This window comes from Schistocerca cancellata, chromosome 5 (genome assembly GCF_023864275.1).
Source record: "Schistocerca cancellata isolate TAMUIC-IGC-003103 chromosome 5, iqSchCanc2.1, whole genome shotgun sequence".
Lineage (NCBI taxonomy): Eukaryota > Metazoa > Arthropoda > Insecta > Orthoptera > Acrididae > Schistocerca > Schistocerca cancellata.
Window position 1 is genome coordinate 404387025 of NC_064630.1, and position 72089 is coordinate 404459113.

The window sequence follows — 72089 nt, forward strand, 5'->3', positions numbered from 1 at the left end:
GAAAGGACGTGCTTCTCCAATGGGAACCAAAAATATTTGATCGCAGGGTCATAGGTCAACCGATTCCTCCACAGGAAAACACGTCTGGTATATTCTATTCGACACTGGTGACGGCATGTGCGTCACATCACAGGTTCAAAAATGGTTCAAATGGCTCTGAGCACTATGGGACTTCACATCTATGATCATCAGTCCACTAGAACTTAGAACTACTTAAACCTAACTAACCTAAGGACATCACACACATCCATGCCCGAGGCAGGATACGAACATACGACCGTAGCGGTCACGAGGTTCCAGACTGAAGCGCCTAGAACCGCACGGCCACACCGGCCGGCCACATCACAGGAATATGTTGTCGACCCACCTAACTTGTACAATTGTCGAATGGGTAAAAAGAGTATTCTACTTTGCCGATTTAGGTTTTCTTGTGGATGTGATAATCACTCCAAAAAAAGTGATGAAAACATAACGGACGGACAGATAATAATTGTCTGAAAATGAAAAAATTAAAATTTTAATACGAGGAAATAATTGAACCGAGGTTCTATCGCTCCGCAGCTGCTCACGCTAACCACGGGACCACGGCGCCTCTACGGTCACACTGTAGTTGATGTTGCATATGTCGCACATGGACTTCTCAGTTTGTATATTTTGCTTATTTTTTTCATAGTTCCACGTAACTTCTTCCTGTTTTCTCCATTGATCTGTGTTCAGTTTTTCAAGGCCTATCCACTGTGCCAACTTATAAATAAATCTGAGGGAGGTGCGATGGGGAGGTTCCCTTGTAAGGAAATGATCGCCTTGCTGTGGATCGTCTGTGTCAATAAACGTAACACATTGGAAGTTCTATGCATGCGCCCGGGATATTTTATCGAAGGTGCCACTTATGGGCTCATTTACACTTAGAGTGGACGTTCCCCAGTTTCTAAGGCTAATCTTTTTCGCTCAGATAGCTTATTTTATTACAGAAGTTTTTATAACAGTTGTAAGTGTGACACGGTGGTTGAAGTAAGCCAGTCCGTGATACATTCTCACGGCTTTTGTACCATTTTCGACGACAGTATATGGAATGGCATTATCGACGAATATTTGAGGAAGCCGTACGTCGTTTTCTGTCTAGCAGAAAAAAGGACTTCATTCTCTTTCGAGACGTACTGACGGTGTTCTTGGAACAAGCGTCATCAAACATTGATGAAAATGAATGGATGGTGTCAGATTAATCAGTTAATTGGTTACTCGTTCCACAGGTCATTTGAACGATTCTTTTATCAAAATGATGTGGAACGAGTCAATATACAGGATATGTATACAAGATTAGCGCTAACATTAATGAGCCGCGCGGGATTAGCCGAGCGGTGTAAGGCGCTGCAGTCATGGACTGTGCGGCTGGTCCCGGCGGAGGTTCGAGTCCTCCCTCGGGTATGTGTGTGTCTGTTTGTCCTTAGGATAAATTAGGTTGTGTGTAAGCTTAGGGACTGATGACCTTAGCAGTTAAGTCCCCTAAGGTTTCACACACATTTGAACATTTTTTGAACATTAATGAACAAATTATGAATTATAGTCCTAGTCGTGCAAATACACTTTCTTTACTGGTTACTAATTTTTGATTAGAAATTCGTCAATGGATGAAAGGGTTCAAATGGCTCTGAGCACTATGGGACTTAACTTCTAAGGTCATCAGTCCCCTAGAACTTAGAACTACTTAAACCTAACTAACCTAAGGACATCACACACATCCAAGCCAGAGGCAGGATTCGAACCTGCGACCGTAGCGGTCGTGTGGTTCCAGACTGTAGCGCCTAGAACCGCTCGGCCACACCGGCCGGCCGTCAATGGAACAGAAGGAGTTGTTTAAGAGAAACGATTTTAAAATTAGATTTAAAACTCGTTTCGCTACTTGTCTGAAATTTGATGTTATTGGGCAAATGAATCGTTTCTTAAGCCACTGACAGCTTTAACTATAGGTAATAAAGTTCACCTTTCCCTTCCAGTGTTGTAGGTCTGAACATCGCTGTTCTTCTCAAATTGTGACGAATTATTTGTGCGAATTTCATTAGCGAATATATGTATTGCGGCGACACATTTAAAATTCCTTCGCAATCATTACTTTCTTCCTAAGTTATGAGTTACGCCAGAAAATTATTCCGCAAGACATTACTGAGAGGAAATATGCAAATTATGTCAGGATGCTGACATTTTTGTTTCCAAGATTAGCAATTATGCGAATATTAAGGTAGCTGAACATATTTGTTTGAGATGTTATGTAATGTGCTTCTTCCAATTCAGGTTTTCTTCAAAACGTACACCCAAAAAATTTGGAGCATTATACCCTATTTACTGACTCCTTCTCATGTGCTACATCATTTGTTGGTATGATTTTGTTTGTTGTACAGAACTGAATGTAGTGTGTTTTTCAAAATGTAGGAAGAGTCCATTTCCAGACAAGCACTTATTAATTCTTTAGAAAATATCGTTTACGAACACTTCCGTTGCTTTCTCTCTAACGAGATTTATTACAGTACTAGTATTGTCTCTAAAAAGTACCAATGTACCAATGTTGAGAAAGTCATTCACATATATAAGGACTAGGAGTAGAACCGTAATTAACCCCTGCGCGACTCCGTTTGTGATTTTTTCCCGGTCGTCGCTCGGAGTGGCCGCGGGGTTTAAGGCACCATGTCACGGACTGCGTGGCCCCTCCCGCTGGAGGTTCGAGTCCTCACTCGGGCATGGGTGTGCGTGTTGTTCTTAGCATAATTTTGTTTAAGTAGTTTGTAAGTTTAGGGACCGATTATCTCACCAGTTTGGTCCAATAGGAATTCACACACACACACACACACACACACACATTTCCCCGGTCATTAAAATTTCCTACCTTTCCGACATTCTCTGAATCATTCAGTTCCCCACCGAAATCACATCGGCTAAACATGGGGTAAAGGGGGAGATGTTCTGGTGAACTACGTGCTTAGCTCCCGTTAAGGTCTCCAGTGTTTGTCTCTTTTTCGATGTTTTGTTGCGGAGGTATATGAATCTTTATATTACAACTGTTGTTGCTGTTCTTCAATGTGAAATTGTAACTGCTATTCGTCTATACTCAATTAATTGCATCAATTTTTCGCGTTGATTCTGCACTGTAAGAAACGTCTATTAATTTTTATGCCCTGTAAATGTCAATTTTTTTGCGTGTGTAACGGTTATATTTTTGTACTCTCTAATCTGAGTGCAGTAGAGCATGTTAGTGAAAGAATCTGCAACACACAGTATTTATTCTTGAGCACTGAATATCATAGTCCTTTTGGTAAAAGTGCGTCGTGATACGTTTTCTACGCTTGAAGAGCACAGCAATAACGTGCACTGTTTCTGTTTCTGGCTGAGAGTGTTGCTCCTGTCACGGTGACATTTTGTGGGAAGGAGATCAAATTAGAGAAGAAATCCATGATTAATCGTCTTGAGTTGTAAATTATTATTGTTCACCATGATTTTCCGGCACCAATTGTTAATATACAAACCGTACCTACTATACAACCTTCATTAATAATTTCAGACATTTTGTCGAACACTGGTATCACTTCTGCACTTGTTCCATCAGTTTCCTTGCAATACTCGCGTCTTTCCTGCACCCTCGATATTCTATCCCAAACGTTACTTTTACCAACGCTTTGCGCGCACAGTCAAATCTTTTCTCGTCGCTCGCGTTTTTGCTGTCTTCCGACTCAGAATAACCTAGCGCACTTTCTTCGGGTGTCTCTACTTGCGTCACATGTTGTGACAATGAAACATACGCCTTTCACGCGATCGTCAGAGAAGTTCAACACTATTCTGCGCTTTTTCTTTCCTTAACAGTACTTCTGCAATTAGACATCTACATCAAAGGGCACCGAGTTCAGCTGCGGATTTAGATATCCATTTATGTATAAAAATTTTAATCATCACTGCCACTGGTAAAACTGTCAGGCAACGTTTGAGGGGTTCAAAGATATGGTCACCGCACACATTGTTTGGGAGACTCCTGTTCAGTTGAAACTTCTGGTTACAGTGGTCACGGTATGGGAGATACCATTCATCGTTCACAAGAATATTTTGTCGATTTTATGAGTACGTCAACAACAATATCATTACCGCAATGAAAATGCTTGTCGCTACCTTGGTTTCCGGGCGTCGCGTGCGATAATGTGGATGCAGCACAATATTTCAACGAGACAGCTGCTCGCCATCTTCAGGTGCTTACTGACGTGTTGTTGCAGTGTCTCGCCAGTATATACGCTGGCTCTTTAAAAAAACGCAGGCGCCAAAGGGTGGCGCTGTAACATCATCATAGACGAAGCATAGAGCACGCGAATATAGTGCTCCCTATCGGAGAAACAGGCCTTAAGCCCTTTTTACACGCTAAAAGAAAGTGTTCAAGGAAGATGATAGTCTACTGAAGCGCTCCAAACGTACTATGTCCGCACTGTAAACTCGTACACGATCTTGTCGCTGTGTGTTTCAATGATAAACATAAACACAGCGTACCGCTTCTAGCATAACAGCGCAAAGTCATTAGCCTATCATTAATTAATTATGAGTTTTGCAGTGGTTCGAAAACTTCCGCTAAAATATTTACTTAAAGTGCACTGTATTCACTTGATCAGAACGTTCCTTTTGATAACGAAACGCCCGTAAACAGAAACAAAAGTCAACATACGGTAAGTGCACCAGAAAGCAACATGGCAGACACCGCACTAAGCAGAGATGTGAAGACAGCAGACAGCTACAAGGTCACGCATGCGCAGTGAGGCCACTAGTTCCTAACTTAGAACTAGCCCTATTCCTTTAAGCCGGCCGTGGTATCCAAGCGGTTAAAGGCGCTACAATCTGCAACCGCGCGGCCGCTACGGTCGCAGGTTCGAATCCTGCCTCGGGCATGGATGTGTGTGATGTCCTTAGGTTAGTTAGGTTTAAGTAGTTCTAAGTTCTAGGGGACTGATGACCTTAGAAGTTAAGTCCCATAGTGCTCAGAGCCATTTTTGAACCTATTCCTTTATCCCTAGAATTACCATGCGTTGCTACAAACGCGATCATAATTGTGAGCCCGTTCACATGATAGAAGGATGCCATTCGTGCAACTGGTTGCCGACCGATTACAAGTTCGTTCATCGTGTAAAACGGGCATTAGTACCGGCAATGCCGGCTCCTATCCTTGCTGAGTTGAAATCCCGTGCCCCTATTAACCAAGTCGTTACTTACACATATTTCGACTACTTCTTTAGTGATGGAGTCTCTGTGAGTGGAATCGGACGGAAGGATGTTCGTCTCTCCGCTGTTCATGCTATGCCCCGTGCAAGACAGTGTTCAGCCACAGCAGAGTTCTTTGGCTGACCAATCTGGTTTGACGTCTGTGTTCAAGGCATCTATCCTTAAAAGAGCGACAAGTCTGGCCAAGGTAGGATTTCCCACGCTCGCACGTGATTTTATGTATCCCTATTCTCCTTGGACCCAATTTGCCTTTGACGGAACCCAGCACCGATTGTACTCAGACTGCAGGGCGGAAGACACATTTTATTTTGTATTTCCTGAACAGCCTACGAATCTTAAAGGACACCCCACGAACATTGGGTAGAAAAACCATCCTCTTGGAGTTCTCCGTTCCATCTGGATGTTCTTGAGCTTTAATGAGTGCAGGTTGAAATGAATTACGAATTTGCTTATCAGAGTACCTGCTTTGTACAAATACAGAGGGAAGATGGCTAAGCTCTGCTAGAAAGTTCCATGCATCTGAGATCACTCTAGCTGTTTGAACGAGAGCCAGTAATACGCGTTGAGATGGATGATGACAGCTCGTAGGACATAGATAAAGGCTGGTTGATTAGTTTATATGGCGGAGGGGACCAAACTGCGAGGTTATCGGTCCCATCGGATTGGGGAAGGATTAGGGAAGAGTATAAACCATGCACTGTGTTTAATTTCGCAGACAAACAACTGAGTGACTCTGCTATATCGGTGCTGGAAAAGGGACTACACTTGTCGTCCACTCCAAAAACCTTGGTTGTAAAGGATTTTATTACTGTTGTTGAGTAAGGAGTCTTGAAACTTACCAGTGCGACTGCTGAAGAAATTTTGCGAAAGACTTGTCGGGCCATTACTAGGACGAACGCAACCAAGCAGAATATCAACAGTGAAGCAAAGAAAGGTCTCCGTTGTTCAAGAGAAGACTCTGAAGTAGTGATATTATCTGCTGACAAGGGAAACGGTACTGTTCTTTTGCCTGCAACATCTTAATTCGGCAGTATGATGGATTTACTGCAGGATTCAGGGTATCACCATCTCGAGAAGGATCCAACTGATGCAGTACGGCCGGCCGCTATGACCGTGCGGTTCTAGGAGCTTCAGTCTGGAACCGCGTGACCGCCACGGTCAAAGGCACCAACGTGGCATTTTCCAGGAGCGATTTAGGAAAATCACGCAAAACGTAAATCAGGATGGGCGGATTCGGGTTTGAACCGTCGTCCTCCCCAATGCGAATCCAGTGTGCTAACTAACCACTACGCCACCTCGCTCGGTAGATAAAGGTCATTTTAGTTGGTTTATGAAACACGCTATGACTCAAAGAACCGTCCTCTTCTCTGCAGACCAAGATACCTAAGAACGGAAGGTCTCCATTTTTCTCCACTTCCATGGTGAAGCAAATGCTCGGATGTAGGAAGGTGTTCGAGAAATGCAGGAAACGCTGCTGCCTCATGTGGTCAACCTGCGGAGGTGTCGTGCACGCATCTCCAGAAACATCTAGATGTCAACACCGCTGACTTACGTACTTTTTCCACGAAGTCTTCCATAGAAAGGTTAGCTGCTATGGGAGACAAAGGGCTACCTGTAACAACACCGTTAGTTTGCTCAAAAAAATTGTTCATTAAATAAAAAGTAAGTCGAGTTAAGTACATATTTGAATAGATGTAAAATGCCGTCCTCCAACTTAGCTCCTATAATTTGTTAAGAATCCACTACAGGTACTCGTGTGAACAAGGAGACCACATCGAAACTCACTAATACGTAAGAACGTTCGGCAGTCATATTGTCGCAGAAGAAGCTACATTGCACAGTCACTGTGGCGTAGTGGCTATGGTACTAGTCTGTTGCATGGAGGGTCGTAAATTCAAAACTCACCTGAATTACAAAATTTTAGTTTCTATATTCGGTTTTTTAAGGAAACAGAAAGTGTTCAGCCACATGTGAAACGTCAACCACGACCTGCAATAAATGATGTTGCCCAGGTAGGTGTTTTCGCTGCTGTCGCCGCTAATCCGCACATCAGTAGCGAACAAACTGCGCGAGAATCAGGAGTCTCAAAAACGTCGGTGTCGGTGTTGTCGCCGCTAATCCGCACATCAGTAGCAAACAAATTGCTCGAGAATCAGGAGTCTCAAAAACGTCGGTGTTGAAAATGCTATATCAACATCGTTTGCACACGTACCGTATTTCTATGCACCAGGAATTGCATGGCGACGACTTTGAACGCCGTGTACAGTTCTGTCGCTGGGCACAAGAGACATTACGGGACGATGACAGATTTTTTGCACGCGTTCTGTTTAGCGACGAAGCGTCATTCACCAACAGCGGTAAAGTAAACCGGCATAATATGCACTATTGGGCATCGGAAAATCCACGATGGCTGCGGCAAGTGGAACATCAGCAGCGACCTTGGCGGGTTAATGTATGGTGCGACATTATTGGAGGAAGGATAAATGGCCCCCATTTTATCGATGGCAATCTAAATGGTGCAATGCATGCTTATTTCCTACGTAATGTTCTACCGATGTTACTACAAGACGTTTCACTGCATGACAGAATGGCGATGTACTTCCAACATGATGGATGTCCGGCACATAGCTAGCGTGCGGTTGAAGCGGTATTGAATAGTATATTTCATGACAGGTGGATTGGTTGTCGAAGCACCATACCATGGCCCGCACGTTCACCGGATCTGACGTCCCTGGATTTCTTTCTGTGGAGAAAGTTGAAGTATATTTGCCATCGTGATCCACCGACAATGCCTGACAACATGCGTCAGCGCATTGGCAATGCATGTGCGAACATTACGGAAGGTAAACTCCTCGCTGTTGAGAGGAATGTCGTTCACGTATTGCCAAATGCATTGAGGTTGACGGACATCATATATGTGGTATATACAGGTAGTCACGCTGTAACAGCATGCGTTCTCAGAAATGGTAAGTTCACAAAGGTACATGTATGACATTGGAACAACCGAAATACAATGTTCAAACGTACCTACGTTCTGTATTTTAATTTAAAAAACCTACGTGTTACCAACTGTTCGTCTTAAATTGTGAGCCATATGTTTGTGACTATTACAGCGCTATCTAGCACAAAGCGAAAAAAGTGGTCCAACTGAAACATTCATATTTCTTTACGTACTACGCGAACACGTAAATAAAAGGGGGTTCCTGTTTAAATAAAACGCAGTTGATATCCGTGTGACCCATGGCAGCGCCATCTAGCAGGCCAGCCATAGCGCCATCTGGTTTCCCCCTTCGTTCTTTGTAGTTTTTTCGTTTGACGCTTATTGCGTGAGATAATAGGCCCGGTCACGATCAATGGCTCTGAGCACTATGGGACTTAACATCTGAGGTCATCAGTCCCCTATAACTTAGAACTACTTAAACCTAACTACCTAAGGACATCACACACATCCATGCCCGTGGCAGGATTCGTACCTGCGACCGTGGTGGTCACGCAGTTCCAGACTGAAGCTCCTAGAACCGCACTGTCATACCGGCCGGCCGTACTGCATCAGTTGGATCCTTCTCGAGATGGTGATACCCTGAATCCTGCAGTAAATCCATCATACTGCCGAATTAAGATGTTGCAGGCAAAAGAACAGTAGCGTTTCCCTTGTCAGCAGATAATATCACTACTTCAGAGTCTTCTCTTGAACAACGGAGACCTTTTCTTGCTTCCCTGTTGATATTCTGCTTGGTTGCGTTCGTCCTAGTAATGGCCCTACAAGTCTTTCGCAAAATTTCTTCAGCAGTCGCACTGGGAAGTTTCAAGACTCCTTACTCAACAACAGTAATAAAATCCTTTACAACCAAGGTTTTTGGAGTGGACAACAAGTGTAGTCCCTTTTCCAGCACCGATATCGCAGAGTCACTCAGTTGTTTGTCTGTGAAATTAAACACAGTGCATGGTTTATACTCTTGCGATAACTGGCGTGTAAGGCGATGGAACTTGGAAATTTGACGTGCCCCAGCCTGCTGCAGCGTCCACTCCGAAAACCACCACGTAGCGCTGTCCACACACTCCCAGGAATCCGCTAACGGACGCGAGAGGTATTCAGATGTAGTGAATGCAATCTCCTGAAGACTATCTAACTCCCGCCCAGTATATCAGATTCTTTCTCTCACCAATGCCATGCTGACTAGTTGTTTGATCCTCTTTGACGGCCGCAGAGCCTCTAAAATGAGTAAACTTGGCGAATGTCGGAATAGTTGTCTGGCCCCAACATCTCAGTAAATATGTGGGAGAGCACAATAGTCTATTTCCCTTGTTGCGAAGTTTATCGAACTCACGTATTCTGTTGACCATCTCCTCCCCGTAAACTCTGCCAGCGCGCGCGACGGGCCGCGGTATGCGTCCGCGCTTCTCCCGCGACGCGCATGTAAGGACCTTAGCCCGTTTCTCGGCAGGGTGCATTCGTCTATGATGACTTTAGAGCCCCATCTCTTGGTGCCTGCGCTTTTCAAGTGATCCAGCGTATATATTGGTGAGCCACTGCAGCACTTGCAGCACAGTCAGTAAGCACTTGAAGATGACGAGCAGCAGTCTCATTGAAATATTGTGCAGCTTCCACATTATCCGACACGACGCGAAGTCTTCGCCTGAAGATGACGTGTAGGAAACTTGTTGAAACGTTGCTACAGAACGACGCCTTGTCTCGGTTGATAACCCGAGAGGACTTCATTACCTAATTATTATCATTATTACAATGGGACTTGATTTATTTTCATTAGTAACATAGAAACGAGTCGACTGGGAACATAGACTTAGTCCACCAACACCCATCTACTCCTTCAACCTCTGGGAATGTGAAACAGCGATTACAGGCAGTTATTCATGCAATGTTTTTTTCTACTTCCTATGTAAGACTTGGTCTATCAATGACGTTGGATAATGGTGATTGCAGCTGCCAATGATTTTATTTTGGGATACACATTCAATTTTCATACTAGTCACCCACTCAGCTGTGTTTATTGTTTACTTTATTTGCAGTCTATTTGGAATTACTTTATGCTTCATCTCCAGGCGTTTAACCAGTCATCGAAATCAAACAAACTCACAAGTATTCCTTGTTGCTACGTCTACATTTGTGACCTTATATTGTATGGCGAAGGGTATTCCATGTGCCACTGCCGCCGTGTCCCGTTCCAGACCCGAATGGTGTGCGGTGAGATGTTTTAGTACATTATTCGATTCATACTTTAGTGGAAAATCAGAGAAAAGTAGCCAACAGGACCGAACATTCAGTACAGAGAAAACAGTACATAGTTCTGGCAATACGAGCCATGACCTTCTTCTGTGCGATTGCAGACATATTCCTCGAACTCTTACGGAACTTGTTAAGAATGCCTTCCACGAGTAATGAGTGTGTAGGGGTAGGACACTACGAATGTAGTGTGTGGACATACAAGGTAAGAATGTGGGTCTCGCGGGAGGCGTCCGCAAGATACTCCCTGCAGTCGCGCTATGCTCTGCGCCCTCGGAGGCTCAGATGGATAGAGCATCTGCCATATAAGCAGGAGATCATGGGTTCGAGTGCCGGTCGGGGCACACATTTTCACCTCCCCCCGTTGATATGTATCAACGCCCGTCAGCAGCTGAAGATATTAATGTAATTCTAATTCCCTTTGAATTGTTCCGCGCGCCCCTAAGTAGCCTATCGCGACCACTCGTACTGCGGCAAAGCGCGGCCAGTAGAGACAACCAAAACACTGCAGATATAGGCTAAGGCTCACATTTTACGTTCTGTATTATACCAATTATTTCATTTTCGTGCGATATATAACGAATTCAAGTAACATTAAACAACGGAGTATGCATCACCCGCATATTATCATTATAGACTGTTAATTAAACAAATGTCAGTACAAAACAAAATAATTACATTACTGACTAAAAGTGTTAACTCTGTACTGAAACGTATATAATGTCGCTAATACTTCGAAATGATAAGTTATAAGATCGAAATACACGAATCTATCCGCTTGTTTTTGGAGAGGGTCCGCCTTGAACAAAATATTCTATAAAACAGGCAAAATGCTTTTTGGTGCTTGTACACATATACGAGTACATTTTAGTTTTTTGTAGACTATTTACGTTTTTGAAAAACAGATAGAATTTTGTATGTATACCTTGTTACCACTTGTTGATTTCCTAGATGTTATGTTATTTAATGCAGTTTTTTGGTTCACAGTTTGTCATCTGAAACCATATAGAACTTAATGTAGAACAGTTATTTACTTCGAAAATTTACAACTGGGCATGTTGTGGTTCTGCCTGAAATTGAGTAATAATGGGTAGAAGATTGTGTGCGTGTTTGTGTGTGTGTGTCTGTCTGTGTGTGTGTGTGTGTGTGTGTGTGTGTGTGTGTGTGTTCACTAAATCTTTTGCTGACTTTTGCTTGTTTCTCCATTATCTTCACTATGTAGGCCGGCACTAAATAACTTTCAATCGCATTGTTTCCAAACTACAGAAACAAGATGGCGGACAGCTGAACAGTTTTCTGCGTGACAGTTTTGAATCTTTGTGCGTTGTATCTGTTATTGTGTGTGTGTGTGTGTGTGTGTGTGTGTGTGTGTGTGTGTGCGGGTGGGTGGGCGCGTTTGGAAGGGAGGTCTGGGGTGATTAGGGGTTAGTGTTGTCAGAGAGCAGAGTTCCATTGCAGAGAACTGCGTATTCATTTATTACTTGTTTTCCTTCAATTATGGCTTTTTGTGTATGACAGTTTTCTTCATTTACCGGTTTTTGTGGGCAATTGTTACTGCATTTGAGAATTTTGAAGTCAGTGGTGATGTTTGTTGCGCTGTATTTCATGTATCTAAGTTTTAGGAAACGTACAACGATAGTTGTTAGTTCTTAATGCTGTCCTGTGTTCAGTGTATCTGGTATTACAGTTTCTGCCTGTCTGTCCTACATAAATTGATTTTCAGTCTTGGCGTGTGGTAAATACTGGATGTGTTGCATACAATTCGAAGGGGGTTGCCGCAGCAGCGAGACGCGGTGGAAGTTAGGCTGGTTAGCGACAGAGGTCAGTGACACTATCAGTCATCCTCGTTGCAGTACTGGCCGTGCCGTGGTCTGTGGTGGACCGTACTAGCCCGGGGTTTGTTTTGACGGAAGCAACGCTCGTGAGTGGCCGACAAGGTGTGATACTTAATGCTGATGGCGGAACCAGGGCTTTGCTGCGTCTGGAGGACAGTGCAGCCGAGCAGAGGCCTGAATACCACCGCCTGCATCCTATCACCGTGCCGAGACTTCTGTCTGCCCTGCCACCTTCAGCAGGGTTATCTGTGGTGTGTAAGCTGCTTTCCCATCCAGGATCGTTCGTGTACAATTAACTGTTGGGTGGCCCTTCACGACTCTCGCTTTACCTGTGGCATTTGAAATGCAGTGTCGCGTTTGTGTGTGGGAGTTCCTCGCCCTGTAGGTGCCGTTGGGCTAACAAGTACTACCTTTGTCTGTTGCATAATTTACTGGGTCTAGCTTTCGAAAGCTGTCTAAATTCTTCGAACTGTATAGAGCTTGCGTCGGGGAAATTTTGCTGGAGCACTCAAAAATGTTCAGATGTGTGTGAAATCTTATGCTAAGGTCATCAGTCCCTAAGCTTACACACTACGTAACCTAAATTATCCTAAGGACAAACGCACGCACCCATGGCCGAGGGTGGACTCGAACCTCCGCCGGGACCAGCCGCATGCTGGAGTACTGTCAATTTATTTAAAGCCCAGTGCCTGACAAGTTCTATAAACGCGATTGTGGTGAAGTCTGTTATTTTGTTTGAAGAATGTTGTATTGACTAGCAGCGTGTGTCACCTTAATTGTGAGACAATAAGTGCTGGTCAAGATTTTTCTTTCAGCACTTGATTACTTATTGGTTACCTCTGCTCAACCGCGTGTGCAAACAGCTCAAACTATGCAGTGGCATTTTAGTTTTAATTATGAAGATGTAATTTTATCTTAACCCTATAATTAACTACGCGGTTACTTCTTTGAATACTGCTGGAGTATTTCAATAAGCCTCCTACTTAAATCATTTGATGGTTAAAGTATTGCCATTCGTTTTAATAATTTCGGGCTTTTCGACTGTTTATCAACTTCTACGTTAATATTGATGTACAGTAACATCTTGCATGCAAAGGTTGGCTGCCTTCACAGTTGGTGTCAAACGAGCCATGTTCCAATAGTATTTGTGGTGTGTTACAGAAGGAACTTGTCTTCTAAGCCGGCTGGGCTGCGCCTCACGCGTTGCCGGACGACCAGTACAATTATGTGGGTCTACGCCCATGTAAGGCTGATAAGTTTGAGCACTGCTGTAAAGATGTGTGTATTCCACCTTTAAGGCGTTTTTTACGATTTAAAATTGTAGCTTGTAATAGAGTTTTTGGTGTTTTAAGCTATTCAAAAGATTTAAAACCCTTTCGGAGCGGCCAAGCTTCTTAGTTCTCTTTCAAATAATGTCGTCTAAAGTATTTGCACTGGACAAGTAGAACATCTGTAACGTCTTTTCTTAAAACCTTTTTCTTTTCTTTCATTAAAAAAAGAAAGCTATATTTTGGAACTAAGTTTTACCACAAGAAAGAGCAAAAGTTACAGGTAAAAAAATTCTTTTATTGAAGGAAGTCATTGCCACTTGTCTTAAATTACAATACAGGGTGTACATAAAGTGTGGGAACACTTTCAAATATTTCTTGCTCAAGAACTAAACATTGAACAGATCTCATACATATCGCATTTTGAAGATAAACTCTGAAAGCTTTTTGTTACAAACAATCGATATGCGAACCACGAGTGACGTCAGTAATTCTTGCCATACCCGTCCCGGCATGGCATCATCGACTGTGGCAGTCGCTTCCCGTATTCTCTCCCGGAGCTCTGCTACATCACGCGGTAGAGTCGGTACATACACCAGATCTTTAATGTGTCCCCACAGAAAAAAAGTCACACAGATTGAGATCTGGACATCGGGAGGCCATTTCATGAAACAGCTGTCCCCTTCTGTAGCATCGCCGATCCATCGATGCAGCTAGGTGTTCAGATACCCTTGGTCTTCACAATGAAAATGGGGTGGAGCCGCATCCTGCTGAAATATGAACGGAGAATCCACTTACATTTGAGGCATCAGCCATTCCAGCAACATTTCCAAGTAGGAGTATCCAGTGACAGTGCTTACGGCGAAGAAGAATAGGCAGTATAGTTTTCGACGTGACAAGGCACAAAAAACATTTACCTGTGGGAAGTCACGCTCAAATTCAATACGTTCGTGTGGATGATTTGTAGCCCAGAATCGAAAAGTGTGCCTGTTCACTTTCGCATTAGTGTGAAAAGTTGCTTCGCCGCTAAAAATTAAGCGATCAAGAATGCCATCCTCATTCAGTTGTTGCTAATGTGAACAAAACACAAAGCGCTTGTCTTTGTCGTCGTCATTGAGTTTGTGCACTAATCCAATTAGAATGGTTTCATAGACAGCTTGTGTCGCAGGACTTTCCACACTGTCACTGGAGCCATTTCGAGTTCACGGGATGCACGACGCACCGATTTCTTTGGACTCATTATGAATGTCTCTCGTACGCGCTCCGCATTCACTTCACTCACACTGGGACGCCGGGCACAAGCAACCCGTCGTAACGAATTTGTTGTGCCAGTGGTAAATGTTCTTCCTTGTTGGTGGTTTCTTACCGTACATCGTTCTAAACATCCGTTGAACAGATGTAGCTCACTTGTTTTTGTCGAACTCCAACACACAGAAAGCTCGCTTCGCACCTGAACTCGCCATGTATGTGACTAGCGCTGACTATCGAGAAATTACCAAACTACGCTTGACAGTATACATGAAAACAACTTTCAGGATTCCTCTTCAAAATGACACATGGATGATATCTGTACAATGTTTGGTTCTTCTGCAATAAATAATTGAAACTGTTCCCGGACTTTATGTACACCCTATATATGTTCTAAAACGTTACGCTTATTGCTTTGCAAGCTTTTTCTGATTTTTTGACTTTATTTATCATTTGAAAAATTCATAAGTTTTAATACCATTGTGTCTCTGTTTGTTGTTTCGATGCCTGGTATGTAAAGTTTGTTGTTGAGAATCGTCTGTGGACTTCATCCTTTCACTCCCCACAGCTTCGGGGCCCGCTAACAACAAATGACTCTTTGGCTCTTTGTAATGTAAAGTACTGTGTACATGAGAGAATTTAACGAATTTTGAGATAAACAGGAATATAAATAAATTTACGACAGACTGTGTGGTGTATGAAGCTGACTAAATATTTATATCATGGAATTGAATTTAATAAAAGAAAGAGATATCAGCGATCGTAATGAAGAATATGGAATACCTTGTTACATAAAGTCGTTTAAAAACTGGTTTAGTTGTAAGACTATAATTTTAAAAAGGCATAAAAAGATTATAAACAGGAGGGCGGATGCAACCGCATGGCTCATTATCGTGGTAGTCACAGGTATCGATTATTATTGTTTCAGAATCTGTAATGTCGTACTTTTGGCTCGTCATTTTCACGCACAGAGTCCTGCTACGTATTACCCCGTTTGAAATGCTTTTTTTCTTTTTTTTTGTAATAAACACCACAGTTCACGTGAAGCAGAAATGTTTTTATTTGCGCGTTTTCTTATGTACCAAGCTCCGAGGACCGAATACCATCCCATAGTGAGGTTAAATATATTTTGCATTTATAGCATACGATTCTGCAATGATTATTAATCCACTAATTAAGAAGTAAGCTTTTCTACATAGTGTTCAGGTCTAATATAAAAAAGCGGTTACGTCAGGGTAGGGCTGTTATGTTATAACGATAAGACCGATTACTGGTGCGAGAACGAATTCTCTAATAGTGCCGTAATGATATTTTCGCGAAATATACATAGAAGATAGCATATCTTACTTGAGCCTTCCACCAACGTACGCCCACGCAATTTCAACAGGAAACCACTTCGTAACGAACAACGCTCCTCTTGCAGCCAATGCTACTGGAGTTGGATAAACATATCCGTGTAACTTTAACCCCTAATAAATAAACCAATAATAAAACATGCTGTTCTTCTTTAGATTTTTTCCATTTCCTCTATCAGACCCACCTGGTAAAGATCTCAGCCCAACGAGAGATTCTCAAGTACCGGTTGAAAGGGTTTTGTAAGTCACCTCCTTCGTGGTGGATTACACTACGTGAGGATTGGTTCAAATGGCTCTGAACACTATGGGACTTAACACAAATGGTTCAAATGGCTCTGAGCACTATGGGACTCAACTGCTGAGGTCATTAGTCCCCTAGAACATAGAACTAGCTAAACCTAATTAACCTAAGGACATCACAAACATCCATGCCCGAGGCAGGATTCGAACTTCCGACCGTAGCGGTCGCGCGGTTCCAGTCTGAAGCGCCTAGAACCGCTCGGCCACTCCGGCCGGCTCGTGAGGCTTCTTCCAGTTATTCGCAGTGTGGCGCATGCCTCCCTTCGATAAGTTTTTGTGGTCTTCCTACTTTAAAGGATTGCCGGCAGTGGTGTGGTCATATAATGAAACACACACACACACACACACACACACACACACACACACGGAACTTACTCCATCAAACATGTGGTAAAAAAAGCAATCAATATTTGAGAAAGAAACGCTTACAGAAACTAATGACACTGTAGACACAGAAAATAGCAGTTAAAGTGCTATATTTTGAAAACAATGACTAAAAGTGAAAAGGCAAACATTCAACCAATTTGCCATACGAGACAAAGCTATTTGGATTACAAATAATGAATTAGACGTTGATCTGTAAGTTATAAAAGTCTCAATGAACTGTTTTCAATCTATAATCCATACGTTCAAACGATGAGCTATAACTGCAAACGAAAAAATTGTGTGATATATCAGGACATCCATTGAAGATGCCTTGTAACTAAGGCGAAATGCGCCTGGGTGCACAAGATAAATAAAAATATCTTAATGTATAGCATGTAAAAGAAGTGTAATTTAGCAAAGCGTCTTTCGGCACATTTATGCACGCCACTTTACATTAGTTTATGTCGACAGTTAATGGCCAATCCCTGAACCAAGCGTCGACTCACTGCTGTAGCACAGTATCCTTTAATATAGAAAATACATTTACTACATTAGAAGGTGCAGTAGTGTAGTAACTAGACATACATGTGGCTGTATTCGATTACTGTGCGTAACTATATGAAGATGAAGCCATAAGTCGCTTCGGAATTGGTAGCAAATAAACAACAAACACGGCTGACTGTGAGAGGAAAATTGATATAAAAGCCGTCTCGGTGCTCCAAAACAAAATTTTTCCGTCATGTTTCCTCCGCAAACTGAGAGATATTTGCACGGCTTCCTTCCTTATGCAATTAGAGCACAATTCAATCTTCACTTTGCACTATAATACATCTACTACTTCTTCTTGCGTCTATTCCGGCCAACAGTTGACCACGTAAAACCGTTATTTAGAGAATTGGTTATTTGGAATAAGGTTTTTCTTCCTAGATTCGCAGCATTTTTCATTTACTCACTGTGCACCATATATTCACAGTTGCGAATAAAGATAACCATCAGCTCTATAGTGGATTGACGACAGTGAAAATTTGTGCCAGACCGGGACTCGAACTCGCATTCCCAGCTTATCGCCTTACCATTAGGCTATCCAAGCACGACTCATGGCTTGACCCAGATTCCCATACGTCGTCAACCATGTGTTTAAAACCCGCACTCGTACATTCATTATATATGTTCCCGTACAGGGAAGACATTGTAATTGACAATCGCTTGCCTCTTGTCGGCGGATAAATACGATACTAAAATTTTCTCCCCTATTCAGGAATAATAGCTGTCCATATTGGCTACTGCGAATAGTTTTCATGTATTTCATAACGACTGTAGTCACCGCAGTGCTTGTTCTTCAGACACGCATGCATGTCCAAAGTAATATTCGTCGTACTTCTGAACATCACAGACATTCCAATATCGTATTTGTCCGCCGACACCGAGCAACGGCCTTTCATTTAAAATGTCTCCCCTGTACGGGAACATATCTAATAAATGTACAAGTGTAGGTTGTAATACGTGGATGACGATTTATGGAAGTTTGGGTCTGACCGTGAGTTGCCCTCGTATAACCTAATGGCCATACTGCCTTTAATAGTGGAGCAGCTAAAGACATGTCTGTATCCTGGCGGCGAAGCGCTCGAGGAAGAGCGGTACCTGCGTGTCTTACTTGTTGACACGATAGCAATGGCACATACGCTTCGAAAACTATGGTACATTTTACGTTCTCCAGGGAGCATGCACTCCTGAAAGCATTCGAAATTGAACGTTTCTTGAGAGAAGAAGTGATTATTAGTTACACGGAGCTCACTGGAATTCATTTATCGATCGTGAGCAGCACTACGAGGTGCATTCAAGTTCTAAGGCCTCCAATTTTTTTCCTCCAGACTGGAAAGAGATAGGAACATGCGCATTGTTTTAAAATGAGGCCGCGTTCATTTTCAATACGTCCCAGAGATGCCAGCACCGTACGGCAGAGAATGAGAACTGTTTTAAATACTTAAAATGGCGACGTTTTCCTTACTTGAACAGCGTGCAATCATTCGTTTTCTGAATTTTCGTGGTGTGAAACCAATTGAAATTCATCGACATTTGAAGGAGACATGTGGTGATGGAGTTATGGATGTGTCGAAAGTGCGTTCGTGAGCGACAGTTTAATGAAGGCAGAACATCGTCTGACCTGAAAATGCGAAAAGTGTCATCCAGGTGAGTGCCACGAATGCTGACGTAAGACCATTTGGCTGCCTGTGTGGCATGTTGACGTGCAACGACAACATGAATGGGACTTTCTTTTCGTCGGTTGTGACAATGGATGAGACGTGGATGCCATTTTTCAATCCAGAAACAAAGCGCCAGTCAGCTCAATGGAAGCACACAGATTCACCCCCACCAAAAAAATTTCGGGTAACCGCCAGTGCTGAAAAAATGATGGTGTCCATGTTCTGGGACAGCGAGGGCGTAATCCTTACCCATTGCGTTCCAAAGAGCACTACGGTAACAGGTGAATCCTACGAAAATGTTTTGAAGAACAAATTCCTTCCTGCACTGCAACAAAAACGTCCGGGAAGGGCTGCGCGTGTGCTGTTTCACCAAGACAACGCACCCGCACATCGAGCTAACGTTACACAACAGTTTCTTCGTGATAACAACTTTGAAGTGATTCCTCATGCTCCCTACTCACCTGACCTGGCTGCTGGAGACTTTTAGCTTTTTCCAACAATTAAAGACAGTCTCCGTGGCCGCACATTCACCAGCCGTGCTGCTATTGCCTCTCCGATTTTCCAGTGGTCAAAACAGACTCCTAAAGAAGCCTTCGCCGCTGCCATGGAATCATGGCGCCAGCGTTGTGAAAAATGTGTACGTCTGCAAGGCGATTACGTCGAGAAGTAACGCCAGTTTCACCGATTTAGGATGGGTAGTTAATTAGAAAAAAAATCGGAGGCCTTAGAACTTAAATGCACCTCGTATATACGTCAAGATGATCGATGGCGTAACGTTTGAAATGATTTTAGAAGCGGCCATACGAGGATTCAAGTTTCGTCATTCTGATGGTCGTGTGAGCGACGCGTTAGTGGCTCATGCGGGTCTCAGCGTGCGCACTATTCGAACCTTTGAGCTACTCTTCGAAGTACCTGAAATGCTGATGACTGAATCACTGCAGCCATATGGTAGAGTAATTAGTCATACGGCCGAGCGCTGGGCACGTTTTAGCACGTATCCAGTGCTCAATGGTGTTCGTTAGGTGCGAATCACCTTTACAAAACCCTCCTGTCTAATATGGACTGGCGTAGAGCCATTTTCATCTACAATGTCCAACCACGGTCGTGTTCTGGATGTGATGGTGAAGGACATCTTCGATCTGAATGCATGATGAGGAGACTCGCGCAGCTACCCAACAGTGACTTGCCGAAGCAGGCCACACCGACGTCACTACCACTGACATACGTGAAGGCGTTCCACAAGTAGGTGACACCAAGCGTATATTCGAAACACCGCAGATTTCGGAGAGGCCATCAGGCCGCAATGATGCTGAGACGCAGACGTTGCAGCTGATAGATATCGAGGACGACTACACAAAAGATGAGGCTGCGGCAACGGTGAAGCAACAGGAGCAGCACGATTCAATAACGCCGGAGATCAAGATTTTTTTTTCCATCAGTCTACTGACTATTTTGACGCGGTCCGCCACGAATTCCTTTCCTGTGCTAACCTCTTCATCTCAGAGTAGCACTTGCAACCTACGTCCTCAATTATTTGCTTGACGTATTCCAATCTCTGTCTTCCTCTACAGTTTTTGCCCTCTACAGCTCCCTCTAGTACCATGGAAGTCATTCCCTCATGTCTTAGCAGATGTCCTATCATCCTGTCCCTTCTCCTTATCAGTGTTTTCCACATATTCCTTTCCTCTCAGATTCTGGGTAGAACCTTCTCATTCCTTACCTTATCAGTCCACCTAATTTTCAACATTCGTCTATAGCACCACATCTCAAATGCATCTATTTTCTTCTGTTCCGGTTTTCCCACAGTCCATGTTTCACTACCATACAATGCTGTACTCCAGACGTACATCCTCAGAAATTATTTCCTCAAATTAAGGCCGGTATTTGATATTAGTAGACTTCTCTTGGCCAGAAATGCCTTTTTTGCCATAGCGAGTCTGCTTTTGATGTCCTCCTTGCTCCGTCCGTCATTGGTTATTTTATTGCCTAGGTAGCAGAATTCCTTAACTTCATTGCCTTCGTCACCATCAATCCTGAAGTTAAGTTTCTCGCTGTTCTCATTTCTACTACTTCTCATTACCTTCGTCTTTCTCCGATTTACTCTCAAACCATACTGTGTACTCATTAGACTGTTCATTCCGTTCAGCAGATCATTTAATTCTTCTTCACTTTCACTCAGGATAGCAATGTCATCAGCGAATCGCATCATTGATATCCTTTCACCTTGTATTTTAATTCCACTCCTGAACCTTTCTTTTATTTCCATCATTGCTTCCTCGATGTACAGATTAAAGAGTAGGGGCGAAAGGCTACAGCCTTGTCTTACACCCTTCTTAATACGAGCACTTCGTTCTTGATCGTCCACTCTTATTATTCCCTCTTGGTTGTTGTACATATTGTATATGACCCGTCTCTCCCTATAGCTTACCCCTACTTTTTTCAGAATCTCGAACAGCTTGCACCATTTTATATTGTCGAACGCTTTTTCCAGGTCGACTAATCCTATGAAAGTGTCTTGATTTTTCTGTAGCCTTGCTTCCATTATTAGCCGTAACGTCATAATTGCCTCTCTCGTCCCTTTACTTTTCCTACAGCCAAACTGATCGTCACCTAGCGCATTCTCAATTTTCTTTTCCATTCTTCTGTATATTATTCTTGTAAGCAGCTTCGATGCATGAGCTGTTAAGCTGATTGTGATCAGGATCAGGGCGCGTAAAACAACCCTCCCCGAAGCGTCGCAAGAAGCTTCGCCTCGACTGGAGATTCGTCCCCTCCTCATATTGAGATACCTGACGACTCTGACAATATGGGCCTGTCTGTCGTGGACCAACAGCCACAGGATGTTGCTGAAGAAGGCATTCGGGCAGTGAAAGAATGGCGTGTCGTTCCGACGATCCGTCCCCTCGCCTGTCCGTAGACCCTTCAGTAACGACGGATGACGCTGCGGAAACTGCACGAAAGCCCCATACCAATACAGCCCCCAGCGTAGATGAGACCGACTGGCTGCTCACGACGGCGATACCACCGATGTGACTCGTCGCCTTGGTGGGGACACTTCCACAACTGAGCGCAACTAATGCCGCTGGAGGACGTCGGACGGGCAACCTTATGAGGACGTATAATGAGACCACCGAATTTGTAAATTTTCGCCAGTTCGCTGTGCACGGACGACGGATACGTCGCCCGCATCTCGTGGTCGTGCGGTAGCGTTCTCGCTTCCCACGCCCGGGTTCCCGGGTTCGGTTCCCGGCGGGGTAAGGGATTTTCTCTGCCTCGTGATGGCTGGGTATTGTGTGCTGCCCTTAGGTTAATTAGGTTTAAGTAGTTCTAAGTTCTAGGGGACTGATGACCATAGATGTTAAGTCCCATAGTGCTCAGAGCCAGCCACGGATACGTCGACTCCAGCATACAAAATAGGGACAGTTAATTTTAATATTATTAGATTCCCTGTGGAACAACGGCCTTTCGGGGCCATGCTGTATGCCTCAGAAGTGGAGGTAATGACGCTGCAGGAGATCAGTACTAATGCGTTCCAGAAAGTACACGGCTACATCTCTTACACAGTGCCGCGCTCAGACAACGATAGTGGAATAGCAATATTGATCCGAGAGGGCTCGCAGTTCGGGAACTGGACTATTACCTTTGGCACGAGTATTGGCGATAGCAGTTTATGGGATCAGTATTGTCAACCTTTTCGCCTCATCCGAAAAAAAAAGACGAGAACGTGCGAAATAGTATTCGGAAGATATGGTGCACTTACTTACCGGCAAATTCGATCATTTACTGATATATGTAACTTCAATTGTGTTTTGGCCCCAAAGGACCTTGCGTAAACTACAAGCAATATGCCGGGAAATGGACTTTTCCGACACTTGGGGAAGAATCCGTGGGAACGGGGAGGGATATACGTTTTTATGAGTGAGTCGGCAAGCCTACTAGAACGGATACATGTCTCTTCAGGTCTGTGAGATAAGATTGTTGTGCTGAACGATGGCCCACTGCCTTTAACGACCATCCAGCATATTTGTGTACCATCTCCCTTCCTCAACAACATGTGTGGGGAAGCTGCGGCAGATGAAAGCGCAATTCGTCAAGTCGAGGATATACGAGCGAGGTGCCAATATCACGTTCCACCTTACGCTTCACCGGTGGTTAATATTTGCTAAACCGATGAGACGAAGACCTCCTATACAATACGGTCGGAATAAGACGCGATAGATAATTGACGCTGTTGACTGTTGTTATTACACCATGTTTCGTGAGTTCTCATTTCAGGATCCGTGTCCAGTTCATCACGTAGAAGTTAATCGTGTCTAGGCACGTGTCCTGTCGATCACGCGACGTCGACTGAAAGGCATCCCGATTCGGGCAAGGCGTCTAGACAACATCCCTGGGGAACGCACTTCGATGCATCACGTGTCGCGAGATCACAAACGTTACCGCCGATCATTAGTCGCAGTCCTTCGTGACTCAGAGGGACATCACCTGATGAGACAGAAGGACATTGCGGCTGGATTTTTGGAGCGTTTCCGCCACTCCTTTGCCGGTGCGCCGACGGACCACCAGGTGGAGTTCGACATATTACAACAGTTGCCACTACGACTGAGATGGATAAGGCAACACTAATGGAGCCCCTCATAGAAGATGAAATAATTGGGAACACTCAAGAAAGGAACATCAAATAAATCAACAGCACCGTATGGGATAACGTTAGAATTTTATCGATAATCACAGAAATGATGATGCAACAATGGGTACCGATGTACAATGAAAGAATGCGTCCTTACATGCGCGTGCTGCCTAATTTTATGACGGGTTTTCTTCTTCCCATTCCAAAGTCGACAGGAAGTCGCAGTGCGAATCAATATCGGCCGCTCATCATGCTCAACAACTCCTAGCGTCTAGTTTTAAATTGGTGATATAGAGAGCTATCTCCCCTAATCAGCCATGCCTAGGGGTACGAAGCAACATCCACTCAATTATAAGTGAATATCGTGACGTCATATCTCTTGAAAAAACGTGTCGAATGCGAGCAACTCTAATATCAGCGGACGTTGATTGTGCTTTCGACAGGATAAACCATTATCTTTTATCGTCAGTTATAAGCCGCGTGGCGGTTCCACCGGTCTTAATCTCCATAGTTACGAGACTGATCCGAGGAGCAACATCAAACATAATGCTAAACGAACAAGGTGCGGGCTCAGTTCACATCCGACAAGGGTGCCTGCTTTCAGTGGTGCTTTTTGCAATAGCACACGAGCCGCTGACGCATGTTATGCGACGCTCTCTCACTGGAATAACGCTACGTGAGACCTCATTCGTTTATCGTGCTTACGCAAACGTCCTGATACTCCTCGTCCGCTTCGGGCGTGAGGTGCATCAGGTGTTGAGCACCTCAGTACTTACGGGATGGCGGCATTTAGTGTCGTTAGCATGACAAAGTCCAGTATACTACATATTAGACGAGGTCTGGAAGACGTGCCGGGACCGTTCCAGAGGATTGAGACGCTGCTGTGCCTAGGGATCACATTATTCGTTCTTTGCGGCGGTCAGCGGAGGAGAGTTGTCGGTGGCTGCTGTAGAATGCTCAAGTGTCCATACGCAACAATTCTTGGAGAGCCCTCGACGAGGTCAAATGTGCAGCGTACACCACCGTTCACCTTGCGTACGATTGCCACATTTAGCGCATATCATACCAATACCGAAGAATATCGCGGACCACCTCATGGCTGCCTTTAGGTACTGTGTCAGTAGAGAGATGTTATTTAACATCAAGTATGACACGTTAACCCTACCGTTTCGGTGCAGTGACGTCAAACTTCAGAACGTACGCATCAAAGCTTTGGCAATTTATCTACGAGCAGTGGTTCGGAATTGGCAATAGCGGAAGCACACCATTACATCAGCTCTGTTAGATGAACTTCTTTCGCCGTCATTTGAACCTCCGATAGCGGTGAGCAACATCTCGCCCTCACTTGAATATATAACCTCATTTTTTGTGGATTATACTTATGTCCGCCCGGAAGTATCTTCCTTGAGAACACCCGAGACTCATCGCTACCCGATGAGTCACCACGTATGTAACGTCATAGAAATCATACATCCGAGGAGAGCTTGCCAGCACATCTCGCGCGCAGTGCATACGCCACTGCTTTCAAAGGCAGATCCATCTACGTGGTATATCCTCGTCAACCGTAAAATTGTTGTACGCCATTCATATAATTTATTCTCCCCTTCGCATAACCTGTGGTTTGCTGCACACGGAAAAATATTGTTTAGTGTGCGCCGCGCCGAGGGACGTTTGGGTACTGACGCGTCGTATACTGGCCTTCCTTCGGCACACCACCGACACTGAAATAGCTGACCGCGGTGGCCGAGCGGTTCTAGGCGCTTCAGTCCGGAACCTCGCGACTGCTACGGTCACAGGTTCGAATCCTGCCTCGGGCATAGATGAGTGTGATGTCCTTATGTTAGTTAGGATTAAGTAGTTCTAAGTTCTAGGGGACTGATGACCTCAGATATTAAGTCCCATAGTCCTCAGAGACATTTGAACCAATTTTTGAACGCCGAAGTCACGTCAGATGCACTCTTTATACGGGACACGAAGCTCTTCCCCAGACATAAGACGCGTGAGGTCAGCTGGATCACAGGACATGCGACGCGATCCATGTTTTCGAGAAATGTATTGTCTGTGATGAGTTATTAGATATACCTAGAAGAACGATATGACTTCTTACGTTATCTAACGAAATACAGAACTTATCTTGGCAACTGTCACGGAACTTTATTTCACAACCAGCCCGACAGATGAGATGTCCCAGGATTGAGACCACTCGTGAAACCGAACGTGCACGTTTTATGCATGTTGGAATACTGCACAGCGAGAAGACGACTGGCCGCCTGCTGTTGGCGCCAAATGTGATTGGATAATGTTTGCGAGTCCCACGAACGATGATACACAGTTACAATGACACACATAATGTTCCGGTAAATGGTCGCCACCCAATATATTGGTGTCACCCCATTGGTGGGGATAATTAGGTTTATCCGGCTGGATGCAATATCTAATAATGCATCACCGCGTGTTGCTGGGAATGTGATGCAGGTGAGTATTTTCTTTTGACTCCCGCCAGTGACGAGAATTGTCACCTGTCTTTCCTTTTCGTTCATCATCATCATCATTTAAGACTGATTATGCCTTTCAGCGTTCAGTCTGGAGCATAGCCACCCTTATACAGTTCTTCCATGATCCTCTATTCAGTGCTAACATTGGTGCCTCTTCTGATGTTAAACCTATTACTTCAAAATCATTCTTAACCGAATCCAGGTACCTTCTCCTCGGTCTGCCCCGACTCCTCCTACCCTCTACTGCTGAATTCATGAGTCTCTTGGGTAACCTTGCTTCTCCCATGCGTGTAACATGACCCCACCATCTAAGCCTGTTCGCTCTGACTGCTACATCTATAGAGTTCATTCCCAGTTTTTCTTTGATTTCCTCATTGTGCACACCCTCCTGCCATTGTTCCCATCTACTAGTACCTGCAATCATCCTAGCTACTTTCATATCCGTAACCTCAACCTTGTTGATAAGGTAACCTGAATCCACCCAGCTTTCGCTCCCATACAACAAAGTTGGTCGAAAGATTGAACGGTGCACAGATAACTTAGTCTTGGTACTGACTTCCTTCTTGCAGAAGAGAGTAGATCGTAGCTGAGCACTCACTGCATTAGCTTTGATACACCTCGCTTCCAGTTCTTTCACTATGTTGCCATCCTGTGAGAATATGCATCCTAAGTACTTGAAACCGTCCACCTGTTCTAACTTTGTTCCTCCTATTTGGCACTCAATCCGTTTATATTTCTTTCCCACTGACATTACTTTCGTTTTGGAGATGCTAATCTTCATATCATAGTCCTTACATTTCTGATCTAGCTCTGAAATATTACTTTGCAAACTTTCAATCGAATCTGCCATCACAACTAAGTCATCCGCATATGCAAGACTGCTTATTTTGTGTTCACATATCGTAATCTCACCCAGCCAGTCTATTGTTTTCAACATATGATCCATAAATAATATGAACAACAGTGGAGACAGGTTGCAGCCTTGTCTTACCCCTGAAACTACTCTGAACCATGAACTCAATTTACCGTCAACTCTAATTGCTGCCTGACTATCCATGTAAAGACCTTTAATTGCTTGCAAAAGTTTGCCTCCTATTCCATAATCTCGTAGAACAGACAATAACGTCCTCCTAGGAACCCGGTCATATGCCTTTTCTATATCTATAAAGCATAGATACAATTCCTTGTTCCACTCATAACACTTCTCCTTTCGTTGTATTAAAAAAATAATAAAAGAAAATAAAGCACTATAAATAAAGCAATACCTTACTTCCTACCAAAAAAGGCTTAGTATCTTTTAAAAAAATGGTAACAGGACCGCTCGTAATAAGCGGGAAATCTGGGTTAGAGTGCCGGTCCAGCACAAATTTTCATTGTCGTCATTCCATTACACAGCTGCTAGTTGTCCATGATCGCAACTGTGAATATCTTTCAAGTATTTCATAACGGTTGTAGTCGGCGCAATGCCTGTTCCTTCGGACTTGCATGCATATCCGAAGGAACATTGCACTGAACTACACAAGCACTGTAATATCGTACTCTGACTCTGCTGCTGTTTTAGTTCATTTATGAAGATTTCTCCACGTTTCTTCTCTTTTTCTTGAAAACCCTTGTTTTTTATGTTGTTTATGAATTTTGCTTTATTCTGAATGTCTTGTTTAGTTCATCCCTCACCAGTCGTTTTGAATGTCTTTGACCCCTCCAGTTTTAGCTTTCTTACTGAAATATTGGAAGTTCCTGTTAGTTACTCTTTTGTCCTCTATTCGTTTCATATGTCCAAGAAAACTGACTCAACTTCTCCGGACCGAGTATGAGGGTTCAGAAACATTTTGATAAAATTCTGAGTTGCATCTTAATTTGTAGTTACCATTTTAATCTATGGTTGTTCACAATATTCTTCGACGGATTCTTCGCACTTTTTTCTCCATTTTTTTTCTATTGCTCGTACTTGATGTGAGACAATGCACTATTTTGCAAACAGCGATGACGGTGCTCTGCACAGTTTGCTTAAAAGAATTATCTGCAATTCATTAGTCTTATACTTTTACAGATAAATTCATAAAACTTTGTCAGCATGACCAGGAAGGATTCATAATTCACACTCATAGCAGTGGAAGTTCGAAAACATAACGAAGTAATTTTTTTACATATAAAATTTCATCGTTTTTTCACTTACTAATGGAGCATTTGTTGCTATAGGTACACTTTTCTTCATAAGTAAGAGAGATGGTTTGATGAATTTAGCACAGCATACAAGCCATACTTAAAGGTGTAGGAAACTCTAGAATTTTCCAAATCTATTAAAAACTGCGATAAAATTGAGGTAATTAACTACAAAATTTGTGTTTTTTCTAAACATGAAGTTTAAAATACAACAGATCATTCGTTTTTTCATAAATTAAATAAATTCTAGAGTTTCATACACCTGTAAGTATGGTATGTATGCTGTGCAAAATTCATCGAAGAATCTCTCTAACGTATGAAGAAAAGTGTACCTATAGCAACAAATGCAGCCAATAGTAAATGAAAAAATGATGAAATTTCACACGTAAATAAAAATTATTTTGTTATGTTTTCGAACTTCCACTGCAATGAGTGTGAATCCTGAATCCTTCCTGATGATGCTGACAAAGTCTTATGAATTTATTTTTAAAAGTATAGACACTGAAAATTAAACTGTCCTCTGATGCCTCTCCTGCTCCAAGTCGGCCCGTTTGACGTCGTACCCCCCTTAACCTTATTCAACGTGTCCCTCATAAGAGTCGACAGGCACATTTCCCCTGGTGTTTAGCAGATAAATGGAATTTAGTTTTATTAGTGTGTAGTTGGATCACGCCAGACAAATACTGATCATCACTTCTTTCATGTGAGACCGAGCGCCGACAGAAAGCGCCAGTTTGTTTTCCGTTACAAACTAAACGGCTTTTAAAGATCAATTTTACGAGCCTCTTCGAAACAGCGCTCCCAATTTAATCTAGCGCGAATCTGCTTTGTCGACGTGTGCTAACAAGGACAGTGAAACAAAAAAAAAAAAAACAAATTCTCCAGCAGTGACCGAGCAGCGCTGCTGCACAGCGGTAGCAGTCACTGTGGGCTAGGGCGGTGCTGACGATGCTGGAGTGCTGGTTATTCATCGTGTTCTACTGTCCCTGTTGCTACATTTCGATAAAACAAGATTTATTTAAGACCTCTCTATCGAATGGACTTCTAAAGTTCCGTGCTAAAAATCATTTTGTTTGTAACAAGAAAAAAACCGACCATTTCCGTCGATACTGGACGTCGCATTAAAGAGGTTATAAGCAGTAGATCTTTGGGCTCATTCGAGCTACACATTTTAAGCAGGAAATTGTAAACATCTGCTGAAATACTAGAGAAAATGCACCTGACGACTGTTGGGAAGGACACGCTACAGCAGCAGCACAGCACTGCTACGAATATATATACAAGTTACAAACAAATATATGTGATGCAAGTCTTCTGATCCAGACTGTATACAAATTAGGTTCCTTTCGTAGTATGCTGATGCATTAGCTCGATACTTAACAATCATATACAACCGTTCGCTCGACGAAAGATGCGTAACCAAAGACTGGAAAGTTGCACAGGTCACATCAATATTCAAGAAAGGTAGGAGTAATCCACTTAATTACAGGCCCATATCGTTAACGTCGATATGTAGCAGGATTTTAGAACATATAGTGTGTTCGAAAATTACGCATTACCTCGAACAAAACTGTCTATTGACACACAGTCAACATGGGTTTAGAAAACATCGTTCCTGTGAAACACAACTAGCTCTTTGTTCGCATGAAGTATTGAGTGCTATTGACAAGGGATTTCAGATCGACTCCGTATTTCTGGTCTTCCGGAAGGCTTTTGACACTGTACCACACAAACGGCTCATATTAAAATTGCATGCTTATGGAATATCGTCTCAGTTATGTGACTGGATTGATGATTTCCTGTCAGAGAGGTCACAGTTCGTAGTAACTGACGGGAAATCTGGCGTTCTCCAAGGTAGTGTTAAAGACCCTTTGCTGTTCCTTATCTACACTCCTGGAAAAGGAAAAAAGAACACATTGACACCGGTATGTCAGACCCACCATACTTGCTCCGGACACTACGAGAGGGCTGTACAAGCAATGATCACACGCACGGCACAGCGGACACACCAGGAACGGCGATGTTGGCCGTCGAATGGCGCTAGCTGCGCAGCATTTGTGCACCGCCGCCGTCAGTGTCAGCCAGTTTGCCGTGGCATACGGAGCTCCATCGCAGTCTTTAACACTGGTAGCATGCCGCGACAGCGTGGACGTGAACCGTATGTGCAGTTGACGGACTTTGAGCGAGGGCGTATAGTGGGCATGCGGGAGACCGGGTGGACGTACCGCCGAATTGCTCAACACGTGGGGCGTGAGGTCTCCACAGTACATCGATGTTGTCGCCAGTGGTCGGCGGAAGGTGCACGTGCCCGTCGACCTGGGACCGGACCGCAGCGACGCACGGATGCACGCCAAGACCGTAGGATCCTACGCAGTGCCGTAGGGGACCGCACCGCCACTTCCCAGCAAATTAGGGACACTGTTGCTCCTGGGGTATCGGCGAGGACCATTCGCAACCGTCTCCATGAAGCTGGGCTACGGTCCCGCACACCGTTAGGCCGTCTTCCGCTCACGCCCCAACATCGTGCAGCCCGCCTCCAGTGGTGTCGCGACAGGCGTGAATGGAGGGACGAATGGAGACGTGTCGTCTTCAGCGATGAGAGTCGCTTCTGCCTTGGTGCCAATGATGGTCGTATGCGTGTTTGGCGCCGTGCAGGTGAGCGCCACAATCAGGACTGCATACGACCGAGGCACACAGGGCCAACACCCGGCATCATGGTGTGGGGAGCGATCTCCTACACTGGCCGTACACCACTGGTGATCGTCGAGGGGACACTGAATAGTGCACGGTACATCCAGACCGTCATCGAACCCATCGTTCTACCATTCCTAGACCGGCAAGGTAACTTGCTGTTCCAACAGGACAATGCACGTCCGCATGTATCCCGTGCCACCCAACGTGCTCTAGAAGGTGTAAGTCAACTACCCTGGCCAGCAAGATCTCCGGATCTGTCCCCCATTGAGCATGTTTGGGACTGGATGAAGCGTCGTCTCACGCGGTCTGCACGTCCAGCACGAACGCTGGTCCAACTGAGGCGTCAGGTGGAAATGGCATGGCAAGCCGTTCCACAGGATTACATCCAGCATCTCTACGATCGTCTCCATGGGAGAATAGCATCCTGCATTGCTGCGAAAGGTGGATATACACTGTACTAGTGCCGACATTGTGCATGCTCTGTTGCCTGTGTCTATGTGCCTGTGGTTCTGTCAGTGTGATCATGTGATGTATCTGACCCCAGGAATGTGTCAATAAAGTTTTCCCTTCCTGGGACAATGAATTCACGGTGTTCTTATTTCAATTTCCAGGAGTGTATATAAACGACATCTGAGCAGCCGTCTTCAATTGTTTGCAGATGACGTTGTCTTTTATCGACTAATAAAGTCATCAGGAGACCAAAACAAACTGCAACACGATTTAGAAAAAATATCTGAATGGTGCGAAAAGTGGCAGTTGAGCCTGAGTAAAGAAAAGTGTGAGGTCATCCACATGAGTGATAAAAGGAACTCGCTAAACTTCGGTTACATGATAAATCAGTCTAATCTAAAAGCCGTAAATTCAACTAAATACCTAGATATTATAATTACGATTAACTTAAATTGGAAGGAACACATACAAAATGCTGTGGGGAAGGCTAACCAAAGACTGTGTTTTATTGGCAGGACACTTATAAAATGTAACAGACCTACTAAGGAGACTGCCTACACTACGCTTGTCCGTCCTCTTTTAGAATACTTCTGCGCGGTGTGGGATCCTTACCAGATGGGACTGACGGAGTACATCGAAAATCTTCAAAGAAAGGCAGCACGTTTTGTATTATCGCGAAATATGGTAGAGAGTGTCACAGAAATGATACAGGATTTGGGCTGGAAATCGTTAAAAGAAAGGCGTCTTTAGTTGCGACGGAATCTTCTCACGAAATTACAATCACCAACTTTCTCCTCCGAATGGGAAAATATTTTGTTGACACCGACCTATATAGGGAGGAACGATCGCCACGATAAAATAAGGGAAATCAGAGCTCGTACGGAGAGATATAGGTGTTCATTCTTTCCGCACGATATACGAGATTGGAATAATAGAGAATTGTGAAGGTCGTTCGATGAACCCTCTGCCAGGCACTTAAATGTGATTTTCAGAGTATCCATGTAGATGTAGATGCCAAGACACTTTCTTTTTAAGTGCAGTAGTAAACATAAGGTCATCTAGTATAATTGGTTCCTCACAACAAAAATATTAGTTCATAAAAAGAAGGCAGTTTCTTTACGCACAAAAAGTATTCGCACACCTACACAAATATGAAGTTACGGTTTCTCTAATTCACTTAACTCTGTTCTAGTAACCTGTGTGCATGCGGTTGGTGTTGACGACAGCTTCTTGACATCTCTGGGCATGGAGTGATCGAAGTTGCGAGTAGTACCTGGTGGGATCTTCGACCATTCCTCTTACAACACTCTCTGAAACTCCAGCTTCTCTGTAGAACGACATTTTCGAATTTTTGTATCCAAGTGCGCCCAAAAACGCTTTGTCGGGTTAAGAACAGGGCTCTGTGTTGGAGTGAAAACCCTTTTTCTGGCATTATATAATAACCACACCCGAGTTCTCAGAGCCGTTTATTTAGGGTTGTGGTTTTGTTGACAGTAAAAGACACCATTGAGACCCAGTTTTTGTGCATTACTACGTAAATGGCATCGCAACAGTCGATACATTTACGATGACCCATGAAACCTTCAATAATTGCCAAGTCACCTATAACAGAAGCTGCCATGCATCCCCAAATCATTATGCTTCCCCCCCCCCCCCCCCCTTGTTTTATCGTAGGTAGCATATGTTATTATTGGAGCTCCGGATTTTGTTTGCGGCGCACTTTTCCCTTTCCGTCAGATTCAAGCAATTTAAACTTGGATTCGTCAGAAAATAGCACGGTACTCCAAAATTCAATCGATTTATTGACATAACCATTGGCAGACTGCAAGCGTTTTCTTCGGGTAAATTCTGAAATAAATGAATTGTTTGTTGTAGATCTGCCATGAATATCAGCTGCGTTAAAAACTTTCCGGATAGTTCGAGCACTGACCTGTTTGTTGGACGTTGACTGGATGTCCAATGCAAACGACCTAGCATCTTTTAAAGGGCTCTTTTTATGCAAGACGAACTATCTTTCGACGTTCCCTACATGTAACTACTCTTGGAAGTTGGAAATCTGCGTTTATTGTTTGCTGGACCAGTCTCTTGAAACTTGTTGATGATTGCTTACACTGTTGTATAATTAAAAGAACGTTCTTTACCAATCTCACCGTAGCTTTTTCCCTGTGAATGCAGTAAAACTGCCTTATTGCTGAAAGATACGGAATTCTCCTTCCTCTTCCTACTCATCGTGACAAGTGAATGCTCCTTACACTAACCGTCAGGCAAGCGACTGAAATGTCTCTCAACTCCGATTGCACAAATCTGGTACGCGCTGCACTGTCTGTCAAGCAAAATAAAAAACATCGTACAGAGTGCCAATACTTTACTGAGCAGGAGAAATTCCTCATTTAATTGATTAAATATTTTTCTATTGTTCCGGGAAAATATTTTAATATCAAAATTATTTCCGTTATTGAGACATAGTTAATGTTATACATACGAGCGCCTCAGAGCCAAAGCGGTGTAAATCGATTTTTCCCACTTCTGAAAAATGAAAGGTTTTGCGCTTCGTTTAAAGTAAATTCATACTTTACAATATTTCTTGATTCAGTTGATGAAATGTACAAATGAAATATTATGATTACGTTTACTACAGACGTTTTAATTATTTGTACCTTAATTTCCTTTTAATAGTTCCTAAAAGTTGAGGTAACGCTTTTCCTCTCAGCAATGTGCTCATAGTGAAAGGTAAAGTGGTATAAATCAAAAGTTGTACCACTCGTCTTGTAAAATTTTTCGTGAAGTTGAATACCTGTGAAGGAATGCTCTGTCTTTTAATCTCAGTAACTCTAATTCATTTATAAAACATAAACGTAATGTAATATAGTAAATGTAAGTCGGCACTTATCGCTCCCATTATGCACTATTCTCTCACAATTTGAGTTAAAGTAATTCCATTATTGTTGTTGATTACAAGAATGCTACCTACCTCATTTGTCTAATCGTTCAGGTGGGTGTTAATCTACGGCTTATAAATAAATTGCTGCTTCTAAATGTTGAAATTACTTAAAATGTGCCGGCCGGGGTGGCCGAGCCGTACTAGGCGCTACAGTCTGGAACCGCGCGACCGCTACGGTCGCAGGTTCGAATCCTGCCTCGGGCATGGGTGTGTGTGATGCCCTTAGGTTTAAGGGGTTCTAAGTTCTAGGGGATTGATGACCACAGAAGTTAAGTCCCATAGCGCTCAGAGCCAATTGAACTTAAAATGTAATTCTTGTCTAGCTGATATTTCAAGAGGATTTATAATGGCGCGTATCTGTTTACTCGATATCATCGTCTACATCATCTTCTTCTACCAAGGGGTCAACGCGTCCAGGTCCAGATTTCTGACCCGAACTTGCAGCTGTCAGTTGGTTGAACACAGCCTGGTGCAACGGAGATATTTACGGGAGAAGTATCATCATGTCTTTGCTTTTTGCCTCGTTGACAGGTCGCGCAGGGGGATGAGTTTATAGTTTACGTGAGACATCACTGCTTGATTCCTGCAGATTTTAACCTAAACTTCAACAACGAGTACAAACTTCCCTTACAAGGACAAACTTCTGCTTTAATAACATCTAAATATTACAGGTATCAAGAAATAAAACAATGCTAATACTTACTAGCACTGTTACAATGCCATTTTGATTTTAGAGCGTAAATAAACACGCAGAACAACAAGACCACGTTGCCTTGCCGGGACTTATACCACTGTTCCCGCGAACGGACTTGATTCTGGCGTGATGAATGCATCTGGAGCTCTCAAGTGGCTCCGTTTGGTGTCGTCATACCGCTTCTGCATAACTAACTTCCGTGGATTGTGAGTAAACTGTGTGGTATAAATCAAAAATTAATTTTTTTTTACTTAGACCACTTTGGTTCTCAGCGGCTCATAATGTTCTTAATTTTTATGTATTTTGTTTTAGATCTGAAAAAGTATCAGCGCCAGTATTTTTTGGTGCCACCGTATAAACACAACGAATACGAAAAGAAAACGACACGAGAAGTGAGTGGCTGCAACAATCTGAGAGACGCTGACGGTCGTCTTCTGTCCAATTCCGGCAGTCCTGATGAGAAGTAGCACTCTTCGCTTAGGTAAATGAGCGGGGAAGAGGTTAAGGCCAGAAGAGATCGAAAAACGTCTGGGAAAAGAAACAATTGCCTCTCGCGACGTAAGGCTTCTTTCAAGAGCCACGAGAAACTGCGTCGCTCTTTTTTTTTCTGCGTAAAGGGCAGGCGTAAATGGCGCAGGCGAAAAAATGAAAGCGCCGAGGAGCAGCGAGACAGACGGACGCCGCCGCCAAACACTGGCCAGGTCCCGGTCGGTGTGCAGTGTCATTATGAATGAGCCTTAACGAAGCGGAAATTTCTGCGGCGCCGCTTCAGCTGCAGTCTGCGGGACCCCTCTCCTCGCCACCGTGCGCGCCCACTAAACTGCAGACTTAAAACTTTGTTCCCGCGGACCGGCGCTGCCATTAGCACTTGAGCCCGGCGGCAGCTAGGGGGAGGGGTCGTGGGGGAGGGGGGAGGGGGGGCAGCGAACCGTCCACCCGTCGAGAACGCCACTGCGTCCCTCAGCTCCCTCCACCCCACAGGGCCACCTCATCACACCCGGGCTTCGCCACCGGTTTACCAATACTACCCCCCAACCACTCCACCCTACCCTCTCCTCTACCCCTTCAGTCCCCCCACCCCTCCACTCTTATTTATTTTCAACAGATGCAATCTGAACCTGGAGTTAACTTTTCCTGTATGATATATTCAGGGGCGAGACACAACTTCCCATTCTGATGTAGCTGTTTGCGAGGGCGCCAATTCCTTTTCCTCTGCTTCCCACCGCCTCTCGCGCGCTTGCCACCCTTTCCGAGCCCCCCCCCTCCCCCCTCTACCCCCTACCCACACCCCCAGTGCGACGCCACCGGCGTCTCTGCACCCTCTCCTCCTTTCTTCGCATCGCGTGCTTTCTTCGTCCGCCTTCACGCAGAAGCGATCAATAAAAAGGCGCTACGCGTCTTTCTTTCATCTCCTCTCGCGCACCGCTCCGTTCCTCGCACAGACGCCCCTCTCTGTCTGTCTCTCTCTCCCTTCACACTCGCCCCCCTCTCTCTCCCCCCGATATTCTCTTGCCCCCGACCTCTTTCGTCCGTCCCCACTCCGCTTCTTATTAGAAAATTACATTGGTACAGCGCCGAGCAGGAGCACTTGTGTTGCCGGGGATCAAGAGCACAGCTGTCTCCTCCTCAACGACGCGAAGAGTATTTTCCGAGCTTTCCACGTAAGCGGCGACGGCCTCGACCACAATAATCTCGACGAGAAAAAAAAAAGTTCCTTTAAGAGAGGAAGTGAGATCTCAGTGAGTGCTGCTTCTCACCGGAAATGAGTTGGGCAAGAGTATTTTCTTGCCTTGCTTGCTGCTGTGGTCTTGGAGAGTTTTTGCCGTGCCCGGCTGAGGTGCGCATAGTACCCGATTCCCCGCTGACCATTAGAAGATCGATGTAATGGTTGATTCGATGTGACGAATGACTCTTTCCACAATTAATGTCCACTCTGAGTAACTGGTTCTCGACATACTGAAGCGCCCTTGTACATTGGAAGAAGCCTAACAGTAGAACACAAATTAAAACAATTAACTGTGTCTACCGCTTTTTATTTTGTCCGATGACACGTTTGTTCAACGGATGTAGCAAGTTTTCTGTCTTGAGTAACATTTCGTTACGAATGAGGTATAATTGGCACTTTTTAACATAATATGTGGTTAGTATTATAAATTTTAAACAATCGTAAAATTGCCAAATTGCCTATGGCCTTCTATCTCGGGTTGTAAAATGGTCCTGGCTAACAAAGGATTGATTATGGAAGTGGGAATGACTGGTTACCCAGAAAAGAAACTGTACCACATTTGTTCCCCACAATCATTTTATTTCCTATCTCTGTTTTTCTTTAAAAGGAAATTTTCTATGATAGCAATTTTCATATGAAATCAAACCTTCATTAACAACAATTGACCCATCAGACCAGGGTACTGACCTCATTCATACAAAACTTCTTTTATCTTAATGACAAATAAGAAGTTTCAGCTACAGCAGTAGATAAATTAAGAAAATTAAGCGTGTTTGAATGCAAGTGGGTTTACTGAATCTTTCAACATTTGGTATGAACTTACACAAAACTTAATTAACCAGATAAAACTTACGACTCCGAAAGCATTACTTCAAATTGATTAAAAAGAAGTTACAGGTGCTTCTGATATACGTAATAGCATGCACATCTGTTATACAGCGGATTTGCATAGGACCAGAATTTTCTCGGATTCTCGGCAAGATCTTTTGCTATGATACGACGGTGGTAGTTGTATGCTTCGCGCATGGATTTCTTTTACACTCGCATGAATTTCTGCTAACTTTTGCCTATCGTCATTTGCGCCTTCTCTTTATCGAGAGTGCTACAGCCTTTGCTTGCTCATATTTTTCCGAATTTTTTCTTCAACCACCCTGCGTCTTTCTCGTCATTAATCCGCTTCCTCAGCACGTACTTTTCCAGAGCACGTTTTATAATCCGTTTCAACTTTCACCATAATTCCGCTATATCCATCATGCTGGAACTAATTGATCTCAATTCCTTGTCTAAGCAGCATGATAAGAACTTATTATCTGCTCTTCCTGTCAGAAATACTCTATCAGCTTTCTTGATTGATTTATTAACCTTACCAACCATAATCACTGTGATGGCATCATGCTCACTAATCCCTGTCTCTATGCTGACACTGTCGGTTAGGTCAGGCCTGTTGGTAGCTTCCGTGATCTAAAATATTTTCATCGCGCGTCGAATGTCTAACTAGCTGCTGATGACACCTTTCGGAAAACGTTTCCAAAGTACTTCGCAAGAGTGTCTGTCTCTACCTCTTGCAATAGATACATAGACGTCCCAGTCTACAGTGTTATCAGATATTCGAAACTTCTAGGATTATAGAGGGGAATGAGTAGATAATATTTTGAACTGGAACGCTTGTTCCGAAACGTACCTTTCACGTGCTATTACCGTCTGAAAACATGTTGGTAACGCGACCACTTGTACAAGTAATTGATTAGGCATGACCCAGTACTTCACTTGTTTTCCAATTCCACTCATTAATAGCCAAACGTATTGCTCGTATAGTCGTTGAGCGGCGTGCGACGTCCCCATGAAGTACCACAGTGATGCCTGCTGACGGTGAATGTACCCTTCCTCGAAGCCGTCGCGTAATTGTGGGGGAAAGGCTATGTGTTGGAGTCAGATGTTATGGAGAACGATCCTGATAAAGGCGACGAGCAGCTCTGTCATTACAGTGAGCTTCGCCATTCAGAAGGATGTCGGTATATTCCGCACACGTGCCCAGCCATGTTGATCTAACTCTCAGAGACATGTGCATTAAAGCTCGAACCAGATCAGAGAGGCAGGACGAACGTCAAATGACTTTAGAGACTCCGACGTAACCAACACCTACACCCCCCCCCTCCCCGCCCCCAGCTCCCACCATGACTATCGTGTTGCATACTCAATTAGGAAGCATGTTTTAAAGTGGCTGTTGCACGGAACGGTACATTTCCATATATGGTCTCCTATTCAGAATACACTGATAAACCAAAACATTATGACCACTGCTCAACGCGTCGTTGGATGCCGTCTGATCGCGGTACGGGCACGTGACTTGGTAACAAAAGTGGAGCAGACTCCGACGTGAGCTCACACCAGCGGAGATATGGGGAAATCCACTGAAATAAGACACTTTGACAAAGGGCAGATAATTATTACGCAGAGCCTGCGAACGAGTATCTCAAAAACAGGGAAGCCAATCGAATGTTCACGTGCTGCTGTCGTGATCACCTAAGGGAAGAGGTAGGACACTGAAACTACCAGTAGGCACTGAATCGTTGGACGTCAATGAATCTTCACAGTAGTTGGGGTTCAGAGGCTTCTCTGCTCGGTAAATTAGGATAGACGGTGATTTATGGTGGTGCACGCACATGTGTTTCGGAGCACACCGTTGATCGGCCCGTTCTTTACGCGAATTACATGACTTGTGCGTAGACATTTAATGCTACATACCTCCAAAAGCCTACCAACAAACTGTCGGGTCCATGATACGTATATCGTTCACATATTTCGTGAGAGAGAAAAGCAAACTATTAAGGAAGCGGTGTTTTGGCTCATCCTTGTGTTATGAACTCACTCCCCTATACATGGCTTAGATGCTGAAACGGGAATTTCCGAACAGCCTGAACACTCGGTAGGTTAAAGTCGCCTCCAGCTAATATTGCATCATCTAGGTATTTTCGCGCTGCTACCCTTCAAAATTTTTTGAATCACTCTGAAACTGTCACAGCAGAATCGGGTAGTCAGTAAAAACTTGATTTCACCCAGATCCGTCATACGCCACCAGATGGAACTCACGTAAGAGGAATACTCGCCTGTAACGTCCCTTCTGAAGCAGTGAAGAGAATATTCTCGGAGAGGACTAGAACGGATTTCCTGACATCGTGTCCTTCATATCTCTCCCTGCCTCCACATTGCGGGTAGTATCTTGGTACAGCCCCTGTAAATGTTGAGTATGTCTCCATCGGTCCACGGTCCAACCTCAGTGATCCCGTGCCAACTGCAGTTGTAACTGCCGACATGCTCGGATCGACGTGGGAACACGCCAGACGCGTCTCGTGCAGAGCTCTGCGCTCATCACCGAGCGTTGAACTGCGTGCTCTGAAATACATATCCGTACACCAGCTTTGTAATTTGCCTCAGATAGCCTCGTAACCAGCTTTACGTTGTGGCCAAGCTTTGGTCTTCCACTTTCTGTGATGACGCGTTTACGTCCAACACCTAATCGCTCACTGGTGGTTTCACCATCCTTCAACCACTTTCCCAGATGTTCGTTCCCCGGCGGTGGGCCAAAAGAATCTGCCCTTTGTTAAAGTCGTTGATGTAAGTGGGTGTTCTCATTTTCAGGCCATATCGTCTCTAGGCAGATTCTCGCTTATATTCTTTCCTGCACGCACCCTCAGCGCCACCCCGGGCTGCATTCAATCTCTCTGGGGGCAATGGTTGGCATGTTTTAACTCATCAGTATACAGTTCATGCCAAATAACTTAAAAGCTTCATACATTAGTAATAATATTAAATCACAGTCACTTTCACATCTTGCCACCTGGTCCATCTTTGAATGCAAATCTAATGAAAATTGTATGTTTATTCAGAGTACGGTCTCTTGAAGCATCATATGCAGTCTCTGATTTCCAGAGGATTACGAAAATCGCAAGCAAGCTGCGTAGGTAACAGTCAAGTCGCAGCCTTGTGTAGTAGTAGCAGTTGTGGAGTGGTGGAGAGAAGATGTTATGACATGACAAACTGAGCAGCTTGAATATCAGAAGTATCGCACAGAGATTCTCCATGATGTGTAACCTGAGGGTGAAGGATGGTTTTTAAGATGACGGTATAAAGAGACAGCACTCCAGGAAAACTTTCTTGTTAGCTACAAGCACGAGATCAGTAATTATTGCAATGCAAAGAGTTCATTGTCTCCTATAACATCTACGCGTTTATTTATTTATTTATTTATCGTATGCCGTATGGCATCACATATGAACAGCGACTAGCAATTGTTGATTACATAATTTTACAAAATTTTACAAACATTTATTAATTTCATAATTTATAATTTAAAAAATAAGTCTATCAATTAATATCTAATTTGTCGATCCATGCAAGGGCTGCCTCTGTCACTTCAAAGAAATCTTCCAAGTTCCCATGGTAGGCTCTTCTGCTACAGCTTGTTACAATGTGACGGATCGTCTGGTGTTCATTTCCACAGTCACACTGAGAAGATGAAGCCCTTCCCCTTCGGCAGAGGTTTTCAGCACAGATGTCGTAGCCTGTGCGGATCCGATTAATTGTTTTCCAGGCACGTCGCGTTAGTTCTATACCGGCTAGTCTTGTGTAAGGTCTTTGGAGGGTCTGATGTTCCTCATGGGCAATAGTGTTCCACATTTCTGTCCACTTTTTGTTGATACTGAAGGAAGTTGCCTGTAGCGATTCTGCCAGTAGGACAGATGGCTGCCTAGATTTTAATCGGTTGATTCGGAGTGCAGGAACGTCAGAGTGCATTGGAAGCTCGGGGATTTTAAGTAATTATTTGGTATTCCTTGAGCAGGGCATTCTGTCTTCGGAGATCTGGTGGCTCAATATTGCTTAGAGGTGGTAACCAGTATAGAGGAGTAGATTTGATGCAGCCTGTTATTGTCTTCATTCTTGCATTTAGCTCCATGTCAATTTTTCTCACATGTGTGCTACTGAGCCACACTGGGTCACAGTATTCAGCAACAGAATAGACCAGCCATAAGGCAGATCACAGCAGTGTCGCAGCTCTTGCGCCCCATTAAGTACCACTCATCTTGTGTATGACGTTATTGCGTGGTCTCAGCTTTGCTGTGGTGTTTTCTATGTGCTTCCTGTAAGAGAGGGTTCTATCAAGAGTCACTCCTAGATATTTTGGAGAGTCTTGGTGGTGGAGGACCTGACCATTAAAGGTGACATTCAACTTCTCCTGGCTCAAACATGAACGCGAAACTACTTCACAACGGTTCTTCTCAGAACCAACCAACCAGACACCTAAGCCATAACATTCGGATCTACGCGTTAACATTCAGGGACAACTATCAACCATGTGTTCAGTATTCTAATTAGCCCCGACCTCCCATACTATATTATTTAAAAAATACTGTATTAGGATTTTTAAAAAAAAAAAAGAAACAAATTTCGTGATAGAAATATTTCGTAGAAGCAGCGTTATCGAGTATGACATCTCGGAGAGAGAGAATGCTGATTGTTGTTATTGGCTAGAGTTCATTTTTGTGTCGTTAAAATAATTTAAAAGTTCTTCTTTTTGTTATTTATGTTTCACAAAGCATATCCCCACAATATGTTCGGTAAAATTCGCAATGCTACGCCATGCACTTTCGCGTGAACAATAATTAATAATTTTGGAAAGGGAATTACAAACTTATTTGATAAAACATCAGTTTAAAAGAAATTACTATGAGAAGACAAACTGCCGCGCAGTGATTTACACTGACCAGTCGCAACATTATGGCTACTATCGACATAAACCCGTCCAGACGATAGCAGCGTCACTCCACCTGGCTATGAGTGACTGATAATCAGACACACGCACGGTGCATGTGGTATCAGTGAGCGTGCTGTCGCGGTGTAGAATGGGGAAGGCGCATGAGTTATCCGAATTTGATCGAGAGCAAATTGTGATATCCCGGAGGCTCGGCACGAGCATTTCGGAAACTGCACTACCTGTCGGGTGTTCGAGGAGTGCTGTGGTGAGTGTCTCCAGCACGTGACGGAACTAAGGGGAAACCATGTCCAGACGTCGCGGGTTTGGGCCGCCATCATTGCAGATGTCGGATGTCGTAGGCTGGGGACATTGGTGAAACAACATAGGCGGCGAACTGTGCAGAACTAACATCAGACTTTAATACTGGACAGAGTGCATGTGTTTGCGTGAACACACAGCGCACCGAACACTCCTAACGATGGGCCTCCGCAGCCGACGACCCAAGCATGTGCCAGTGTCAACACCACGGCATCGGCAGCTACGACTGAAATGGGCACGCGGCCAGCGGCACTGGACCCTGGCGCAGTGATAGAGCGTTGCATGGTCTGATGAATCCCGATACCTTGTTCATCATGCCGATGGGAGGGCGCGAATCCGTCTTCTTCCGGAGGAAGATCTCCTTGACACCTGTACTGAGGTACGAAGACAAGCTGGCGGCGGCTCCATTACGCTCTGGGGAACATTTACATGGGCATCTATGGGTCCAGTGGAGCTCGTGTAAGGCACCATGAAGGCCAAGGAATATTGTACACTAGTTGCAGACCACGTACTAACCTTCGTTATGATCGTGTTTCCTGACCGCAATGGCATTTTTCCATTAGATAACACGTCGCAACACAGTGGCGAGTCCCAAATGACGTACTGGCCCCCGTATTCGTCAAATCTGAGCCTGATCGTACACATCTGGCATGCGGTTGAACGTGGCGTCAGAGCTCACTGCCCCCCTCCCCGGACTATATGATAATCAGGTGACTTTTGTATGCAGATGTGGTGCCAATTTCCTCCAGCGCCCTAACAAGGAGTCATCATTGCCATACCATAACGTGTCGCCGCTGTTATTCGTGCCAAAGGTGGACATTCCGGGTATTAAGTAGGTAGTCATAATGTTCTGGCTGATCAGAGTACTTCAGATAATCATTTGCAGTGCATCCAGAGCAGAATCAAGTTATCCGTTGAATGGTAAGAATTTGTTGTAGGATCTAATACAAAGTTTTTCGACGGAACGTTAGGAACAGTTCTCAGGTAGTGAAATTGCATGTAAGTTCAAGAGATGCGTTTTTTGTAATAAGGCACATTAACATTGTTAGTCATTCGGACTAAATTTATGAATTGTTCTTTTATGTAATCTAATTTACAAACAGTTAGATGCGTTTCAGATTACTTAAAAGATTCCCTAAAAGTAATTTCATTAATAAGTTTATGTTCAAACGTAACGTATCTTTGCCAATTCTACATCTGAATCTGTATTAGGAATTCAGTAGTCAGACAGTTTTTAAATTGGTAGCGATAAATTCAGTTAAACAGAGTTTCATAGTATACCTTTGCAGGTAACTCTCAACATATCATCTTAACATCTACATTCAAACTCGTTAATATGTTTTAAAATTGTATCTTGGATTCTATTTACTGTAAATTACTGTGATAAGTTTCTCTCTTCCAATATATGACAGACGGAGAGCACTTTCTCTTTACGTATTAGCACAAAAAAAAATGTTCAAATGTGTGTGAAATCTCATGGGACTTAACTGCTAAAGTCATCAGTCCCTAAGCTTACACACTATTTAACCTAAATTATCCTAAGGACAAACACACACACACACACACCCATGCCCGAGGGAGGACTCGAACTGTGGTGTCACCGCCAGACACCACACTTGCTAGGTGGTAGCCTTTAAATCGGCCGCGGTCCGCTAGTATACGTCGGACACGCGTGTCGCCACTGTCAGTGATTGCAGACCGAGCGCCGCCACACGGCAGGTCTAGAGACACTTCCTAGCACTCGCCCTAGTTGTACAGCCGACGTTGCTAGCAATGGTTCACTGACAAATTACGCTCTCATTTGCCGAGACGATAGTTAACATAGCCTTCAGCTATGTCATTTGCTACGACCTAGCAAGGCGCCATTATCAATTGCTATTTATCTTGTGATGCCTGTACCGTCAGACCGATGTTCACCAATTATAGATTTAAGTTAAGTATTCCAGCAGCTACGTATTATTTTTACTAGACTCAACTCCTTTAAATGTTCCAGACCTCACGCCAGCCTGCGTGAGCTTAAACGCGTGCGTTTCGGCTACCGGTCTTAGTGGCTTGGCTGTCTTGCCAAGTCACAACACGAACCTCCGCCGGGACCAGCAGCACAGTCCATGACTGCAGTGCCCCCGACCGCTCGGCTAATCCTGCGAGGCGTATTTCCACAAATTACACTTGTATATAATAACAATCCCACTTCTGCTTTGTATACACACGATATCCTCTGTCAGTCCAGTCAGCTGGATATTCTAAATATACTGTCATCATTTCAGCATAACGTACAGAAGTTACATGCCGCAAGAGTACGCTCGCGGCTGTGTGTGTGTGTATGTGTGTGTGTGTGTGTGTGTGTGTGTGTATGTGAGCAGATGTGTGTAAGTGTGCTTGCTCATTTGTATGTGTTTCCTAGGTTACGCCTTCTGCATCAATGAGTCACAACGATGAGTGTTACAAGGATAACAAAGACAGCAAAGGAAAATGTTGGCATATGCACTAACGGACACATTTTTTACAGTGTTGAAAGTATTTGTAGTGCAGTAATCTGCATTGCATATGAGTACAAATCACTCCAAGGCGATTCTAACCGCTTACATTTATGTAATTACAGACATTTGGAAAGCGTGTGTGTGTGTGTATGTGTGTGTGTGTGTGTGTGTGTGTGTGTGAGCAGATGTGTGTAAGTGTGCTTGCTCATTTGTATGTGTTTCCTAGGTTACGCCTTCTGCATCAATGAGTCACAACGATGAGTGTTACAAGGATAACAAAGACAGCAAAGGAAAATGTTGGCATATGCACTAACGGACACATTTTTTACAGTGTTGAAAGTATTTGTAGTGCAGTAATCTGCATTGCATATGAGTACAAATCACTCCAAGGCGATTCTAACCGCTTACATTTATGTAATTACAGACATTTGGAAAGCGTAAGTCATCTGCAGGCAAATAGCCTTTCATTTTTTTCATTACAGCTCTTTCCTTATATACTGTTCATCTGAATTTGTCGGAGGCTTCTTAATGTTCATATGACGCCCCTAATCACATTCAGCAACATTTTATTACTACACTGCTTTAAGTTCTGTTATGTTGCGCACAAACATTAGCCCACAACAGAGAATTAATCCCGTACACCTCCCGCATTATTTGCGTGGGAAGGACAATAATCTCTAAACAGTATTCACGAGGAATAACTGAGAGAGACAGTTAAAACGTAATAACGAAACGCGACACGTTTTATTTTCTGCCAAGTGGGCGTCAAAAACACGTTGTAGCTTCCAGAGATAAAAGGCTTGATTGAGGGAAAAACAAGAAAACTAACGCGTTGAAACAAGCGTTCGCAAATAAATGGTGCTTCACATGATGTGAAAACATGCTTAGTCCAACCTCTCCTCCTAACGACAATGCTCAATAACTGCAAGCACACCCTACCACATCCCCGCGCTTAGACTGAAATACGCAGTGTGATCTAAATGTTTAAAGAATCGCATATTAACAGAGCACAATAAATGCCTAGTTCCGTATTACAGATTTTGACATATAACAATCTGAACACTAAAACATAGGGAAGGCAGATGTCTCACCGAATCTATTCTATCTCGCGACGTGAACACCGAATGAATTGTGATCCAATTTCACTTCGTAATAAAATATCTCCATTCATTTTTCTTTTAAATGTACACGTTCCAGTCTCATTAATGTGACCACATCTACATCTACATCTACATTTATACTCCGCAAGCCATCCAACGGTGTGTGGCGGAGGGCACTTTACGTGCCACTGTCATTATCTCCCTTTCCTGTTCCAGTCGCGTATGGTTCGCGGGAAGAACGACTGTCTGAAAGCCTCTGTGCGCGCTCTAATCTCTCTAATTTTACATTCGTGATCTCCTCGGGAGGTATAAGTAGGGGGAAGCAATATATTCGATACCTCATCCAGAAACGCACCCTCTCGAAACCTGACGAGCAAGCTACACCGCGATGCAGAGCGCCTCTCTTGCAGGGTCTGCCACTTGAGTTTGTTAAACATCTCCGTAACGCTATCACGGTTACCAAATAACCCTGTGACGAAACGCGCCGCTCTTCTTTGGATCTTCTCTATCTCCTCCGTCAACCCGATCTGGTACGGATCCCACACTGATGAGCAATACTCAAGTATAGGTCGAACGAGTGTTTTGTAAGCCACCTCCTTTGTTGATGGACTACATTTTCTAAGGACTCTCCCAATGAATCTCAACCTGGTACCCGCCTTACCAACAATTAATTTTATATGATCATTCCACTTCAAATCGTTCCGCACGCATACTCCCAGATATTTTACAGAAGTAACTGCTACCAGTGTTTGTTCCGCTATCATATAATCATACAATAAAGGATCCTTCTTTCTATGTATTCGCAATACATTACATTTGTCTATGTTAAGGGTCAGTTGCCACTCCCTGCACCAAGTGCCTATCCGCTGCAGATCTTCCTGCATTTCGCTACAATTTTCTAATGCTGCAACTTCTCTGTATACTACAGCATCATCCGCGAAAAGCCGCATGGAACTTCCGACACTATCTACTAGGTCATTTATATATATTGTGAAAAGCAATGGTCCCATAACACTCCCCTGTGGCACGCCAGAGGTTACTTTAACGTCTGTAGATGTCTCTCCATTGAGAACAACATGCTGTGTTCTGTTTGCTAAAAACTCTTCAATCCAGCCACACAGCTGGTCTGATATTCCGTAGGCTCTTACTTTGTTTATCAGGCGACAGTGCGGAACTGTATCGAACGCCTTCCGGAAGTCAAGGAAAATGGCATCTACCTGGGAGCCTGTATCTAATATTTTCTGGGTCTCATGAACAAATAAAGCGAGTTGGGTTTCACACAATCGCTGTTTCCGGAATCCATGTTGATTCCTACATAGTAGATTCTGAGTTTCCAAAAACGACATGATACTCGAGCAAAAGACATGTTCTAAAATTCTACAACAGATCGACGTCAGAGAGATAGGTCTATAGTTTTGCGCATCTGCTCGACGACCCTTCTTGAAGACTGGGACTACCTGTGCTCTTTTCCAATCATTTGGAACCTTCTGTTCCTCTAGAGACTTGCGGTACACGGCTGTTAGAAGGGGGGCAAGTTCTTTCGCGTACTCTGTGTAGAATCGAATTGGTATCCCGTCAGGTCCAGTGGACTTTCCTCTGTTGAGTGATTCCAGTTGCTTTTCTATTCCTTGGACACTTATTTCGATGTCAGCCATTTTTTCGTTGGTGCGAGGATTTAGAGAAGGAACTGCAGTGCGGTCTTCCTCTGTGAAACAGCTTTGGAAAAAGGTGTTTAGTATTTCAGTTTTACGCTTGTCATCCTCTGTTTCAATGCCATCATCATCCCGGAGTGTCTGGACATGATGTTTCGAGCCACTTACTGATTTAACGTAAGACCAGAACTTCCTAGGATTTTCTGTCAAGTCGGTACCTAGTATTTTACTTTCGAATTCACTGAACGCTTCACGCATAGCCCTCCTTACGCTAACATTGACATCGTTTAGCTTCTGTTTGTCTGAGAGGTTTTGGCTGCGTTTAAACTTGGAGTGAAGCTCTCTTTGCTTTCGCAGTAGTTTCCTAACTTTGTTGTTGTACCACGGTGGGTTTTTCCCGTCCCTCACAGTTTTGCTCGGCACGTACCTGTCTAAAACGCATTTTACGATTGCCTTGAACTTTTTCCATAAACACTCAACATTGTCAGTGTCGGAACAGAAATTTTCGTTTTGATCTGTTAGGTAGTCTGAAATCTGCCTTCTATTACTCTTGCTAAACAGATAAACCTTCCTCCCTTTTTTTATATTCCTATTAACTTCCATATTCAGGGATGCTGCAACGGCCTTATGATCACTGATTCCCTGTTCTGCACTTACAGAGTCGAAAAGTTCGGGTCTGTTTGTTATCAGTAGGTCCAAGATGTTATCTCCACGAGTCGGTTCTCTGTTTCATTGCTCGAGGTAATTTTCGGATAGTGCACTCAGTATAATGTCACTCGATGCTCTGTCCCTACCACCCGTCCTAAACATCTGAGTGTCCCAGTCTATATCTGGTAAATTGAAATCTCCACCTAAGACCATAACATGCTGAGAAAATTTATGTGAAATGTATTCCAAATTTTCTCTCAGTTGTTCTGCCACTAATGCTGCTGAGTCGGGGGGTCGGTAAAAGGAGCCAATTATTAACCTAGCTCGGTTGTTGAGTGTAACCTCCACCCATAATAATTCACAGGAACTATCCACTTCTACTTCACTACAGGATAAACTACTACTAACAGCGACGAACACTCCACCACCGGTTGCATGCAATCTATCCTTTCTAAACACCGTCTGTGCCTTTGTAAAAATTTCGGCAGGTCGACGTCAACGTGCAATAACTCCTCACGGACGGCCCGTTGTAGCACTAGCAGGGGAGGGTATATTAAGATTGTTGGAGGGACGGCGAAAAGAGTGGAGTCGTCGTCGTAATACGGAAACGGAGCGACTATCTGAATTCCAAAACGATCTGATCATTTGTGAAACGGCTACGTGTGTTCGCGTGCTGCTGTCGTTAAAGTATACCGTACATTACAAAATGGCGCTATCCAGAAGCGGGGCTGAGGCAACCGTGTCGCACTATGGGCCGTAGATGGCTGCGACTGCGGGGATATGTACGGGCGAATTGACGTGCAACTGTCGAGCAACTGTCGCCGGCCGGTGAGGCCGAGCCGTTCTAGTCGCTTCAGTCTGGAACCGCACCGCTACGGTCGCAGGTTCGCATCCTGCCTGGGGCATGTGTGTGCTGTCCTTAGGTTAGTTTGGTTTAAGTAGTTCTAAACTCTCGGGGACTGATGACCTCCGATGATAAGTCCCATAGTGCTCAGAGCCATTTGATTTGAACTGACAGCTTTTTTTTTTTTTTTTTTTTTTTTTTTTGTCATCAGTCTACTGACTGGTTTGATGCGGCCCGCCACAAATTCCTTTCCTCTGCTAACCTCTTCATCTCAGAGTAGCACTTGCAACCTACGTCCTCAATTATTTGCTTGACGTATTCCAATCTCTGTCTTCCCCTACAGTTTTTGCCCTCTACAGCTCTCTCTAGTACCATGGAAGTCATTCCCTCATGTCTTAGCAGATGTCCTATCATCCTGTCCCTTCTCCTTATCAGTGTTTTCTACATATTCCTTTCCTCTCCGATTCTGCGTAGAACCTCATCATTCCTAACCTTATCAGTCCACCTAATTTTCAACATTCGTCTATAGCACCACATCTCAAATGCTTCGATTCTCTTCTGTTCCGGTTTTCCCACAGTCCATGTTTCACTACCATACAATGCTGTACTCCAGACGTACATCCTCAGAAACTTCTTCCTCAAATTAAGACCGGTATTTGATATTAGTAGACTTCTCTTGGCCAGAAATGCCTTTTTTGCAATAGCGAGTCTGCTTTTGATGTCCTCCTTGCTCCGTCCGTCATTGGTTATTTTACTGCCTAGGTAGCAGAATTCCTTAACTTCATTGATTTCGTGACCATCAATCCTGATGTTAAGTTTCTCGCTGTTCTCATTTCTACTACTTCTCATTATCTTCGTCTTTCTCCGATTTACTCTCAAACCATACTCTGTACTCATTAGACTGCTAATTGTGTTCAGCAGATCATTTAATTCTTCTTCACTTTCACTCAGGATAGCAATGTCATCAGCGAATCGTATCATTGATATCCTTTCACCTTGTATTTTAAAACCACTCCTGAACCTTTCTTTTATCTCCATCATTGCTTCCTCGCTGTACAGATTGAAGAGAAGGAGCGAAAGGTTACAGCCTTGTCTTACATCCTTCTTAATACAAGCACTTCGTTCTTGATCGTCCACTCTTATTATTCCCTCTTGGTTGTTGTACATATTGTATATGAACCGTCTCTCCCTGTAGCTTACCCTACTTTTTTCAGAATCTCGAACAGCTTGCACCATTTTATATTATCGAACGCTTTTTCCACGTCGACAAATCCTATGAAAGTGTCCTGATTTTTCTAAGGTCTTGCTTCCATTATTAGCCGTAACGTCAGAATTGCCTCTCTCGTCCCTTTACTTTTCCTAAAGCCAAACTGATCGTCACCTAGCGCATTCTCAATTTTCTTTTCCATTCTTCTGTATGTTATTCTTGTAAGCAGCTTCGATGCATGAGCTGTTAAGCTGATTGTGCGATAATTGCCGCACTTGTCAGCTCTTGCCGTCTTCGGAATTGTGTGGATGATGATGCTTTTCCGAAAGTCAGATGGTATATCGCCAGACTCATATATTCTACACACCAACGTGAATAGTCGTTTTGTTGCCACTTCCCCCAATGATTTTAGAAATTCTAATGGAATGTTATCTATCCCTCCTGCCTTATTTGACCGTAAGTCCTCCAAAGCTCTTTTAAATTCCGATTCTAATACTGGGCCCCCTATCTCTTCTCAATCGACTCCTGTTTCTTCTTCTATCACATCAGACAAATCTTCACCCTCATAGAGGTTTTCAATGTATTCTTTCCACCTATCTGCTCTCTCCTCTGCATTTAACAGTGTAATTCTCGTTGCACTCTTAATGTTACCACCGTTGCTTTTAATTTCACCAAAGGTTGTTTTGACTTTTCTGTATGCTGAGTCTGTCCTTCCGACAATCATATCTTTTTCGATGTCTTCACATTTTTGCTGCAGCCATTTCGTCTTAGCTTCCCTGCACTTCCTATTTATTTCATTCCTCATCGACTTGTATTTATGTATTCCTGATTTTCCTGGAACATGTTTGTACTTCCTCCTTTCATCAATCAACTGAAGTATTTCTTCTGTTACCCATGGTTTCTTCGCAGCTACCTTCTTTGTACCTATGTTTTCCTTCCCAGCTTCTGTGATGGCCCATTTTAGAGATGTCCATTCCTCTTCAACTGTACTGCCTACTGCAGTATTCCTTATTGCTGTATCTATAGCGTTAGACAACTTCAAACGTATCTCGTCATTCCTTAGTACTTCCGTATCCCACTTCTTTGAGTATTGATTCTTCCTGACTAATGTCTTGAACTTCAGCCTATTCTTCATCACTACTATATTGTGATCTGAGTCTATATCTGCTCCTGGGTACGCCTTACAATCCAGTATCTGATTTCGGAATCTCTGTCTGACCATGATGTAATCTAATTGAAATCTTCCCGTATCTCCCGGCCTATTCCAAGTATACCTCCTCCTCTTGTGACTCTTGAACAGGGTATTCGCTATTACTAGCTGAAACTTGTTACAGAACTCAATTAGTCTTTCTCCTCTTTCATTCCTTGTCCCAAGCCCATATTCTCCTGTAACCTTTTCTTCTACTCCTTCCCCTACAACTGAATTCCAGTCCCCCATGACTATTAGATTTTCGTCCCCCTTTACATACTGCATTACCCTTTCAATATCCTCATACACTTTCTCTATCTGTTCATCTTCAGCTTGCGACGTCGGCATGTATACCTGGACTATCGTTGTCGGTGTTGGTCTGCTGTCGATTCTGATTAGAACAACCCGGTCACTGAACTGTTCACAGTAACACACCCTCTGCCCTACCTTCCTATTCATAACGAGTCCTACACCTGTTATACCATTTTCTGCTGCTGTTGATATTACCCGATACTCATCTGACCAGAAATCCTTGTCTTCCTTCCACTTCACTTCAGTGACCCCTACTATATCTAGAGTGAGCCTTTGCATTTCCCTTTTCAGATTTTCTAGTTTCCCTACCATGTTCAAGCTTCTGACATTCCACGCCCCGACTCGTAGAACGTTATCCTTTCGTTGGTTATTCAATCTTTTTCTCATGGTAACCTCCCCCTTGGCAGTCCCCTCCCGGAGATCCGAATGGGAGACTATTCCGGAATCTTTTGCCTATGGAGAGATCATCATGACACTTCTTCAATTACAGGCCACATGTCCTGTGGATACACGTTACGTGTCTTTAATGCAGTGGTTTGCATTGCCTTCTGCATACTCCGTTACAGACGCTATTTTGAACGCTACATACAATGGCGCCATCTATCGGGACTTCATGAAACTGCAGGGTCTGAGGCGTAAATATACCACTATGTCCACATTTTTTGACAGAAATTGGCAGAATGAGTCTGACTTCTTATGGCGGAAGTCTTCGGCCGCCAATGCTGATTATTTATCAAAATTTAGGCAGTGGCGGGGATCGAACGGGGGACCGAAGAACTTTTGATTATGAATCAAAGACCCCTAGACCACGGTTGACTGCCTAACGGACCAAAGGGCGAGAAAGAGTGTTTCTTCAACGACCAATCAGCGTATGTTGCTGCGTATTGGCCTGCGCAACAGGCACTTGGTTAGTGTATCCTTGCTGACTGCTGTTCATCGTTGATTGAGGATGGAATTTGCACACCAATACCGCAAATAGACGTCTACTGTGCGGTGACAGGTGATCTTTTAACATAAATTATGTTTCGTGGTGGTGTTAAGTTCCTATGGGCCCAAACTGCTGAAGTCATCGGTCCCTAGGCTTACACGCTACTTACTCTAACTTCAGCTAACATACGCTAAGGACAATACCCACACCCATGCCCGAGGGAGGACTCGAACCTCCGACGTGGGGAGCTGCGTGAACCGTGGCAAGGCGCCCCTAGATCGCGCGGCTACCCCGCGCGGCATCACATTTCATGCTTCATCGAACAGATAGCCGTTGGCGTGGACGTCGAAAACCGTCTAAAAGAAAACAGCTGCAACAACCAGGGAGCTTTATGATCTGGGGAATGTTTTCGTGGGATTCCCTTGGTGATACCCTCATTCTGGACGGCAGACTGAATCAACACAAGTATGCGTCCATCTTTGGGTGCAATGTCCGCGCTAACGTGCAGTTCATTTCTTTTCGGCACGAAGGACTATGCAACGGGTCAGACAGCTCGCAGTGTATGTGCGTGGTTCGAAGAGCACCAGGATGAGTTTATCGTACTCCTCTGGCCACCATTCTTCCCAGATTAAAACCCAGTCTGTTGGATCCTCAGCCGAGAAACCTAGCGCAGCCTGCCACGACACTAGAGTCGACGTGGCTCCACATCCCTGTCGGTGCCTTCCTACAGCTCAAAGACACTTCGTATGCGTGGAGAGAGGTAAGCACTGGGAGAGGTGGTTATTTAGGCTTTTGACGGGCGGCCACATTAATGTGACTGAATAGTGCATAATGTATTTTGACTCACGAGGAAATACCTACTCGGAAGTCCCAGCTGCCATATAGAAGACGGGAAAGAGGAAATTTAGAGTTGGAGGTCCCGATGACAACGAGGCCATTACAGGCGGATCACGAGCTCTTCTTCGGGAAGAACGAGGGAGAAAACGGGCTGTATCCGTTCCAAAGGAACCAGCCCAGAATTTGCCTTAAGCGATTTAAGAAAATTATACAATGTTTAACGGTGGCTGGCTGGAAGAGGATGTGAGCCGCCGACCTCCTCTATAGGAGAGAGCAAGGAAAATCACGAAGCAACGAATGTAATATGTTCTCCGTCCTTCAGTTATTCGTTAAGGTCAATAAATAATCGAACGGAAATCCATAATTTTATGAAGATAAACGTCATGAGAGGTCTCACAAACTCATCAACATTAACATCCATACACCTACCCCACTAACCGACGTTTCTGTTCCATTCAAAAATGACGCCTGAGATGAATGTTTGTCGATAAAGCTCCGTATACCTCAATATCTGTTTTCCTCGTCGTGATCGTTTCGCGATACGTGTGTTGCCCAATTCTTCTTGGGACGTAAACTCTCGAAATTTGCATTGCAAACCTCTCCGTGATCCACAGAGCCTCTCCTGTGGCGTCTACAACTGGAGTTTGTTGCGTATCTCCATAAAGCTCTTGCTCAAAGAATCGTGTAACACAACGCGCCGACCTTCGTTAAATCTTCTCTGCCTGTTCTATCACTCCTTCAAAGATCCCAGACCGATGAACAATAATCAAGGATGGGTCGAACTAAAGATTTTTAAACCACCTTTTTCGTGGATGAATTACGGTGGTCGTTCCGTAATTAATGCAAAGCATTTTCTTTCTCGGGCATTTTAGGTTGGAGAAAATGCACGATTTGATGCGGGTCGTAGTGGAATATTCCTGCTTCACACCCTATAGATTCATGAAGTTCCAATAGGTGGCGGCGCTATATGAAGTCCTCAAAATGGCATCTGTAGCGGAGGTGCTTTCCAGAGAGCTGGGCTGGCGTTGACCTTCCTAGGCGCTTGCAGGATGTCTACGGAGAACTGGCAGTGAACAGAACCACTGTGAGTTGTTGCGTGAAATATCGGTCTCTAACGGATTAGGGCCGCGCAAACCTGTCCGACGTCCCGAGTGCTAGCCAGCCGCGCACGCAAGTGACTCCTGCAATGTTGGAACGTGTGGACACTCTCATTACATGTGATAGACGGATCACGGTCAGAGACCTAGCTGCTAACTGGACTTCTTTGTTGGTAGTCCTGACACACTCGTCCAGAGGTTCGAGTGATGAGAGGTGTTTGTCCCCTGGGTTCCTCGCCACCTAACAGAAGGCCATAAGGAGCAACGAACGACCAGCTGTGCGGCTTTCGTTGCGCGTTACGAGACTGATCGTGGCAATTTTTTCTCGCCGCAGGCGATTAAACATGGATTTATCACTTCGAAACGGAAACAAAACGGTAATCTATAGAGCGGTGCCACGCCACCTCTCCTCCGAAGAAAAAGTTCAGAGCCGCGCCGACAGCCGGTAAAGTCATGGCGACGGTCTTCTGGGAATCTGAAGGGTTATTCTATGTCCTCCCTCATGGTGCAACGATCAACTGTGAAATGTCTTGTGCTGCCCTCAAGAAACTGAAGAATTGACTTCAGCGTGTTCTTGGTCACAACAGTGCAAACAAACTTCTGCTTCTCCATGACACGTAAGACCTCACATAAATCTGCGCACTCGGGAGAAGCTCACAAAACTTTATTCGACGGTTCTTCTTCATCCACTCTACAGCCCCGTCCTCACATGTTTAGAGTTCCACCTCTATGGGCCAATGAAGGATCCACTCCGCTGGGAGCAATACGTGAATGATTGGTGTGTGTGTGTGGGGGGGGGGGGGGGGGGGAGGGTGATGTAGCAAGACGGTGCCTCCAACGTCGACCAGTATAGTGGTACCATGCGGGCATACAGGCCTTCCTAGTAAGGTGACGTAAGACCGTCACACTGAACGGAGATTACTTTGAGAAATACAGTTTTGTAGCCAAAAGTATGGAGACTAATACGGTGTACTGGAACCCTGAATAAAACCAACCTGCTTTCAGAAAAAAAAAGTGCTCCATTAGTTATTGAACGCCCCACGTACATTTCCGTGAGGTTTCCCTATTACTCCGATCCAGGCGTATGATTTTAGAACCGTTTGTTTAGGCTGCTTCAGTTACTTGCTCCTATGCAGTTAATGTTGGTCACTGTTTCCAGCGATTCGTCTCCAATACTTTAATCGAACGGGAGCGGACCGCTTCGCCCATTTATCCGCAATACGTTAGATTTATTTACATTCCGGATCAACTGCCAATCCCTGTGCCAACTGACGGTCATCTTCAGTAGTTCCTGCATTTTGCTAGTCTTGCCGCGTTGTATCCTTCCTATAGAGATCACATCGTCGGCTAGCAACCTGACGGAACAGTTACCATGACCGAAAGATTTGTATATAAGGTGTGTAGGTTATCGGTTGTATAACATTCCCTTGGAGTCTCCTAAGATCACCTTTACATTTGTCGAATTCTTTTCCCCGTTAAGAACGAGAGATTTCTGTCTGCAAGTTTGGTCCGTTTTTCGGTATGCTCGTATCATGTTCACTAAACAACAGTGCGGAATGGTACCGATGCGTTCCTTTAGTTATTGGATACAGCAACAACATGAGCGCCTTTGTTTGCTGTGCTCTGCATCTCGAGGACAAACAGATCGCACTTAATTTCGCAAGAAACCTGTTTGCTGGTTTTTGTAGGGGCGGTATTCGTCTTCGATGATACCACAATGCGAGAACATAAAATTTGTTCCGTAATACTACAATATACTGAAGCCAGCGGTGCAGACCTAAAATTACGACCGTCTGTCCAACGACCCTTCGTGAAAACGAGGATGACCTGCGCTTTTTTCCAATCGCTGTGTACCCTTCGTTGCTCCAGTGACCTACGATAAACTACTTCTAGAACGGGAGAATGTTCTTTTACACAATCTCTGTGGAATCTCACAGTCCAGTTGCCTTTGCCCTGTTGAGCAGTTTTAGTATAGTTTATATTGTCTGATCGTTCATCTCGATATCTTTCTCTTCCGTTATTCGTGGGATGACTGAAAGGAGAAATCCTATACAAACTTCGGCGGCGAATCAGTTTTAGACGACCAAATTCAGTATTTCGGCCTTCTCTCTGTCATTTTCTGTTTCAGTGCAAAAGGGATCATTGAGAGACTGAACAGATGATATAGATCTTTCAGCCTTCACGTTAGATGAATACGTCTTAGCATTTTTAGTCAGACTGGGTGACAAATTTTTACCTCGTAATTTATTGAATTCTTCTTACATCGCCCTCCTGGCACTTCATTCAGCTTCTGCTTGCATTCTACGCTTTAGCTTCGCTTAAATCTGAGACGAATCTCTCTTTGCTTTCGCAGTATCTTTCCGAGAAGGGTAATGAACCATGGTGGGCCTTCTCCATTCCTTACAATCTTGCTAAGCATATGGTTGTCTAAGGGATATTGCACAATGATTTTGAGTTTTACCCACTTATGCTCTGTATCTTCGTCCTCATTGTTGAATATTTGGTGCCAACTACTTACAATACTATTCAGTTTACATACTGTCACCCTTGTTAGCGAAAACTATTTAACTACTTTTCTTATTATTCGTTATGATACTAGTAGACATTCACGTTATCACAGCGTGACGACCACTGGTGGTTCCCTCAATGTTAATTGAATTGAAAAGTTCGGGTCTGTTCGCTACTAGGAGGTCTAAGGCATTACCTCACGTCTTGGTTCTCTAGGTATCTGCTCGAAAATATTTTCAGGCAGATCCTTCAGAACAATCTCACAAGATTCCCTTTCTCTAGCACCAGTTTTAATTGCGTGATTCCGCCATTCTATAGCTAACAAGATGAAGTCCCCCGCTATTACAATACTATGATCAAGATATGTACTTGGGATTTCTCCAAATTGTTTCTGTAGCGCTCGTGGTGGTGGTCTACGAAAGCACTGATTATCGTATTTCACTTACCTTTGATTCTTACCTTTATCTAGAATATTTAGCAGTCAGAGCATCCTTCCCATCTCGGATGAGACCTGCCGGCAAACATACCGAGTGCACGCTGGCATTTTTTTTCGACCTACCTTGTATTTCCCCGAGGGGCTCCATCGCCTTCCTAAGTTTGAAGCTGCCAGTGACCACAAAACTCACCCTTTTGATCGTCCGGACTTGGCAGGAATGTCGACCACGCCCAATAGGTGAGACATCCCGTACTGGCTCAATTATGTTATAACCATTGGGCAGCACCTTGCACCTGTTGCTAAGGCGTAAGACAACAAAACCGTTCGGACAATTCCCACTTTCAGCTTCCACCGAGAGTTACGTGAACTCATCACAGTCCGCCACTCACCCTCGAGTGAGGACATGCTGTTCAGATGATGCACATCGGAAGATGCTGTGACATATGGGTTGCGAAGAGATTCCAGCGGCACCAAAGGTATCGCAGCTTTCGCAACTGGCGCCCAACACCGCCAAAGCTTAGTGCAGCGCCCTGAAGCCCAAAAACCGTTATCAACGCAGCTTCTAGCTGTCTCTGCACAGTGGTCTATTCATCTTGTGTGCGCACACAACAAGCACAGTCTCTACCAACTTACTACTACAGAGAAGAGCCAAAGAAACTGGTACACCTGCTTAATATCGTGCAGGGACCCCCGCGAGCATCCAGAAGTGCCGCAACATGACGTGGCATGGACTCGACTAATGCCTGAAGTAGTGCTGGAGGGAAATGACACTATGAATCCTGGTGGGATGTCCACAAATCCGTAAGAGTACGATGGGGTGGAGACCTCTCCTGAACAGCACGTTACAAGGCATCCCAGATATGCTCAATAATGTTTATGTCTGGCGAGTTTGGTGCCCAGCGGTAGTGTTTACACTCAGAAGAGTGTTCTTAGAGCCACTCAGTAGCAATTCTGAACGTGGTAGGGTGTCGCATTGTCCTGCTGGAATTTCCCAAGTCCGCCGGACTGGACAATGGACGCGGATAGATGCAGGTCATCAGACGGGATACTTACGTACCTCTCAGAGTCGTATCTAGATGTGTCAGGGTTCCCATATCACTCTAACTCCACACGCCCCACACCATTACAGAGACTCCATCAGCTTGAACAGCCGCGCGGGGTAGCCGCTCGGTCAGGGGCGTCTTGTCACGGTCCGCGCCGCTCCCCCCGTCGGAGGTTCGAGTCCTCCCTCGGGCATCGGTGTGTTAGTTGATAGTTAGTTTAAGTTAGATTAAGTAGTGTGTAAGCTTAGGAACAGATGACCTAAGCAGTTTGGTCCCATAAGATATTACCACAAATTTACCACACATTAGTTTGATCAGTCCCAATGGATTCATGAAGTTGTCTCCATACCCGTACACGTTCATCCGCTCGATAAAATTTGAAACGAACATCGTTCCACCAGGTAACATGTTTCCAGTCATCAACAAGCCAACGTCGATATTGACGGGCCGAGGAGAGGCTTAAAGTTTGTGTCGTGCAGTCATCAAGAGTGCACGAGTGGGCCTTCGGCTCCGAAAGCCCATATCGATTATATTTCGTTGAGTGGTTCGTACGCTGACACACGTTGATGGCCCAGCATTGAAATCTGCAGCAATTTGCGGAAGGGCTGCACTTCTGTCACGTTGAACAATTCTCTTCAGTCGTCGTCGGTGCCGTTCTTGCAGGATCTTTTTCCGGCCGCAGCGATGTCGGAGATTTGATGTTTTACCGGATTCCTGATATTCACGGTACACACATGGAATGGTCGTATGGGAAAATCCCACTTCATCGCTGCCTCGGAGATGCTCTGTTCCATCGCTCGTGAGCCGACTATAAGAACAAGTTCAAACTCATTTAAATCTTGATGACCTGCGACTGTAGCAACAGTAACCGATCTAACAACTGCGCCAGAACTTGTTCTCCCGTATAGGCGTTGCCCACCGCAGCGCCGTATTCTGGCTGTTTACATGTCTCTGTATTTGAATACGCATGCCCATACCAGCTTCTTTGGCGCTTCAGTGTACATAAAAATTATACAAAATCACTGAAAATTTAGTAAACAGTCAGTAACGGACTTATTGAGAAAGAAGAAGCAGACCACAACGGTTGGAGTAATCAGGTAAATAAAGCAACACTAGCGCTTACAGCAGCTACATTAGAAAGTTAACTCACTATATACAAACGATCTAAAAATTCGCAAACTCTGACAACAAATAAATATTACTACTAAAGACAGATAAATGAACAGTTTCTGTTCACTTCTACTGAGAAGGAGATATGAATACTATTAAGTTAGCAATGTACACAATCTGTGTACAGACCGTGAGGTATTGGTGCTGAACTCTAAACTGCTCTACGACTGGGGCATACCAAGTGTCAGCACGAAAATGAATTAATAGAAGGAAATTTCTTTCATTTTTCAGGTTTTTATTTCGTTGAATTGTGCAGTTCGGAGACTAAGCATCTGTAAGAAGAAACCTGATGTTCGTAAGTCCAAGACTATATTTCTGTTGCTGTAGTTTAATGGAAATTAGAACTTTCCGTGTCAGTTTTAATTTGTCGAGAACATTCATTTTCGCTTCAACTAGACAAACAGACTGAAAAACAAAGTACATCAACTAGACGAAATAGCTCAGTTTGCTTAACGCAGATGAGTGTGTAGTTCACGATTTGTTGTTGTCGAAGCAATTCGCAGTATCACTGCGTGATATTGTTTCCTGCTCGGTAGTGTTCCCGCAGATCATTGCTTGGGAATGGCGCACCATATACGGTACCTACTGGAGAAATGAAGAAAGGAACACACATTAATTAACAGTAATCTCGGTTTATTTCACAGAATCCATCGATCAGTACGATAGTACGATGAAAATCATTACCGTTTGGGTTGTCACGGATACACTTTTTTTCCTATAGCGAAATTACTTGTATCATTGCACCTCTCACTAGAACTTCCTCGTCTACAAAAATTGTATGGTCTGTAGGGTTTCATAACAGTTGCTTTGAAATGACGTGATCATTTCAGAGCTTGTGGGACATCGATCAGGCATTTTTTAATATTTAACCCAGTTCACAGGCTACTGCAGTATTCGTTGTCATGGTCAACCGAGTCAGTTAAGACATTTAAATTTTATAATGTATTTCAGCAAACGTAACAACGGAGGAAGAAGGTGGGATTAATATTTCAGTGAAACATATAGGGCATCAAATCAGTGGAGAAACGTAAGCTATGATGATAACTGCTGAAGTAGTAGTTCAAAGAAAAGTAAAAAAAAAATTAAAATCTATAAACCACTGAGATGGTTTTAAAGCAAAGCAAAGCTCCGCGTTCTACTGTCTCTGACGGGCCAACCGCGACTGGCCGAGCGATCTTCGTGTGGCCCTTTGCACATGGCATCATAGGATACGGTAGGAAGAGGTGCACGGTTAGCACATCGCTCTCCTGGCTTTCTTGACATTGGAACCGCACTCACGTTGCTGCTCAATTGGCATCACGTGTCTGATACATCCAGTTCCACTCGTACCACCAAGGAAAAATCCCAAACAGTAATAGGAACGAAGCCGGACCCTCCATACAGCAACCAGATATGCTAAACAGTGTGAAACGGTGGCAGACGTAGGTGGCTTTAACCTAGAGCGAAATGCTGCTTTATTTTAAAAAATGCAAATGTATTTTGAAAATAATTACTGAAAGAAGTGTAGATTCGTGGCACAATGTGCATTTCATCTCAGTGTCTCGTGGTGACACAGTGTGTTGCACGGACAGCATTACTTGTTCTCGGATGCCAGGTGCAGATGTGGAGGAATCACGATGTGCTTGGTATTCATTCTCTGCCCAAAATCAGTGCACAGTCCGTCGATCCCTTGTGGTGGTTAGACGTGGTCAATCGGAGCATTGATGACGAATGTGCCTCACCTCCCATGTACAGCATTAGGCCCTGTCACATCCGAATGTCCCGCATATCTGGATAGTGAGCGATTCGACGAGCCGGCCATATGGAGACCCACATAGAGGCCCTGTCAGATGCTGACAACACTATCTCACAAGAATACACGGCATCTCAGAGTGCTTCAAAGTGATCATCAACATCTGACGCTGTGCATGGCCGTTACATACCCTACCACATCTGGTAACAACACTATACACGAATAACAATAATACACTCTGATGGCCATTCTACCTGCGGACCTCTAACCATTTTTATATACCCGCCGATAGTGTGTACGAGTACGAACCTACACTGATATCCTACCATGTGTTCTGGGTGCTCCACTTTGTTTTTCGTGTAATGTGTAACATATGCAGGAACTTCATGAATTCGTATCTCTGAAATCGCAATTGTTGGGAATATTAGAGGTGACCGTTTTCCGGGAGTTACTGTCTAATCCCTGATTGTTATTTCTTTGTATGTGAAACATCAAATCTCTGATTACGAGAGACGCCTTACATATGGTTATAATTTTATTGCTATCTATCTGCAACGATATTTGAAAACTGAACGCAGGGTAGGACTCGAAACAGCATGGAATCAACATTCGTGTCATGGTCTTGGCAGCAGCTTTCGATTTTCTACAGATGTATACAACCAGTGACTAAGTCACTGGTTAAATGTTGTGCATAAAAAGTAATAAAAATAATAATAACAATAATAATAATAGCAATAACAAAAATATTATGCCTGTGTAATGAACGAACTTCAAATTCGTAATACTGGGCAGAGAATGGGCACTAGTCATAGATCTGCCTTATCACACTGTAAGCTAAATGTTATTTTTTTAATTAAAATTTAATTATATTTCGTTTATACTGTGACACGCATAATAAATTTGAATTATTATCCTGCATTTTAGTGAATGAATACGAATTTTTGTACTTTGTTTGTATTTCTTCAAATTTCTTCCTCGGTTTGCAACTAGATTCTTCAGACTACATTACCGCCATGGAGCTGGAACTTAATGGCCTTACGTATATAAATGGTTGTGCATTGACGTTATGTGCTCGCGTTAGCTTTGTTCACAAATTAATGATCTCTCATTTTGCAAGATAAGCATAAATTTAACAAGCAAAAAATGAAAACGTAAATTTCAAACAAGAAAAATATGACTAGACACAATATCAGGGCGTATAAAAGTGAAATACACTAACATTTAGGCTACATAAAACCAACAAAATGTTGCCGTGACATTGCATATGAAACATGAAGGGTAAATGTAAGACACAAAAAGGAAAAAGTATTGTCGCACTGCATTGGAGATATGGAAAGTACTGACATTGCGTGCCATATGTCGGTTGAAATTTATTAGTGGCAGCAGTCAGTCAGTCCATAGGAAAAGGCAGCATTTACAGTTTCTCAGGCTGAGATTGTGTGCTATGATTTGTTGCTGTAAATAGCAATTTGGCACTGTGCTTGCATTGTGTACCACCCCACACACTGAATCACTGCATATGGAGGGGGGACAATTTCGCTAACACGCCTTTTTTATCTGCCAACGGTATTGTCTGCTTCACCATACAAACACCTTTATGACCATCAGGATATCAGCCTCCACACCAAGGAAGGCAAATCGTGTTCCTTGACTAGGACGAGATTGTCGATCTGGCGCTGCCATATTCCTCCTTAAGTCCAACACTGCATCACTGCTAGTCATGCAGGTGCTCATTGAGCCACCTCTCCAAGAGACTGAGTCAGCTATTGTATATGTTGCCACCTGTGCAAGTTGTTGAATGGAATCTCAAGGATAGAGGCAGAAAGAGGATTTTCCCTTGAATCTCAGGTGTTATAGTCTCAGAGAGATTTGTTGTCATTTACCAAAGCGGCCTACTAATCACCGATTTGCATCATTAGCTATATGTTGCTGGATGTGTGCCTCACACTATTTTGCTTGCACACAGCCTTGGATGAGGTTGGAGGAATTCTACATGATAAAATCCAACCAAATTTTGTTTCGATCAACGTGGGGTGCTTTGTTTTGCTAATCTTTCCTTGCCTAAGAAATCGAAGAAAGCATCTACCCCAAAACCATATCTAATCTACGAGGCTTACAGGCAGATCAAATGGAATGTTCCAGCCTGTTGTGTCTATGTAACTAGATGACAACTCACTGTTGACACTGTTCATGACAGCTCAAGTGGTTATAATAAGAGGATCATTAAGCTTGGCAGACACATCGAACTTACAAGTTTGTGACACAGAAGTGGCAGCCGGCGGGATTGGCCGTGCGTTTCTAGGCGCTACAGTCTGGAACCGCGTGACCGCTACGGTCGCAGGTTCGAATCCTGCCTCGGGCATGGATGTGTGTGATGTCCTTAGGTTAGTTAGATTTAAGTAGTTCTAAGTTCTAGGGGACTGATGACCACAGCAGTTAAGTCCCATAGTGCTCAGAGCCACTTGAACCAGAAGTGGCATGGCTATCTTTTATACTATCAAAAAAGGTTTTACATCACTTCGGTTCCTAGAGTTCCGGAACCTTTACTGAAAATTGGAATAGACGTCAACATAAACATCATTTCCGCCCTTTTTATTGCTCATGTAAACCACACATTGCATTTTGTTCCACCATACAGCCAGACCTTCAGGTGGTGGTCGATATTGCTGTACACACAGGTACCACTTATACCAAGTAGCACGTTCTCTTGCATTGATGCACACCCGTATTCATTCTGGCATACTATCCACACTTCATCAAGGCACTGTCGGTCCACATTCTCTCACTTCTCATCGGCGATTCGATGTAGATCCCTCAGAGTAGTTGATGGATCACGTCGTCCATAAACAGCCCTTTTCCGTCCATTCCACACATGTTCGATAGGGTTCATGTCTGGAGGACATGCTGGCGATGTCGTTATCCTGAAGGAATCATGTCCATTATAATTATCCGGGCTGTTATGCCGTGGTCGGTTGATGAATGCTGTGGTGATTCCCAACGTTTCGACTCCGACTGCGGGAGACATCTTCAAGGGGGTCCGTAGCTTGATGGAAGATCCAACACACGCACTGGCTCAGTCAGTAGCGAGCCAGTGCGTGTGTTGGATCTTCCATCAAGCTACGGACCCCCTTGAAGATGTCTCCCGCAGTCGGAGTCGAAACGTTGGGAATCACCACAGCATTCATCAACCGACCACGGCATAACAGCCCGGATAATTATAATGGACATGATATTTCCGGCCGTGAAAGTTTACATTTTAGTATCCTGAAGGAAGTCATTCACAAGATGTGCACGAGGGGGGTGCGAATTGTCGTCCATGAAGACGAATGCCTCGCCAATATGCTGCCGACATGGTTGCACTGTCGGTCGGAGGATGGCATTCACGTATCGTACAGCTGTTACGGCTATCTTACCAAAATACGTTTTATACTGCTACAATGCTTGCTGATACAGGCGAAGAATCACCTCTCGTTTATGAATGACTAAATCGTCTTGAGATACGTAATGGACATCCTATAGCATTTTATTTAAACATCAAGTTATACTAGAAGTATTAAAAAGCCTTATTTTGTTGGCAACCAAGACCGTTTTCCTTCAAAATAATCTTTATAAGCCTCCTGTGCCGGGCAGAGTGGAAGCGCGGCTTGAGGCGCGATGTCACGGACTGAGCGGTCCCTCCCGCCGGAGGTTCGAGCCTTCCCTCGGGCATGGGTGCGTGTGTTGTTCTTAGTATAAGTTAAAGTACCGTACAAGGCTAAGCCCCGCATCTGTCGCATCCGCTTTAACCTGCGTGATTTAAGTACGTCGCCTGTACATGTCGTTAGTATGGGGATAGTTAACAGGGCACGGACTGAATTCTGAAATAGTTTGAGGTGCCATGTATCGCATCTCAAAGCCGTTCAACCTGATGGACCTTCGTACAAGAGTTCTTGCCATAGAAAGCAGAAGAGGAATATTTACCAGACATTAAAATGACATCTGTTTTCGTAATGGTGAGAAATCCGAGCACATATGGTGGTAGAATTGGCGTGGTTGGGGTATTTTTTAATTTTTTATTTCATTTTGCTTTATTTTTTTTTTTTTTTAGTGTCTGAAAGATCTGGTGGATACCACCGAAAGAATGTCGGTTTGATACTGCTTGATCGCTGCGTACGTTCAACTGATTCACCTATTCAGAGCGACATCTGGCATTTATTTCTTTATTCTTGTTTTCTTCTCTTTCCATTCACATAGATACAAGGAGGCTGATGTTTTTTCTGGGGACATATCCTATGTAGACTATACTCGAGGTAGTTTTCTCAGTATTCTGTATTTGCCAAAATTGACTGTGGCCAATACCTCTTCACACCTCGAGTCCACATGGTCATTCGTGGCTTCGCAAACGGACCAAAAGCCTGCCAAATTAAACTCAGCACGAACAGTCCTCGTAATTCTCAGCGGTGCCGGCCGACCGACCGCCGCGTCACCCTCAGACGGCAGGCGTCAACGGATGCGGGTATGGAGGGGTATGCGGTCAGTGCACCGCTCTCCCGGTCGTTGTCAGTTTTCGTGGCTCGAGCCGCTATTTCGTGATCAGTTAGCTCCGAAATTGGCTTCACAAGGGATGAGTGGACCCTGCTTGCCAACTAGCAGAACAGTGCAACGTGCCCACAGCTCGCGGTGTGCGTGCGTTCGCAGAGCACCGGGATGAGTTAACCGTACTCCCCTGATCACGCAACTCTCAGTATTTAAATCCATTCGAGGATGTGTGGAACCATCTTGATCGGAGTATTCGTGCCACGGATCCTCTGCCGAGAAACGTTGCACAGCTTGCACGACACTGGAGTCTGCATGGCTCAACGTCCCTGCCAGCACCTTCCAGAATCTGATTGACTCCTTTCCTGCACGTCTGGCAGCGGTCCACGCTGCGAAAGTTAATTATTCAGGCTTCGACAAGAGGTCACATTAAAGTGACTGGATAGTGTATGCGGCTCACTATGTAGCCTAATCTCATTTACCTTATTCTCACGATGTCTAAGCGAGATTTCCGATGGTGGCAGCAAGTAGTCGCACAGCCTTCCCCTGATACAGGTACTCTAAATTTACCCAGCAGGCTGTCGTGAGAGCTACACCCCTTTCTTCAAAATATTCAAAACATACCAACCAGCCGCGTAGCGCATCTCTAATTCCCGGGATGTCAGTTGGCTACCTGAGGAGAACTCTCAAACAGTATTCTAGAACCAGTCACAATGTCACCTTGGATGTGACTTCCAGTAAAGGTTCAATGTAATTTTTTCAACTCTTCCAACGAATGTATGTCTTTCGCTTGTATTCGCCACTACTGATTTTAAGAGATCAAAATGTGTATCACTAATCTTGTAAGAAGAGAATACACCGTATTTTCTCTTCGTTATAGGCATTATTTTCCATTTACATACATAGAATCAAAGCTGCTCTTTGTTACAAAAAGTGGAAATTTTGTCCGTGTCTACCTGTTTCTCTTCAAAATTGTCCAATGACTATACTTTCATGTAGACGAAAACAACTGTATGGAACAGTCTGAAAAATCGTTACTTTTATTGAGAACATCAGAGGTCGTATCACTCTCCCTTGTCCACGTAGTACTTTACTTTCGTTTCGTGATTCTTTGGCAGCGATTAAGCGACTGTTTTAGTAAGGCCCGAAGAGTATAAGAAGTTTTGTCCAAATCAGAGGCTGTCTGAAAATGAATCATAGGTCATTTTCTACGAGAAATGGCCGTCATCACACAGACTTACACAAAATCCAGCAAATTCAAAGAGTAATCTACCAACGCTTGTGGTAGATTTAGGCTTTCCGTGTTTTCTCGTTGTCATTTAATACAAATACTTGGGTGATTCTCTGAACGATGTAACTAACTTCCTTATTCATATTTGATCTATTCGACTTAGTGTTCAGTCCGTAATGATGTCGATGGGACATAAGCTTCGGTGTTCTTTCCTTTTTAGCAGGAAATCTGAAACAGCTAAATATAAATGCGAATAAACTTGCTAGGGAATTTTAAGAATATTGCACTGACATTTTAAGGTAAGTATTCTTGTTTCACGAGAGGTTTGGGGTGAAAATTAGAAAAAAAACTATAGAAATTCTTTCAGAAACAAATAACTTGAGAAATGGGCCAGTCTACTCCATGTCAGTCATCTTCCTCTACACGCTATAGCAGATGCCCAATATAATTATTACTCATTCTTAGATATGCTTCACCACACCCTGTGTGGATCCCACATCGTTCGTAAATAATTACAGGCTGCGGAACGCGTATGTTCAGCGCACCGCCTAGGAAACTATTGACAAAAAAAATGGTTCAAATGGCTCTGAGCACTATGGGACTCAACTGCTGAGGTCATAAGTCCCCTATAACTTAGAACTACTTAAGCCTAACTAACCTAAAGACATCACACACATTCATGCCTGAGGCAGGATTCAAACCTGCGACCGTAGCGGTTGCGCGGTTCCAGACCGTAGCGCCTAGAACCGCTCGGCCACTCCGGCCGGCAACTATTGACAGATCTGTAACCTGATATGGTGCTATTATGGCCGAACATCTTGTAGACGCTGTACGTGATATAGCTAAAGTAACAGCCCTTGCACCGAATGAAGTGGCGCATTGGTAGCACACTGGACTCGCATTCGAGAGGACGACGGTTCAATCCCGCGTCCTGCCATCCTGATTTAGGTTTTCCGTGATTTCCCTAAATCGCTCCAGGCAAATGCTGGGATGGTTCCTTTGAAAGGGCACGGCCGACTTCCTTCCTAATCCGATGGGACCGATGACCTCGCTGTTTGGTCTCTTCCCACAAACAACCCAACCCAACAGCCCTTGCAGAACTGAGCATTCAAGAGCGATGTCTATGGCTGGACGAAGTCCAGTGAGATGTGGACGACAGTCATATGTGAGCCATAGTGACACTGGGGTGAGGATGTAGCCAAGTGTTAGCCACGTATGGCCAATGCAGAGCCAGCAGAGAACCACAGCCCCTGCGAGAGGCTCGCGTGGAGGTCTCCCACACATTCGTAATCTCCTAAGGGCACGCAGTTTCTTGTGCGTACTGAGATTATGCTATTCCGTCTTCCAAAGCTGAAAAATCTTGCGGCGTAATAATGATCGCAGGTCAGTTACAGGGATGCCGATCTCCAGAAGCGGTTTCCGTGTAGCCTGTTTGGCCAGCCTGTCGCAAGTTCATTTCCTGGGATTACGACGTACCCTGGAGTCCACACAATCACCACTGAACGATTGGACAGTTCCAGGGCATAGATGGACTCCTGGATGATCGCTACCAAAGGATGGCGGGGGTAGCACTGGTCGATAGCTTGTAGGCTGCTGAACGAGTCAGTACAGAGAAGAAACGACTCACCACTAGAGAACTAGAAATGGCCCTGCAGCCATCTGGTAAGAAGAGCTGTTCAATATGTCATTCATGAGCAAACGTCAGCCACCGAGCCGTCAGTGTAAATCACTTCATGGTTCCGGTACATGTCAAGAATCGAGAGGAAGTGACAGCGGAGAGCCGCGGTGTTAACTGAGTGCTTAAGTCCATGTGAAAGGTCCAGGCGAAGCTTTAGCCTAGGTGCACACCATGGAGGTGTACGTGAATGGACCTCGAGTATCGGTGGTAAAGGCAAGGATTCCACTTCAGACAGAAGAGACTGCACACGAACCGCAGTCTTAAGTCCTGACCTGGGCCTCCGATGCGGGAGATGAACCGCCGTGAATGGGAAAAGGAGACGGTAATTTGGATCCTCAGGAGAACTATGAATGTGTACAACGTAACTGGCGAGCAGCTGTGCACGCCTAACCTTCAATGGAGGTACTCCACCTTCCACCAGGGCGCTGGTCACCACACTCGTCCTAAAAGCTCCTGTTGCAAGATGTGGAGAACAAATGGAAAGAATTCAAATGCATCGTTTAATATGCCCTAGACAATTGTATTCCGAGTAAGATTTTAAGGGATGGGAAACATCCACCATGCTTTAATAGCCGTGTTACAAAAGCGCTACGTAAACAAAGAGCACTTCATCTCAGAGTCAAGAGAAGTAAAAACCTAGCTGACAAACAAAAGCTGAACGAAGCGAAAATGAGCGTAAGGAGAGCAATGAGAGAAGCGTTCTATCATTTCGAAAGTAAACCGACCTGAGTAAAAACCCTGTGAGATTTTGGTCGTATGTAAAACCATTAAGTTGGTTAAAATCGTCTATTCGTTCTCTCGGCGACAAGACCGGCACCGAAACGGAAGATAACAGAGAGAAAGCCGAAATACTGTATTCGGTCTTCCAAAGTTGTTTCACCGCGGAAGATCGTAACACTGTCCCTCCTTTCAATCGTCGTGCGAACGTCTAAATAGGAGATATTGAGATAACCGATCGCGGAATTGAAAAGCAGCTGCAATCGCTTAGTAGTGGAAAGACTTCAGGACGAGATGAGACACCTATAAGATTCTATAAAGATTATGGGAACGAACTTGCTCCCCTTCTAGCAGTAATTTGTCGTAGATCGCTTGAGTAACGGAAGGTACGTAACTACTGGAAAAAAGAGCAAGTTATTCCAGTTTTTAAGAAAGTCTGTGAGACGGGTTCACACAATTGTAGACCTATATCCCTGACGTCAATCTGTTGTAGAATTATGGAACATGTTTTATGCTCAAGAGTTATGACGTTCTTGGAAACTCAACAGCTTCTCTATAAAAATCAACATGGATTCTGCAAACAGAGATCCTGCGACACTCAGCTCACTCTGTTCCTCCGTGAGATCCACAGTGCAGTGGACAACGGCTCTCAGGCTGATGCCGTGTTCCTTGATTTCAGTGAGGTATTTGACAACGTCTCGCATTGCCGATTAATGAAAAATACGAGCTTACGGAGTATCGGAGCAGACCTGCGACTGGATTCAAGACTTTGTTGCAGATAGAGCTCAACAAGTCGCTCTTAACGGAACTAAATCGACAGATGTAAAGGTAATATCCGAAGTACCACAGGGAAGTGTGATAGGAACGTTTCTGTTCACAATATATATAAATGATCTAGTAGAAAGCGTCGGATGTTCTTTAAGGCTATTCGCAGATGATGCACTTTTTCATATCAAAGTAACAACGCCAGAAGATAGTAAGAATTAGCAGAACGACCTGCAGAGAATTGATGAATGGTGGCAGACTTTGGCAGTTGAGCCTGAACGTAAATAAATGTAACATATTGCGCGTCCATAGGAAAAGAATTCCATTACTGTACAGCTACACCATAGATGACAAACACTTAGCGCCTACCGTAAAATATGGAGGCGTAGCTATCCAGAGCGACCTTAAGTGAAATGACCACAAAAAACAGACAGTGGGAAAAGCAGACACAAGACTCAGATTCATCGGAAGAATCTTATGGAAATGTAACTCATCCACGAAATAAGTAGCTTATAAGGCGCTTGTTCGCTCGATTCTTGAGTATTGTTCATCTGTCTGGGATCCCTGTAAGGTAGGAGTGATAGAGGAGATAGAGAAGATCCAACGAGGAGCGGCGCGTTTCGTCACGGGATCGTTTAGCTGGCGAGAGAGCGTTACGGAGATGCTAAACGAACTCCACTGGCAAACGTTGCAAGAGAGGTGTTGTGCATCAAGGAGAAATTTACTACTGAAATTTCGGGACAGTACTTTCCAGGAGAAGTCAGACAACATATTACTTCCCCCACATACATGTCGCTTGTTGACCACAAGGACAAGATTCGAGAAATTAGAACCAATACTGAGGTTTACCGAGAATCATTCTTCACGCGCACTATTCGCGAGTGGAACAGATAGTGGTACCGAAAGTACCCTCCAGCCACACACCAATAACTGGCTTGTGGAGTATGATGTAGATGTAGACTTAAATATTTCTAGCGGTCATTCGGCTGAATGACGGCGTATTCGGACACGGCCATCCATCTGGAGTAACAATAAATGTGATTAATCCGACCAGGCGACACGTTTCCTTTGATCCACG